Genomic DNA, 72,089 nt, shown 5'->3' with positions numbered 1-72,089 from the left:
TATGATGCCTCATTTCTAAAACCCATAATGTGTTTGTGTACCGTGAAAGTCTTAATTAGTGAGGAGAGACGGACTTTCATTACTCACCGCACGAATATCCACAGAGGAGTGAGACTCTAACGCGCTTGCGCAGATGTCGTAGACCCTGAATGAGGCGTTCACTGGCACTCGTAATAAAGGGCTTCACTCACGTTCAGGCCATGCACACAGTTTTTCGTTTTTTTATTTTATTTTTTGGCAGAGATGATTTTAGAGATGTTTGAAAGTGCTTATTTAAAAGTTTGAAATTTACAAATTAAAGTTATCACATTGTTTTTACATTTGTTAACATTTTAGCTGTCGACTTCTTTACTGCAATTTGCCCTCAATAGTTTCTTCCATCTAATTTTATCTGACTATCTTTCTAAAATAGGTTCAAAATATGTACAATCTGTTAGACCTATACATGTTATATGATCTGAGATTATTCAACAGTGTGACTGAACAAAAACAACAAAGTAAGAACGAGGAACAGCAGATTGAAAGTATAAAAGGAATAATGCATAGGAGGTATATTACTTACTCAACGGAAACCATAAATGAGTTAAAATGTCATGAAAATGTGTTTTTTAAAAATGTCCCCCCAAGCCGACCCATCCCGCGGGAAGTGAATTTTGACAATATATAAAGTACAAGTGGGTCGCGAACCCGGACCCGTTGGGCAACATCGCGTAATACTACCTCTCAGCCAACTCCGTTGATAGGTCATATGTCACCGTTGTGATATAGAAAACAGATACTGAAGCGGCTGAAGCCATCGAACACGCACGTCAGTTATACTTACACACGTCACATGCTAAAGTTTTGTTGTCAGTGGGCAAACATCAGAATCAGCGTTATTGACCAAGTATGTTGTCCACCACCAAAGTAATTAAAAGTACGCATTTCGACACACAGACGCCTATAAGCACACTTTACCATGTTGCTGTCCGTGGTGATGAAAGTTGGTAAATCGTATAAAGCACTTTTCAGCACCTGGTGGTTGCTCAGCTTCCTCCATGTGTTCAAATCATCCATGTTACATTTTATTTAATGCATTGACTGCATGTTATTGATTGATCATTGTGTCGAGTGAGTGAGTGAGTGAGTGAGAGAGTGAGAGTGAGAGTGAGAGTGAGAGAGAGAGAGAGAGAGCTCTATTTTCTATTACATGGTTGTAGTTAATAATTTGATTTTCATTGTCCAAGTGAAACATATTTATTTTTTAACAAAAAACATATATGCACATTTTAACAAACAACTAACCAAACAAGACAACATAAACATAAAAAAAACAACAATTTTTCTACTCCCCATTTTATCTTCTGTCCTACCCTCTCCCCTACATCTTCTTGAAAACACATTACTAAAACCATAAAACAAACCCCAATATGATGACTCCTTTAATCTTCCTCCTTTTCCCACTCTTCATTCTTCTTCTCCTCCTCCCCCCCCTTTTTTCCCTGTCCCTCCTCAACACCTACGGGTTTAACCATTTTAACAATACCCCCCTTGACCTGAATGTGGATTGGGAAGGGTAGCGTTTTGAGATGAACTGATAGTTCATCCCACATCTCTGTTTTTATCAGAGGCATCTCGTCACTCTCCAGCAGGAGATGGAGCCAGCCAGGTTTGCCCTCCACTTCTCCAGCCCCCAGGCAGTTAACAATGCCGTCGGTGCAGGTGTCCTGGTGGCAAGAAACTAACATGAGTCAAACTGCTGAATACAGTGATTGGTGCAATATTGAAACCATCATTCTTATGGCTAGCTATTAAAACAAAAACAAACAAAAAAACCCCCCAACCATTCACAGTTATTTTTTCAGACTGAATTTAGACTGCCTTACCAATTTTAAACGATAAATGTCGTTTACATATCCCTCCTTGAATTTCAATTGTACACAAATCTTAAAATGTACAGTTTTTTCTTTGAATCTCTGCATTTATATTTGCACTTTAGAAACATTCCTTACCTGAAACTGTGACTAGTTTAAGGTACCAGATTAGGTAAGAAAAGAACAACCAGGAATACCACTTTACTGTGCTGCAGACCTCGTCTGTTTTCTAACTAAAGTCAGCAAACAAGCGGGTGAAACGGGACATGAGCAAAGAGCAGAGCAGTGTAGTGTTAGCTACATTTTCTCCTATTAAAATCTATAACAAGCTGAGAGACTTCATAAAAACGTACCGTAACGAGAACTTACTGCAGACTGGCTGCCTCCCGATGATGGTCTGCTGTCAGATGACGGACAAAAGGTTTGGGGAGGAATGGGGACAAAGTGATATTTTCAAGTTAATATCATGTAAACTAACATCTCATTCCAACTTCTATTCATAATCAAAGTAGAATTTGTGCCAGCTCTAAGCTTTATTTCCAGTTACTAACTCGACTGTTAAGTTTCATTTGGAAAGTGTCAAAATGTGTTTTCTATTGTTTAACGGCAACTTTTCAACTGTTTACATTCTCAATAATAAGTGATTTCTGGCTGAGGCCAAATGGCAATAAGATGACTTTTAAAATGTGTCATGACGTCAAAATAATAATTCATGCAAGTCAACTCACATTTCAGGGTCTAGGAAGGGAAGGTGTCAACGACAGTCTGCAGTTAAGAGAAGGAGACAGAGATATTTTATTTCACTGTAGAAACACCTCACAGCTCATTCAAACATCTTCAGGACCAGAATTCTTGTCTTTATTTCACGTTGTTCATTAATGTAAACTAAATACTTGAGGTGAACTGTAACGCCGAGCCAACACCAACTTCAATTAACTTTAAACACTGACATTTAGTGGCTCATATTTCCATCTTCTTGAGGAATTTGTTTTTAGGCACTGATTGAGTTTTGAAGACACGAGTGAAATATAAATCCGTAGATTATAACAATCATGTTGGTATCAAACATGTTACAATAGATCACAGAGAAAGGAAACAAGTGTCGCTCTAAAGTGTCTTTACTGTAAGGTAGCATTAATAATGATTCAGCTGTGGTTAAACTTCAAATAACTTCATTGACTTGTTAGGGACTTCAGCTGTGTATGAAAGCATCACATGAATGACAGCACAAACAAAAACACACCTATCAAAGTCAATGAAGAGGACACTGAGGAAGTGAAGCTTGTTAGCCTAACGTCCACCAGACTACAGGACGGTTTTTGATGATGAATTTGTGCTTAAAAATATGATTCACTTTGCATTATTAAAATGCATTTCCTATATTTACAGTAAGTAGGAAGCCATGCATGCATGCAAAAAAAAGATATATCACTAGTTAATATGGTGAGGTTCAGCAAAGCCAAGTAATGACATTAGTTTGGCAGCTAAACACTGTTTGTTAGTGTTATTACCGTTTAGATTTGAGCCGGGTGTCAAAGATGATCTGAAAAGACAAAGAACAGAAAAAGTGCTCCGTTAACACAGGTTAAAATGACAGAAACATGTCACAGCTCGATCCGAGTAGTTTCAGGGTGGATTCTTTATCTGAATATGTTGAATATATAAACATTAAATTGGGCCAACTAAATCCTCCTTGTTTCTGCATCTTCATTGGCTCTTCAGCCTGTCCATTAATATGGCACAACTCTGTTAATCAGGTGACACATGATCAGCGTACCTCTCTGCAGTTCAATTTTGGATCATTGCAGAAAATAATCTCTGTGTCAAACACACGTTCCTGACGCTGTTTTGTTCAGCGGGATAATCTATACAGATGAACATCATTTATATGACGTTTGAAGAGTTAATGCAGCCGAGAGAAGTAAAAAGCGAACGTTATGCGCCAGCGAACTACACCGCGGTCGATTTATAATGACGTCACGACCGTTATGCTTCATCGACCTAATCAGCGGATTTGACAAGATAGCTAAACGATAGTTTAACAAGTTGTTTATTAACCTAATATTTACAAGAGCACTGAAAAACGAGACTAGAGGCTGTGAGGAGGATTAGGGAGCGAGTTCCCGGCGTGATGACGCGTGACGTCTGTGACAACCACTGTAGTTTCAGTTAGCTACTCGTTAGCAATCGCCGTTTAAAGTTCACGTAAAAACTTTAAAATTCACAAGTGGGGTCTTAGCTAACGTAGTTTTTTTCGTCTAACAAAACGTCAACATCTCTTCAGCTTGTGTTAAACAGACCTTTTTTCAGGCGTCTAAACACAAACCCATTCAAAATCCCCATTGACTTTTAGAGTTAGGAACCCACGGTGCTAAAATGCTAACTCACTTCTGGTTTTAGGACTCAAAACTACACCAGTCTATAGGTCTTGTTTGAAACTCTTTAATTGTCTTTCTTACAGAATACACAGGGTAGTTGTGTGTATTTAGCAGTGTACTAAAACATAGTTAATAAATGGCATCATGTCTTGAGAAACATTTCCCGCTGTAACCGGATATTACGAAACGTTAACTTTCTGTTGAGTCATTGGCAGCTAGCCACAAGCTAACTAGCTCAAAAGTAGAACTCTGCGGTTGTAATTTAAAATATTTCAGCTATCCCTTTCCCGCATAGTAAGAGTGGGTAATAGAGAATATGATGCCTCATTTCTAAAACCCATAATGTGTTTGTGTACCGTGAAAGTCTTAATTAGTGAGGAGAGACGGACTTTCATTACTCACCGCACGAATATCCACAGAGGAGTGAGACTCTAACGCGCTTGCGCAGATGTCGTAGACCCTGAATGAGGCGTTCACTGGCACTCGTAATAAAGGGCTTCACTCACGTTCAGGCCATGCACACAGTTTTTCGTTTTTTTATTTTATTTTTTGGCAGAGATGATTTTAGAGATGTTTGAAAGTGCTTATTTAAAAGTTTGAAATTTACAAATTAAAGTTATCACATTGTTTTTACATTTGTTAACATTTTAGCTGTCGACTTCTTTACTGCAATTTGCCCTCAATAGTTTCTTCCATCTAATTTTATCTGACTATCTTTCTAAAATAGGTTCAAAATATGTACAATCTGTTAGACCTATACATGTTATATGATCTGAGATTATTCAACAGTGTGACTGAACAAAAACAACAAAGTAAGAACGAGGAACAGCAGATTGAAAGTATAAAAGGAATAATGCATAGGAGGTATATTACTTACTCAACGGAAACCATAAATGAGTTAAAATGTCATGAAAATGTGTTTTTTAAAAATGTCCCCCCAAGCCGACCCATCCCGCGGGAAGTGAATTTTGACAATATATAAAGTACAAGTGGGTCGCGAACCCGGACCCGTTGGGCAACAACGCGTAATACTACCTCTCAGCCAACTCCATTGATAGGTCATATGTCACCGTTGTGATATAGAAAACAGATACTGAAGCGGCTGAAGCCATCGAACACGCACGTCAGTTATACTTACACACGTCACATGCTAAAGTTTTGTTGTCAGTGGGCAAACATCAGAATCAGCGTTATTGACCAAGTATGTTGTCCACCACCAAAGTAATTAAAAGTACGCATTTCGACACACAGACGCCTATAAGCACACTTTACCATGTTGCTGTCCGTGGTGATGAAAGTTGGTAAATCGTATAAAGCACTTTTCAGCACCTGGTGGTTGCTCAGCTTCCTCCATGTGTTCAAATCATCCATGTTACATTTTATTTAATGCATTGACTGCATGTTATTGATTGATCATTGTGTCGAGTGAGTGAGTGAGTGAGTGAGTGAGAGAGTGAGAGTGAGAGTGAGAGTGAGAGAGAGAGAGAGCTCTATTTTCTATTACATGGTTGTAGTTAATAATTTGATTTTCATTGTCCAAGTGAAACATATTTATTTTTTAACAAAAAACATATATGCACATTTTAACAAACAACTAACCAAACAAGACAACATAAACATAAAAAAAACAACAATTTTTCTACTCCCCATTTTATCTTCTGTCCTACCCTCTCCCCTACATCTTCTTGAAAACACATTACTAAAACCATAAAACAAACCCCAATATGATGACTCCTTTAATCTTCCTCCTTTTCCCACTCTTCATTCTTCTTCTCCTCCTCCCCCCCCTTTTTTCCCTGTCCCTCCTCAACACCTACGGGTTTAACCATTTTAACAATACCCCCCTTGACCTGAATGTGGATTGGGAAGGGTAGCGTTTTGAGATGAACTGATAGTTCATCCCACATCTCTGTTTTTATCAGAGGCATCTCGTCACTCTCCAGCAGGAGATGGAGCCAGCCAGGTTTGCCCTCCACTTCTCCAGCCCCCAGGCAGTTAACAATGCCGTCGGTGCAGGTGTCCTGGTGGCAAGAAACTAACATGAGTCAAACTGCTGAATACAGTGATTGGTGCAATATTGAAACCATCATTCTTATGGCTAGCTATTAAAACAAAAACAAACAAAAAAAAACCCCAACCATTCACAGTTATTTTTTCAGACTGAATTTAGACTGCCTTACCAATTTTAAACGATAAATGTCGTTTACATATCCCTCCTTGAATTTCAATTGTACACAAATCTTAAAATGTACAGTTTTTTCTTTGAATCTCTGCATTTATATTTGCACTTTAGAAACATTCCTTACCTGAAACTGTGACTAGTTTAAGGTACCAGATTAGGTAAGAAAAGAACAACCAGGAATACCACTTTACTGTGCTGCAGACCTCGTCTGTTTTCTAACTAAAGTCAGCAAACAAGCGGGTGAAACGGGACATGAGCAAAGAGCAGAGCAGTGTAGTGTTAGCTACATTTTCTCCTATTAAAATCTATAACAAGCTGAGAGACTTCATAAAAACGTACCGTAACGAGAACTTACTGCAGACTGGCTGCCTCCCGATGATGGTCTGCTGTCAGATGACGGACAAAAGGTTTGGGGAGGAATGGGGACAAAGTGATATTTTCAAGTTAATATCATGTAAACTAACATCTCATTCCAACTTCTATTCATAATCAAAGTAGAATTTGTGCCAGCTCTAAGCTTTATTTCCAGTTACTAACTCGACTGTTAAGTTTCATTTGGAAAGTGTCAAAATGTGTTTTCTATTGTTTAACGGCAACTTTTCAACTGTTTACATTCTCAATAATAAGTGATTTCTGGCTGAGGCCAAATGGCAATAAGATGACTTTTAAAATGTGTCATGACGTCAAAATAATAATTCATGCAAGTCAACTCACATTTCAGGGTCTAGGAAGGGAAGGTGTCAACGACAGTCTGCAGTTAAGAGAAGGAGACAGAGATATTTTATTTCACTGTAGAAACACCTCACAGCTCATTCAAACATCTTCAGGACCAGAATTCTTGTCTTTATTTCACGTTGTTCATTAATGTAAACTAAATACTTGAGGTGAACTGTAACGCCGAGCCAACACCAACTTCAATTAACTTTAAACACTGACATTTAGTGGCTCATATTTCCATCTTCTTGAGGAATTTGTTTTTAGGCACTGATTGAGTTTTGAAGACACGAGTGAAATATAAATCCGTAGATTATAACAATCATGTTGGTATCAAACATGTTACAATAGATCACAGAGAAAGGAAACAAGTGTCGCTCTAAAGTGTCTTTACTGTAAGGTAGCATTAATAATGATTCAGCTGTGGTTAAACTTCAAATAACTTCATTGACTTGTTAGGGACTTCAGCTGTGTATGAAAGCATCACATGAATGACAGCACAAACAAAAACACACCTATCAAAGTCAATGAAGAGGACACTGAGGAAGTGAAGCTTGTTAGCCTAACGTCCACCAGACTACAGGACGGTTTTTGATGATGAATTTGTGCTTAAAAATATGATTCACTTTGCATTATTAAAATGCATTTCCTATATTTACAGTAAGTAGGAAGCCATGCATGCATGCAAAAAAAAGATATATCACTAGTTAATATGGTGAGGTTCAGCAAAGCCAAGTAATGACATTAGTTTGGCAGCTAAACACTGTTTGTTAGTGTTATTACCGTTTAGATTTGAGCCGGGTGTCAAAGATGATCTGAAAAGACAAAGAACAGAAAAAGTGCTCCGTTAACACAGGTTAAAATGACAGAAACATGTCACAGCTCGATCCGAGTAGTTTCAGGGTGGATTCTTTATCTGAATATGTTGAATATATAAACATTAAATTGGGCCAACTAAATCCTCCTTGTTTCTGCATCTTCATTGGCTCTTCAGCCTGTCCATTAATATGGCACAACTCTGTTAATCAGGTGACACATGATCAGCGTACCTCTCTGCAGTTCAATTTTGGATCATTGCAGAAAATAATCTCTGTGTCAAACACACGTTCCTGACGCTGTTTTGTTCAGCGGGATAATCTATACAGATGAACATCATTTATATGACGTTTGAAGAGTTAATGCAGCCGAGAGAAGTAAAAAGCGAACGTTATGCGCCAGCGAACTACACCGCGGTCGATTTATAATGACGTCACGACCGTTATGCTTCATCGACCTAATCAGCGGATTTGACAAGATAGCTAAACGATAGTTTAACAAGTTGTTTATTAACCTAATATTTACAAGAGCACTGAAAAACGAGACTAGAGGCTGTGAGGAGGATTAGGGAGCGAGTTCCCGGCGTGATGACGCGTGACGTCTGTGACAACCACTGTAGTTTCAGTTAGCTACTCGTTAGCAATCGCCGTTTAAAGTTCACGTAAAAACTTTAAAATTCACAAGTGGGGTCTTAGCTAACGTAGTTTTTTTCGTCTAACAAAACGTCAACATCTCTTCAGCTTGTGTTAAACAGACCTTTTTTCAGGCGTCTAAACACAAACCCATTCAAAATCCCCATTGACTTTTAGAGTTAGGAACCCACGGTGCTAAAATGCTAACTCACTTCTGGTTTTAGGACTCAAAACTACACCAGTCTATAGGTCTTGTTTGAAACTCTTTAATTGTCTTTCTTACAGAATACACAGGGTAGTTGTGTGTATTTAGCAGTGTACTAAAACATAGTTAATAAATGGCATCATGTCTTGAGAAACATTTCCCGCTGTAACCGGATATTACGAAACGTTAACTTTCTGTTGAGTCATTGGCAGCTAGCCACAAGCTAACTAGCTCAAAAGTAGAACTCTGCGGTTGTAATTTAAAATATTTCAGCTATCCCTTTCCCGCATAGTAAGAGTGGGTAATAGAGAATATGATGCCTCATTTCTAAAACCCATAATGTGTTTGTGTACCGTGAAAGTCTTAATTAGTGAGGAGAGACGGACTTTCATTACTCACCGCACGAATATCCACAGAGGAGTGAGACTCTAACGCGCTTGCGCAGATGTCGTAGGCCCTGAATGAGGCGTTCACTGGCACTCGTAATAAAGGGCTTCACTCACGTTCAGGCCATGCACACAGTTTTTCGTTTTTTTATTTTATTTTTTGGCAGAGATGATTTTAGAGATGTTTGAAAGTGCTTATTTAAAAGTTTGAAATTTACAAATTAAAGTTATCACATTGTTTTTACATTTGTTAACATTTTAGCTGTCGACTTCTTTACTGCAATTTGCCCTCAATAGTTTCTTCCATCTAATTTTATCTGACTATCTTTCTAAAATAGGTTCAAAATATGTACAATCTGTTAGACCTATACATGTTATATGATCTGAGATTATTCAACAGTGTGACTGAACAAAAACAACAAAGTAAGAACGAGGAACAGCAGATTGAAAGTATAAAAGGAATAATGCATAGGAGGTATATTACTTACTCAACGGAAACCATAAATGAGTTAAAATGTCATGAAAATGTGTTTTTTAAAAATGTCCCCCCAAGCCGACCCATCCCGCGGGAAGTGAATTTTGACAATATATAAAGTACAAGTGGGTCGCGAACCCGGACCCGTTGGGCAACAACGCGTAATACTACCTCTCAGCCAACTCCGTTGATAGGTCATATGTCACCGTTGTGATATAGAAAACAGATACTGAAGCGGCTGAAGCCATCGAACACGCACGTCAGTTATACTTACACACGTCACATGCTAAAGTTTTGTTGTCAGTGGGCAAACATCAGAATCAGCGTTATTGACCAAGTATGTTGTCCACCACCAAAGTAATTAAAAGTACGCATTTCGACACACAGACGCCTATAAGCACACTTTACCATGTTGCTGTCCGTGGTGATGAAAGTTGGTAAATCGTATAAAGCACTTTTCAGCACCTGGTGGTTGCTCAGCTTCCTCCATGTGTTCAAATCATCCATGTTACATTTTATTTAATGCATTGACTGCATGTTATTGATTGATCATTGTGTCGAGTGAGTGAGTGAGTGAGTGAGTGAGAGAGTGAGAGTGAGAGTGAGAGAGAGAGAGAGAGAGAGAGAGAGAGCTCTATTTTCTATTACATGGTTGTAGTTAATAATTTGATTTTCATTGTCCAAGTGAAACATATTTATTTTTTAACAAAAAACATATATGCACATTTTAACAAACAACTAACCAAACAAGACAACATAAACATAAAAAAAACAACAATTTTTCTACTCCCCATTTTATCTTCTGTCCTACCCTCTCCCCTACATCTTCTTGAAAACACATTACTAAAACCATAAAACAAACCCCAATATGATGACTCCTTTAATCTTCCTCCTTTTCCCACTCTTCATTCTTCTTCTCCTCCTCCCCCCCCTTTTTTCCCTGTCCCTCCTCAACACCTACGGGTTTAACCATTTTAACAATACCCCCCTTGACCTGAATGTGGATTGGGAAGGGTAGCGTTTTGAGATGAACTGATAGTTCATCCCACATCTCTGTTTTTATCAGAGGCATCTCGTCACTCTCCAGCAGGAGATGGAGCCAGCCAGGTTTGCCCTCCACTTCTCCAGCCCCCAGGCAGTTAACAATGCCGTCGGTGCAGGTGTCCTGGTGGCAAGAAACTAACATGAGTCAAACTGCTGAATACAGTGATTGGTGCAATATTGAAACCATCATTCTTATGGCTAGCTATTAAAACAAAAACAAACAAAAAAACCCCCCAACCATTCACAGTTATTTTTTCAGACTGAATTTAGACTGCCTTACCAATTTTAAACGATAAATGTCGTTTACATATCCCTCCTTGAATTTCAATTGTACACAAATCTTAAAATGTACAGTTTTTTCTTTGAATCTCTGCATTTATATTTGCACTTTAGAAACATTCCTTACCTGAAACTGTGACTAGTTTAAGGTACCAGATTAGGTAAGAAAAGAACAACCAGGAATACCACTTTACTGTGCTGCAGACCTCGTCTGTTTTCTAACTAAAGTCAGCAAACAAGCGGGTGAAACGGGACATGAGCAAAGAGCAGAGCAGTGTAGTGTTAGCTACATTTTCTCCTATTAAAATCTATAACAAGCTGAGAGACTTCATAAAAACGTACCGTAACGAGAACTTACTGCAGACTGGCTGCCTCCCGATGATGGTCTGCTGTCAGATGACGGACAAAAGGTTTGGGGAGGAATGGAGACAAAGTGATATTTTCAAGTTAATATCATGTAAACTAACATCTCTTTCCAACTTCTATTCATAATCAAAGTAGAATTTGTGCCAGCTCTAAGCTTTATTTCCAGTTACTAACTCGACTGTTAAGTTTCATTTGGAAAGTGTCAAAATGTGTTTTCTATTGTTTAACGGCAACTTTTCAACTGTTTACATTCTCAATAATAAGTGATTTCTGGCTGAGGCCAAATGGCAATAAGATGACTTTTAAAATGTGTCATGACGTCAAAATAATAATTCATGCAAGTCAACTCACATTTCAGGGTCTAGGAAGGGAAGGTGTCAACGACAGTCTGCAGTTAAGAGAAGGAGACAGAGATATTTTATTTCACTGTAGAAACACCTCACAGCTCATTCAAACATCTTCAGGACCAGAATTCTTGTCTTTATTTCACGTTGTTCATTAATGTAAACTAAATACTTGAGGTGAACTGTAACGCCGAGCCAACACCAACTTCAATTAACTTTAAACACTGACATTTAGTGGCTCATATTTCCATCTTCTTGAGGAATTTGTTTTTAGGCACTGATTGAGTTTTGAAGACACGAGTGAAATATAAATCCGTAGATTATAACAATCATGTTGGTATCAAACATGTTACAATAGATCACAGAGAAAGGAAACAAGTGTCGCTCTAAAGTGTCTTTACTGTAAGGTAGCATTAATAATGATTCAGCTGTGGTTAAACTTCAAATAACTTCATTGACTTGTTAGGGACTTCAGCTGTGTATGAAAGCATCACATGAATGACAGCACAAACAAAAACACACCTATCAAAGTCAATGAAGAGGACACTGAGGAAGTGAAGCTTGTTAGCCTAACGTCCACCAGACTACAGGACGGTTTTTGATGATGAATTTGTGCTTAAAAATATGATTCACTTTGCATTATTAAAATGCATTTCCTATATTTACAGTAAGTAGGAAGCCATGCATGCATGCAAAAAAAAGATATATCACTAGTTAATATGGTGAGGTTCAGCAAAGCCAAGTAATGACATTAGTTTGGCAGCTAAACACTGTTTGTTAGTGTTATTACCGTTTAGATTTGAGCCGGGTGTCAAAGATGATCTGAAAAGACAAAGAACAGAAAAAGTGCTCCGTTAACACAGGTTAAAATGACAGAAACATGTCACAGCTCGATCCGAGTAGTTTCAGGGTGGATTCTTTATCTGAATATGTTGAATATATAAACATTAAATTGGGCCAACTAAATCCTCCTTGTTTCTGCATCTTCATTGGCTCTTCAGCCTGTCCATTAATATGGCACAACTCTGTTAATCAGGTGACACATGATCAGCGTACCTCTCTGCAGTTCAATTTTGGATCATTGCAGAAAATAATCTCTGTGTCAAACACACGTTCCTGACGCTGTTTTGTTCAGCGGGATAATCTATACAGATGAACATCATTTATATGACGTTTGAAGAGTTAATGCAGCCGAGAGAAGTAAAAAGCGAACGTTATGCGCCAGCGAACTACACCGCGGTCGATTTATAATGACGTCACGACCGTTATGCTTCATCGACCTAATCAGCGGATTTGACAAGATAGCTAAACGATAGTTTAACAAGTTGTTTATTAACCTAATATTTACAAGAGCACTGAAAAACGAGACTAGAGGCTGTGAGGAGGATTAGGGAGCGAGTTCCCGGCGTGATGACGCGTGACGTCTGTGACAACTACTGTAGTTTCAGTTAGCTACTCGTTAGCAATCGCCGTTTAAAGTTCACGTAAAAACTTTAAAATTCACAAGTGGGGTCTTAGCTAACGTAGTTTTTTTCGTCTAACAAAACGTCAACATCTCTTCAGCTTGTGTTAAACAGACCTTTTTTCAGGCGTCTAAACACAAACCCATTCAAAATCCCCATTGACTTTTAGAGTTAGGAACCCACGGTGCTAAAATGCTAACTCACTTCTGGTTTTAGGACTCAAAACTACACCAGTCTATAGGTCTTGTTTGAAACTCTTTAATTGTCTTTCTTACAGAATACACAGGGTAGTTGTGTGTATTTAGCAGTGTACTAAAACATAGTTAATAAATGGCATCATGTCTTGAGAAACATTTCCCGCTGTAACCGGATATTACGAAACGTTAACTTTCTGTTGAGTCATTGGCAGCTAGCCACAAGCTAACTAGCTCAAAAGTAGAACTCTGCGGTTGTAATTTAAAATATTTCAGCTATCCCTTTCCCGCATAGTAAGAGTGGGTAATAGAGAATATGATGCCTCATTTCTAAAACCCATAATGTGTTTGTGTACCGTGAAAGTCTTAATTAGTGAGGAGAGACGGACTTTCATTACTCACCGCACGAATATCCACAGAGGAGTGAGACTCTAACGCGCTTGCGCAGATGTCGTAGGCCCTGAATGAGGCGTTCACTGGCACTCGTAATAAAGGGCTTCACTCACGTTCAGGCCATGCACACAGTTTTTCGTTTTTTTATTTTATTTTTTGGCAGAGATGATTTTAGAGATGTTTGAAAGTGCTTATTTAAAAGTTTGAAATTTACAAATTAAAGTTATCACATTGTTTTTACATTTGTTAACATTTTAGCTGTCGACTTCTTTACTGCAATTTGCCCTCAATAGTTTCTTCCATCTAATTTTATCTGACTATCTTTCTAAAATAGGTTCAAAATATGTACAATCTGTTAGACCTATACATGTTATATGATCTGAGATTATTCAACAGTGTGACTGAACAAAAACAACAAAGTAAGAACGAGGAACAGCAGATTGAAAGTATAAAAGGAATAATGCATAGGAGGTATATTACTTACTCAACGGAAACCATAAATGAGTTAAAATGTCATGAAAATGTGTTTTTTAAAAATGTCCCCCCAAGCCGACCCATCCCGCGGGAAGTGAATTTTGACAATATATAAAGTACAAGTGGGTCGCGAACCCGGACCCGTTGGGCAACAACGCGTAATACTACCTCTCAGCCAACTCCGTTGATAGGTCATATGTCACCGTTGTGATATAGAAAACAGATACTGAAGCGGCTGAAGCCATCGAACACGCACGTCAGTTATACTTACACACGTCACATGCTAAAGTTTTGTTGTCAGTGGGCAAACATCAGAATCAGCGTTATTGACCAAGTATGTTGTCCACCACCAAAGTAATTAAAAGTACGCATTTCGACACACAGACGCCTATAAGCACACTTTACCATGTTGCTGTCCGTGGTGATGAAAGTTGGTAAATCGTATAAAGCACTTTTCAGCACCTGGTGGTTGCTCAGCTTCCTCCATGTGTTCAAATCATCCATGTTACATTTTATTTAATGCATTGACTGCATGTTATTGATTGATCATTGTGTCGAGTGAGTGAGTGAGTGAGTGAGTGAGAGAGTGAGAGTGAGAGTGAGAGAGAGAGAGAGAGAGAGAGAGAGAGCTCTATTTTCTATTACATGGTTGTAGTTAATAATTTGATTTTCATTGTCCAAGTGAAACATATTTATTTTTTAACAAAAAACATATATGCACATTTTAACAAACAACTAACCAAACAAGACAACATAAACATAAAAAAAACAACAATTTTTCTACTCCCCATTTTATCTTCTGTCCTACCCTCTCCCCTACATCTTCTTGAAAACACATTACTAAAACCATAAAACAAACCCCAATATGATGACTCCTTTAATCTTCCTCCTTTTCCCACTCTTCATTCTTCTTCTCCTCCTCCCCCCCCTTTTTTCCCTGTCCCTCCTCAACACCTACGGGTTTAACCATTTTAACAATACCCCCCTTGACCTGAATGTGGATTGGGAAGGGTAGCGTTTTGAGATGAACTGATAGTTCATCCCACATCTCTGTTTTTATCAGAGGCATCTCGTCACTCTCCAGCAGGAGATGGAGCCAGCCAGGTTTGCCCTCCACTTCTCCAGCCCCCAGGCAGTTAACAATGCCGTCGGTGCAGGTGTCCTGGTGGCAAGAAACTAACATGAGTCAAACTGCTGAATACAGTGATTGGTGCAATATTGAAACCATCATTCTTATGGCTAGCTATTAAAACAAAAACAAACAAAAAAACCCCCCAACCATTCACAGTTATTTTTTCAGACTGAATTTAGACTGCCTTACCAATTTTAAACGATAAATGTCGTTTACATATCCCTCCTTGAATTTCAATTGTACACAAATCTTAAAATGTACAGTTTTTTCTTTGAATCTCTGCATTTATATTTGCACTTTAGAAACATTCCTTACCTGAAACTGTGACTAGTTTAAGGTACCAGATTAGGTAAGAAAAGAACAACCAGGAATACCACTTTACTGTGCTGCAGACCTCGTCTGTTTTCTAACTAAAGTCAGCAAACAAGCGGGTGAAACGGGACATGAGCAAAGAGCAGAGCAGTGTAGTGTTAGCTACATTTTCTCCTATTAAAATCTATAACAAGCTGAGAGACTTCATAAAAACGTACCGTAACGAGAACTTACTGCAGACTGGCTGCCTCCCGATGATGGTCTGCTGTCAGATGACGGACAAAAGGTTTGGGGAGGAATGGAGACAAAGTGATATTTTCAAGTTAATATCATGTAAACTAACATCTCTTTCCAACTTCTATTCATAATCAAAGTAGAATTTGTGCCAGCTCTAAGCTTTATTTCCAGTTACTAACTCGACTGTTAAGTTTCATTTGGAAAGTGTCAAAATGTGTTTTCTATTGTTTAACGGCAACTTTTCAACTGTTTACATTCTCAATAATAAGTGATTTCTGGCTGAGGCCAAATGGCAATAAGATGACTTTTAAAATGTGTCATGACGTCAAAATAATAATTCATGCAAGTCAACTCACATTTCAGGGTCTAGGAAGGGAAGGTGTCAACGACAGTCTGCAGTTAAGAGAAGGAGACAGAGATATTTTATTTCACTGTAGAAACACCTCACAGCTCATTCAAACATCTTCAGGACCAGAATTCTTGTCTTTATTTCACGTTGTTCATTAATGTAAACTAAATACTTGAGGTGAACTGTAACGCCGAGCCAACACCAACTTCAATTAACTTTAAACACTGACATTTAGTGGCTCATATTTCCATCTTCTTGAGGAATTTGTTTTTAGGCACTGATTGAGTTTTGAAGACACGAGTGAAATATAAATCCGTAGATTATAACAATCATGTTGGTATCAAACATGTTACAATAGATCACAGAGAAAGGAAACAAGTGTCGCTCTAAAGTGTCTTTACTGTAAGGTAGCATTAATAATGATTCAGCTGTGGTTAAACTTCAAATAACTTCATTGACTTGTTAGGGACTTCAGCTGTGTATGAAAGCATCACATGAATGACAGCACAAACAAAAACACACCTATCAAAGTCAATGAAGAGGACACTGAGGAAGTGAAGCTTGTTAGCCTAACGTCCACCAGACTACAGGACGGTTTTTGATGATGAATTTGTGCTTAAAAATATGATTCACTTTGCATTATTAAAATGCATTTCCTATATTTACAGTAAGTAGGAAGCCATGCATGCATGCAAAAAAAAGATATATCACTAGTTAATATGGTGAGGTTCAGCAAAGCCAAGTAATGACATTAGTTTGGCAGCTAAACACTGTTTGTTAGTGTTATTACCGTTTAGATTTGAGCCGGGTGTCAAAGATGATCTGAAAAGACAAAGAACAGAAAAAGTGCTCCGTTAACACAGGTTAAAATGACAGAAACATGTCACAGCTCGATCCGAGTAGTTTCAGGGTGGATTCTTTATCTGAATATGTTGAATATATAAACATTAAATTGGGCCAACTAAATCCTCCTTGTTTCTGCATCTTCATTGGCTCTTCAGCCTGTCCATTAATATGGCACAACTCTGTTAATCAGGTGACACATGATCAGCGTACCTCTCTGCAGTTCAATTTTGGATCATTGCAGAAAATAATCTCTGTGTCAAACACACGTTCCTGACGCTGTTTTGTTCAGCGGGATAATCTATACAGATGAACATCATTTATATGACGTTTGAAGAGTTAATGCAGCCGAGAGAAGTAAAAAGCGAACGTTATGCGCCAGCGAACTACACCGCGGTCGATTTATAATGACGTCACGACCGTTATGCTTCATCGACCTAATCAGCGGATTTGACAAGATAGCTAAACGATAGTTTAACAAGTTGTTTATTAACCTAATATTTACAAGAGCACTGAAAAACGAGACTAGAGGCTGTGAGGAGGATTAGGGAGCGAGTTCCCGGCGTGATGACGCGTGACGTCTGTGACAACCACTGTAGTTTCAGTTAGCTACTCGTTAGCAATCGCCGTTTAAAGTTCACGTAAAAACTTTAAAATTCACAAGTGGGGTCTTAGCTAACGTAGTTTTTTTCGTCTAACAAAACGTCAACATCTCTTCAGCTTGTGTTAAACAGACCTTTTTTCAGGCGTCTAAACACAAACCCATTCAAAATCCCCATTGACTTTTAGAGTTAGGAACCCACGGTGCTAAAATGCTAACTCACTTCTGGTTTTAGGACTCAAAACTACACCAGTCTATAGGTCTTGTTTGAAACTCTTTAATTGTCTTTCTTACAGAATACACAGGGTAGTTGTGTGTATTTAGCAGTGTACTAAAACATAGTTAATAAATGGCATCATGTCTTGAGAAACATTTCCCGCTGTAACCGGATATTACGAAACGTTAACTTTCTGTTGAGTCATTGGCAGCTAGCCACAAGCTAACTAGCTCAAAAGTAGAACTCTGCGGTTGTAATTTAAAATATTTCAGCTATCCCTTTCCCGCATAGTAAGAGTGGGTAATAGAGAATATGATGCCTCATTTCTAAAACCCATAATGTGTTTGTGTACCGTGAAAGTCTTAATTAGTGAGGAGAGACGGACTTTCATTACTCACCGCACGAATATCCACAGAGGAGTGAGACTCTAACGCGCTTGCGCAGATGTCGTAGGCCCTGAATGAGGCGTTCACTGGCACTCGTAATAAAGGGCTTCACTCACGTTCAGGCCATGCACACAGTTTTTCGTTTTTTTATTTTATTTTTTGGCAGAGATGATTTTAGAGATGTTTGAAAGTGCTTATTTAAAAGTTTGAAATTTACAAATTAAAGTTATCACATTGTTTTTACATTTGTTAACATTTTAGCTGTCGACTTCTTTACTGCAATTTGCCCTCAATAGTTTCTTCCATCTAATTTTATCTGACTATCTTTCTAAAATAGGTTCAAAATATGTACAATCTGTTAGACCTATACATGTTATATGATCTGAGATTATTCAACAGTGTGACTGAACAAAAACAACAAAGTAAGAACGAGGAACAGCAGATTGAAAGTATAAAAGGAATAATGCATAGGAGGTATATTACTTACTCAACGGAAACCATAAATGAGTTAAAATGTCATGAAAATGTGTTTTTTAAAAATGTCCCCCCAAGCCGACCCATCCCGCGGGAAGTGAATTTTGACAATATATAAAGTACAAGTGGGTCGCGAACCCGGACCCGTTGGGCAACAACGCGTAATACTACCTCTCAGCCAACTCCGTTGATAGGTCATATGTCACCGTTGTGATATAGAAAACAGATACTGAAGCGGCTGAAGCCATCGAACACGCACGTCAGTTATACTTACACACGTCACATGCTAAAGTTTTGTTGTCAGTGGGCAAACATCAGAATCAGCGTTATTGACCAAGTATGTTGTCCACCACCAAAGTAATTAAAAGTACGCATTTCGACACACAGACGCCTATAAGCACACTTTACCATGTTGCTGTCCGTGGTGATGAAAGTTGGTAAATCGTATAAAGCACTTTTCAGCACCTGGTGGTTGCTCAGCTTCCTCCATGTGTTCAAATCATCCATGTTACATTTTATTTAATGCATTGACTGCATGTTATTGATTGATCATTGTGTCGAGTGAGTGAGTGAGTGAGTGAGTGAGAGAGTGAGAGTGAGAGTGAGAGTGAGAGAGAGAGAGAGAGAGAGAGAGAGAGAGCTCTATTTTCTATTACATGGTTGTAGTTAATAATTTGATTTTCATTGTCCAAGTGAAACATATTTATTTTTTAACAAAAAACATATATGCACATTTTAACAAACAACTAACCAAACAAGACAACATAAACATAAAAAAAACAACAATTTTTCTACTCCCCATTTTATCTTCTGTCCTACCCTCTCCCCTACATCTTCTTGAAAACACATTACTAAAACCATAAAACAAACCCCAATATGATGACTCCTTTAATCTTCCTCCTTTTCCCACTCTTCATTCTTCTTCTCCTCCTCCCCCCCCTTTTTTCCCTGTCCCTCCTCAACACCTACGGGTTTAACCATTTTAACAATACCCCCCTTGACCTGAATGTGGATTGGGAAGGGTAGCGTTTTGAGATGAACTGATAGTTCATCCCACATCTCTGTTTTTATCAGAGGCATCTCGTCACTCTCCAGCAGGAGATGGAGCCAGCCAGGTTTGCCCTCCACTTCTCCAGCCCCCAGGCAGTTAACAATGCCGTCGGTGCAGGTGTCCTGGTGGCAAGAAACTAACATGAGTCAAACTGCTGAATACAGTGATTGGTGCAATATTGAAACCATCATTCTTATGGCTAGCTATTAAAACAAAAACAAACAAAAAAACCCCCCAACCATTCACAGTTATTTTTTCAGACTGAATTTAGACTGCCTTACCAATTTTAAACGATAAATGTCGTTTACATATCCCTCCTTGAATTTCAATTGTACACAAATCTTAAAATGTACAGTTTTTTCTTTGAATCTCTGCATTTATATTTGCACTTTAGAAACATTCCTTACCTGAAACTGTGACTAGTTTAAGGTACCAGATTAGGTAAGAAAAGAACAACCAGGAATACCACTTTACTGTGCTGCAGACCTCGTCTGTTTTCTAACTAAAGTCAGCAAACAAGCGGGTGAAACGGGACATGAGCAAAGAGCAGAGCAGTGTAGTGTTAGCTACATTTTCTCCTATTAAAATCTATAACAAGCTGAGAGACTTCATAAAAACGTACCGTAACGAGAACTTACTGCAGACTGGCTGCCTCCCGATGATGGTCTGCTGTCAGATGACGGACAAAAGGTTTGGGGAGGAATGGGGACAAAGTGATATTTTCAAGTTAATATCATGTAAACTAACATCTCATTCCAACTTCTATTCATAATCAAAGTAGAATTTGTGCCAGCTCTAAGCTTTATTTCCAGTTACTAACTCGACTGTTAAGTTTCATTTGGAAAGTGTCAAAATGTGTTTTCTATTGTTTAACGGCAACTTTTCAACTGTTTACATTCTCAATAATAAGTGATTTCTGGCTGAGGCCAAATGGCAATAAGATGACTTTTAAAATGTGTCATGACGTCAAAATAATAATTCATGCAAGTCAACTCACATTTCAGGGTCTAGGAAGGGAAGGTGTCAACGACAGTCTGCAGTTAAGAGAAGGAGACAGAGATATTTTATTTCACTGTAGAAACACCTCACAGCTCATTCAAACATCTTCAGGACCAGAATTCTTGTCTTTATTTCACGTTGTTCATTAATGTAAACTAAATACTTGAGGTGAACTGTAACGCCGAGCCAACACCAACTTCAATTAACTTTAAACACTGACATTTAGTGGCTCATATTTCCATCTTCTTGAGGAATTTGTTTTTAGGCACTGATTGAGTTTTGAAGACACGAGTGAAATATAAATCCGTAGATTATAACAATCATGTTGGTATCAAACATGTTACAATAGATCACAGAGAAAGGAAACAAGTGTCGCTCTAAAGTGTCTTTACTGTAAGGTAGCATTAATAATGATTCAGCTGTGGTTAAACTTCAAATAACTTCATTGACTTGTTAGGGACTTCAGCTGTGTATGAAAGCATCACATGAATGACAGCACAAACAAAAACACACCTATCAAAGTCAATGAAGAGGACACTGAGGAAGTGAAGCTTGTTAGCCTAACGTCCACCAGACTACAGGACGGTTTTTGATGATGAATTTGTGCTTAAAAATATGATTCACTTTGCATTATTAAAATGCATTTCCTATATTTACAGTAAGTAGGAAGCCATGCATGCATGCAAAAAAAAGATATATCACTAGTTAATATGGTGAGGTTCAGCAAAGCCAAGTAATGACATTAGTTTGGCAGCTAAACACTGTTTGTTAGTGTTATTACCGTTTAGATTTGAGCCGGGTGTCAAAGATGATCTGAAAAGACAAAGAACAGAAAAAGTGCTCCGTTAACACAGGTTAAAATGACAGAAACATGTCACAGCTCGATCCGAGTAGTTTCAGGGTGGATTCTTTATCTGAATATGTTGAATATATAAACATTAAATTGGGCCAACTAAATCCTCCTTGTTTCTGCATCTTCATTGGCTCTTCAGCCTGTCCATTAATATGGCACAACTCTGTTAATCAGGTGACACATGATCAGCGTACCTCTCTGCAGTTCAATTTTGGATCATTGCAGAAAATAATCTCTGTGTCAAACACACGTTCCTGACGCTGTTTTGTTCAGCGGGATAATCTATACAGATGAACATCATTTATATGACGTTTGAAGAGTTAATGCAGCCGAGAGAAGTAAAAAGCGAACGTTATGCGCCAGCGAACTACACCGCGGTCGATTTATAATGACGTCACGACCGTTATGCTTCATCGACCTAATCAGCGGATTTGACAAGATAGCTAAACGATAGTTTAACAAGTTGTTTATTAACCTAATATTTACAAGAGCACTGAAAAACGAGACTAGAGGCTGTGAGGAGGATTAGGGAGCGAGTTCCCGGCGTGATGACGCGTGACGTCTGTGACAACCACTGTAGTTTCAGTTAGCTACTCGTTAGCAATCGCCGTTTAAAGTTCACGTAAAAACTTTAAAATTCACAAGTGGGGTCTTAGCTAACGTAGTTTTTTTCGTCTAACAAAACGTCAACATCTCTTCAGCTTGTGTTAAACAGACCTTTTTTCAGGCGTCTAAACACAAACCCATTCAAAATCCCCATTGACTTTTAGAGTTAGGAACCCACGGTGCTAAAATGCTAACTCACTTCTGGTTTTAGGACTCAAAACTACACCAGTCTATAGGTCTTGTTTGAAACTCTTTAATTGTCTTTCTTACAGAATACACAGGGTAGTTGTGTGTATTTAGCAGTGTACTAAAACATAGTTAATAAATGGCATCATGTCTTGAGAAACATTTCCCGCTGTAACCGGATATTACGAAACGTTAACTTTCTGTTGAGTCATTGGCAGCTAGCCACAAGCTAACTAGCTCAAAAGTAGAACTCTGCGGTTGTAATTTAAAATATTTCAGCTATCCCTTTCCCGCATAGTAAGAGTGGGTAATAGAGAATATGATGCCTCATTTCTAAAACCCATAATGTGTTTGTGTACCGTGAAAGTCTTAATTAGTGAGGAGAGACGGACTTTCATTACTCACCGCACGAATATCCACAGAGGAGTGAGACTCTAACGCGCTTGCGCAGATGTCGTAGGCCCTGAATGAGGCGTTCACTGGCACTCGTAATAAAGGGCTTCACTCACGTTCAGGCCATGCACACAGTTTTTCGTTTTTTTATTTTATTTTTTGGCAGAGATGATTTTAGAGATGTTTGAAAGTGCTTATTTAAAAGTTTGAAATTTACAAATTAAAGTTATCACATTGTTTTTACATTTGTTAACATTTTAGCTGTCGACTTCTTTACTGCAATTTGCCCTCAATAGTTTCTTCCATCTAATTTTATCTGACTATCTTTCTAAAATAGGTTCAAAATATGTACAATCTGTTAGACCTATACATGTTATATGATCTGAGATTATTCAACAGTGTGACTGAACAAAAACAACAAAGTAAGAACGAGGAACAGCAGATTGAAAGTATAAAAGGAATAATGCATAGGAGGTATATTACTTACTCAACGGAAACCATAAATGAGTTAAAATGTCATGAAAATGTGTTTTTTAAAAATGTCCCCCCAAGCCGACCCATCCCGCGGGAAGTGAATTTTGACAATATATAAAGTACAAGTGGGTCGCGAACCCGGACCCGTTGGGCAACAACGCGTAATACTACCTCTCAGCCAACTCCGTTGATAGGTCATATGTCACCGTTGTGATATAGAAAACAGATACTGAAGCGGCTGAAGCCATCGAACACGCACGTCAGTTATACTTACACACGTCACATGCTAAAGTTTTGTTGTCAGTGGGCAAACATCAGAATCAGCGTTATTGACCAAGTATGTTGTCCACCACCAAAGTAATTAAAAGTACGCATTTCGACACACAGACGCCTATAAGCACACTTTACCATGTTGCTGTCCGTGGTGATGAAAGTTGGTAAATCGTATAAAGCACTTTTCAGCACCTGGTGGTTGCTCAGCTTCCTCCATGTGTTCAAATCATCCATGTTACATTTTATTTAATGCATTGACTGCATGTTATTGATTGATCATTGTGTCGAGTGAGTGAGTGAGTGAGTGAGTGAGAGAGTGAGAGTGAGAGTGAGAGTGAGAGAGAGAGAGAGAGAGAGAGAGAGAGAGCTCTATTTTCTATTACATGGTTGTAGTTAATAATTTGATTTTCATTGTCCAAGTGAAACATATTTATTTTTTAACAAAAAACATATATGCACATTTTAACAAACAACTAACCAAACAAGACAACATAAACATAAAAAAAACAACAATTTTTCTACTCCCCATTTTATCTTCTGTCCTACCCTCTCCCCTACATCTTCTTGAAAACACATTACTAAAACCATAAAACAAACCCCAATATGATGACTCCTTTAATCTTCCTCCTTTTCCCACTCTTCATTCTTCTTCTCCTCCTCCCCCCCCTTTTTTCCCTGTCCCTCCTCAACACCTACGGGTTTAACCATTTTAACAATACCCCCCTTGACCTGAATGTGGATTGGGAAGGGTAGCGTTTTGAGATGAACTGATAGTTCATCCCACATCTCTGTTTTTATCAGAGGCATCTCGTCACTCTCCAGCAGGAGATGGAGCCAGCCAGGTTTGCCCTCCACTTCTCCAGCCCCCAGGCAGTTAACAATGCCGTCGGTGCAGGTGTCCTGGTGGCAAGAAACTAACATGAGTCAAACTGCTGAATACAGTGATTGGTGCAATATTGAAACCATCATTCTTATGGCTAGCTATTAAAACAAAAACAAACAAAAAAACCCCCCAACCATTCACAGTTATTTTTTCAGACTGAATTTAGACTGCCTTACCAATTTTAAACGATAAATGTCGTTTACATATCCCTCCTTGAATTTCAATTGTACACAAATCTTAAAATGTACAGTTTTTTCTTTGAATCTCTGCATTTATATTTGCACTTTAGAAACATTCCTTACCTGAAACTGTGACTAGTTTAAGGTACCAGATTAGGTAAGAAAAGAACAACCAGGAATACCACTTTACTGTGCTGCAGACCTCGTCTGTTTTCTAACTAAAGTCAGCAAACAAGCGGGTGAAACGGGACATGAGCAAAGAGCAGAGCAGTGTAGTGTTAGCTACATTTTCTCCTATTAAAATCTATAACAAGCTGAGAGACTTCATAAAAACGTACCGTAACGAGAACTTACTGCAGACTGGCTGCCTCCCGATGATGGTCTGCTGTCAGATGACGGACAAAAGGTTTGGGGAGGAATGGGGACAAAGTGATATTTTCAAGTTAATATCATGTAAACTAACATCTCATTCCAACTTCTATTCATAATCAAAGTAGAATTTGTGCCAGCTCTAAGCTTTATTTCCAGTTACTAACTCGACTGTTAAGTTTCATTTGGAAAGTGTCAAAATGTGTTTTCTATTGTTTAACGGCAACTTTTCAACTGTTTACATTCTCAATAATAAGTGATTTCTGGCTGAGGCCAAATGGCAATAAGATGACTTTTAAAATGTGTCATGACGTCAAAATAATAATTCATGCAAGTCAACTCACATTTCAGGGTCTAGGAAGGGAAGGTGTCAACGACAGTCTGCAGTTAAGAGAAGGAGACAGAGATATTTTATTTCACTGTAGAAACACCTCACAGCTCATTCAAACATCTTCAGGACCAGAATTCTTGTCTTTATTTCACGTTGTTCATTAATGTAAACTAAATACTTGAGGTGAACTGTAACGCCGAGCCAACACCAACTTCAATTAACTTTAAACACTGACATTTAGTGGCTCATATTTCCATCTTCTTGAGGAATTTGTTTTTAGGCACTGATTGAGTTTTGAAGACACGAGTGAAATATAAATCCGTAGATTATAACAATCATGTTGGTATCAAACATGTTACAATAGATCACAGAGAAAGGAAACAAGTGTCGCTCTAAAGTGTCTTTACTGTAAGGTAGCATTAATAATGATTCAGCTGTGGTTAAACTTCAAATAACTTCATTGACTTGTTAGGGACTTCAGCTGTGTATGAAAGCATCACATGAATGACAGCACAAACAAAAACACACCTATCAAAGTCAATGAAGAGGACACTGAGGAAGTGAAGCTTGTTAGCCTAACGTCCACCAGACTACAGGACGGTTTTTGATGATGAATTTGTGCTTAAAAATATGATTCACTTTGCATTATTAAAATGCATTTCCTATATTTACAGTAAGTAGGAAGCCATGCATGCATGCAAAAAAAAGATATATCACTAGTTAATATGGTGAGGTTCAGCAAAGCCAAGTAATGACATTAGTTTGGCAGCTAAACACTGTTTGTTAGTGTTATTACCGTTTAGATTTGAGCCGGGTGTCAAAGATGATCTGAAAAGACAAAGAACAGAAAAAGTGCTCCGTTAACACAGGTTAAAATGACAGAAACATGTCACAGCTCGATCCGAGTAGTTTCAGGGTGGATTCTTTATCTGAATATGTTGAATATATAAACATTAAATTGGGCCAACTAAATCCTCCTTGTTTCTGCATCTTCATTGGCTCTTCAGCCTGTCCATTAATATGGCACAACTCTGTTAATCAGGTGACACATGATCAGCGTACCTCTCTGCAGTTCAATTTTGGATCATTGCAGAAAATAATCTCTGTGTCAAACACACGTTCCTGACGCTGTTTTGTTCAGCGGGATAATCTATACAGATGAACATCATTTATATGACGTTTGAAGAGTTAATGCAGCCGAGAGAAGTAAAAAGCGAACGTTATGCGCCAGCGAACTACACCGCGGTCGATTTATAATGACGTCACGACCGTTATGCTTCATCGACCTAATCAGCGGATTTGACAAGATAGCTAAACGATAGTTTAACAAGTTGTTTATTAACCTAATATTTACAAGAGCACTGAAAAACGAGACTAGAGGCTGTGAGGAGGATTAGGGAGCGAGTTCCCGGCGTGATGACGCGTGACGTCTGTGACAACCACTGTAGTTTCAGTTAGCTACTCGTTAGCAATCGCCGTTTAAAGTTCACGTAAAAACTTTAAAATTCACAAGTGGGGTCTTAGCTAACGTAGTTTTTTTCGTCTAACAAAACGTCAACATCTCTTCAGCTTGTGTTAAACAGACCTTTTTTCAGGCGTCTAAACACAAACCCATTCAAAATCCCCATTGACTTTTAGAGTTAGGAACCCACGGTGCTAAAATGCTAACTCACTTCTGGTTTTAGGACTCAAAACTACACCAGTCTATAGGTCTTGTTTGAAACTCTTTAATTGTCTTTCTTACAGAATACACAGGGTAGTTGTGTGTATTTAGCAGTGTACTAAAACATAGTTAATAAATGGCATCATGTCTTGAGAAACATTTCCCGCTGTAACCGGATATTACGAAACGTTAACTTTCTGTTGAGTCATTGGCAGCTAGCCACAAGCTAACTAGCTCAAAAGTAGAACTCTGCGGTTGTAATTTAAAATATTTCAGCTATCCCTTTCCCGCATAGTAAGAGTGGGTAATAGAGAATATGATGCCTCATTTCTAAAACCCATAATGTGTTTGTGTACCGTGAAAGTCTTAATTAGTGAGGAGAGACGGACTTTCATTACTCACCGCACGAATATCCACAGAGGAGTGAGACTCTAACGCGCTTGCGCAGATGTCGTAGGCCCTGAATGAGGCGTTCACTGGCACTCGTAATAAAGGGCTTCACTCACGTTCAGGCCATGCACACAGTTTTTCGTTTTTTTATTTTATTTTTTGGCAGAGATGATTTTAGAGATGTTTGAAAGTGCTTATTTAAAAGTTTGAAATTTACAAATTAAAGTTATCACATTGTTTTTACATTTGTTAACATTTTAGCTGTCGACTTCTTTACTGCAATTTGCCCTCAATAGTTTCTTCCATCTAATTTTATCTGACTATCTTTCTAAAATAGGTTCAAAATATGTACAATCTGTTAGACCTATACATGTTATATGATCTGAGATTATTCAACAGTGTGACTGAACAAAAACAACAAAGTAAGAACGAGGAACAGCAGATTGAAAGTATAAAAGGAATAATGCATAGGAGGTATATTACTTACTCAACGGAAACCATAAATGAGTTAAAATGTCATGAAAATGTGTTTTTTAAAAATGTCCCCCCAAGCCGACCCATCCCGCGGGAAGTGAATTTTGACAATATATAAAGTACAAGTGGGTCGCGAACCCGGACCCGTTGGGCAATAACACGTAATACTACCTCTCAGCCAACTCCGTTGATAGGTCATATGTCACCGTTGTGATATAGAAAACAGATACTGAAGCGGCTGAAGCCATCGAACACGCACGTCAGTTATACTTACACACGTCACATGCTAAAGTTTTGTTGTCAGTGGGCAAACATCAGAATCAGCGTTATTGACCAAGTATGTTGTCCACCACCAAAGTAATTAAAAGTACGCATTTCGACACACACACTTTACCATGTTGCTGTCCGTGGTGATGAAAGTTGGTAAATCGTATAAAGCACTTTTCAGCACCTGGTGGTTGCTCAGCTTCCTCCATGTGTTCAAATCATCCATGTTACATTTTATTTAATGCATTGACTGCATGTTATTGATTGATCATTGTGTCGAGTGAGTGAGTGAGTGAGTGAGAGAGTGAGAGTGAGAGAGAGAGAGAGAGAGAGAGAGAGAGAGCTCTATTTTCTATTACATGGTTGTAGTTAATAATTTGATTTTCATTGTCCAAGTGAAACATATTTATTTTTTAACAAAAAACATATATGCACATTTTAACAAACAACTAACCAAACAAGACAACATAAACATAAAAAAAACAACAATTTTTCTACTCCCCATTTTATCTTCTGTCCTACCCTCTCCCCTACATCTTCTTGAAAACACATTACTAAAACCATAAAACAAACCCCAATATGATGACTCCTTTAATCTTCCTCCTTTTCCCACTCTTCATTCTTCTTCTCCTCCTCCCCCCCCTTTTTTCCCTGTCCCTCCTCAACACCTACGGGTTTAACCATTTTAACAATACCCCCCTTGACCTGAATGTGGATTGGGAAGGGTAGCGTTTTGAGATGAACTGATAGTTCATCCCACATCTCTGTTTTTATCAGAGGCATCTCGTCACTCTCCAGCAGGAGATGGAGCCAGCCAGGTTTGCCCTCCACTTCTCCAGCCCCCAGGCAGTTAACAATGCCGTCGGTGCAGGTGTCCTGGTGGCAAGAAACTAACATGAGTCAAACTGCTGAATACAGTGATTGGTGCAATATTGAAACCATCATTCTTATGGCTAGCTATTAAAACAAAAACAAACAAAAAAACCCCCCAACCATTCACAGTTATTTTTTCAGACTGAATTTAGACTGCCTTACCAATTTTAAACGATAAATGTCGTTTACATATCCCTCCTTGAATTTCAATTGTACACAAATCTTAAAATGTACAGTTTTTTCTTTGAATCTCTGCATTTATATTTGCACTTTAGAAACATTCCTTACCTGAAACTGTGACTAGTTTAAGGTACCAGATTAGGTAAGAAAAGAACAACCAGGAATACCACTTTACTGTGCTGCAGACCTCGTCTGTTTTCTAACTAAAGTCAGCAAACAAGCGGGTGAAACGGGACATGAGCAAAGAGCAGAGCAGTGTAGTGTTAGCTACATTTTCTCCTATTAAAATCTATAACAAGCTGAGAGACTTCATAAAAACGTACCGTAACGAGAACTTACTGCAGACTGGCTGCCTCCCGATGATGGTCTGCTGTCAGATGACGGACAAAAGGTTTGGGGAGGAATGGGGACAAAGTGATATTTTCAAGTTAATATCATGTAAACTAACATCTCATTCCAACTTCTATTCATAATCAAAGTAGAATTTGTGCCAGCTCTAAGCTTTATTTCCAGTTACTAACTCGACTGTTAAGTTTCATTTGGAAAGTGTCAAAATGTGTTTTCTATTGTTTAACGGCAACTTTTCAACTGTTTACATTCTCAATAATAAGTGATTTCTGGCTGAGGCCAAATGGCAATAAGATGACTTTTAAAATGTGTCATGACGTCAAAATAATAATTCATGCAAGTCAACTCACATTTCAGGGTCTAGGAAGGGAAGGTGTCAACGACAGTCTGCAGTTAAGAGAAGGAGACAGAGATATTTTATTTCACTGTAGAAACACCTCACAGCTCATTCAAACATCTTCAGGACCAGAATTCTTGTCTTTATTTCACGTTGTTCATTAATGTAAACTAAATACTTGAGGTGAACTGTAACGCCGAGCCAACACCAACTTCAATTAACTTTAAACACTGACATTTAGTGGCTCATATTTCCATCTTCTTGAGGAATTTGTTTTTAGGCACTGATTGAGTTTTGAAGACACGAGTGAAATATAAATCCGTAGATTATAACAATCATGTTGGTATCAAACATGTTACAATAGATCACAGAGAAAGGAAACAAGTGTCGCTCTAAAGTGTCTTTACTGTAAGGTAGCATTAATAATGATTCAGCTGTGGTTAAACTTCAAATAACTTCATTGACTTGTTAGGGACTTCAGCTGTGTATGAAAGCATCACATGAATGACAGCACAAACAAAAACACACCTATCAAAGTCAATGAAGAGGACACTGAGGAAGTGAAGCTTGTTAGCCTAACGTCCACCAGACTACAGGACGGTTTTTGATGATGAATTTGTGCTTAAAAATATGATTCACTTTGCATTATTAAAATGCATTTCCTATATTTACAGTAAGTAGGAAGCCATGCATGCATGCAAAAAAAAGATATATCACTAGTTAATATGGTGAGGTTCAGCAAAGCCAAGTAATGACATTAGTTTGGCAGCTAAACACTGTTTGTTAGTGTTATTACCGTTTAGATTTGAGCCGGGTGTCAAAGATGATCTGAAAAGACAAAGAACAGAAAAAGTGCTCCGTTAACACAGGTTAAAATGACAGAAACATGTCACAGCTCGATCCGAGTAGTTTCAGGGTGGATTCTTTATCTGAGTATGTTGAATATATAAACATTAAATTGGGCCAACTAAATCCTCCTTGTTTCTGCATCTTCATTGGCTCTTCAGCCTGTCCATTAATATGGCACAACTCTGTTAATCAGGTGACACATGATCAGCGTACCTCTCTGCAGTTCAATTTTGGATCATTGCAGAAAATAATCTCTGTGTCAAACACACGTTCCTGACGCTGTTTTGTTCAGCGGGATAATCTATACAGATGAACATCATTTATATGACGTTTGAAGAGTTAATGCAGCCGAGAGAAGTAAAAAGCGAACGTTATGCGCCAGCGAACTACACCGCGGTCGATTTATAATGACGTCACGACCGTTATGCTTCATCGACCTAATCAGCGGATTTGACAAGATAGCTAAACGATAGTTTAACAAGTTGTTTATTAACCTAATATTTACAAGAGCACTGAAAAACGAGACTAGAGGCTGTGAGGAGGATTAGGGAGCGAGTTCCCGGCGTGATGACGCGTGACGTCTGTGACAACCACTGTAGTTTCAGTTAGCTACTCGTTAGCAATCGCCGTTTAAAGTTCACGTAAAAACTTTAAAATTCACAAGTGGGGTCTTAGCTAACGTAGTTTTTTTCGTCTAACAAAACGTCAACATCTCTTCAGCTTGTGTTAAACAGACCTTTTTTCAGGCGTCTAAACACAAACCCATTCAAAATCCCCATTGACTTTTAGAGTTAGGAACCCACGGTGCTAAAATGCTAACTCACTTCTGGTTTTAGGACTCAAAACTACACCAGTCTATAGGTCTTGTTTGAAACTCTTTAATTGTCTTTCTTACAGAATACACAGGGTAGTTGTGTGTATTTAGCAGTGTACTAAAACATAATTAATAAATGGCATCATGTCTTGAGAAACATTTCCCGCTGTAACCGGATATTACGAAACGTTAACTTTCTGTTGAGTCATTGGCAGCTAGCCACAAGCTAACTAGCTCAAAAGTAGAACTCTGCGGTTGTAATTTAAAATATTTCAGCTATCCCTTTCCCGCATAGCAAGAGTGGGTAATAGAGAATATGATGCCTCATTTCTAAAACCCATAATGTGTTTGTGTACCGTGAAAGTCTTAATTAGTGAGGAGAGACGGACTTTCATTACTCACCGTACGAATATCCACAGAGGAGTGAGACTCTAACGCGCTTGCGCAGATGTCGTAGGCCCTGAATGAGGCGTTCAATGGCACTCGTAATAAAGGGCTTCACTCACGTTCAGGCCATGCACACAGTTTTTCGTTTTTTTATTTTATTTTTTGGCAGAGATGATTTTAGAGATGTTTGAAAGTGCTTATTTAAAAGTTTGAAATTTACAAATTAAAGTTATCACATTGTTTTTACATTTGTTAACATTTTAGCTGTCGACTTCTTTACTGCAATTTGCCCTCAATAGTTTCTTCCATCTAATTTTATCTGACAATCTTTCTAAAATAGGTTCAAAATATGTACAATCTGTTAGACCTATACATGTTATATGATCTGAGATTATTCAACAGTGTGACTGAACAAAAACAACAAAGTAAGAACGAGGAACAGCAGATTGAAAGTATAAAAGGAATAATGCATAGGAGGTATATTACTTACTCAACGGAAACCATAAATGAGTTAAAATGTCATGAAAATGTGTTTTTTAAAAATGTCCCCCCAAGCCGACCCATCCCGCGGGAAGTGAATTTTGACAATATATAAAGTACAAGTGGGTCGCGAACCCGGACCCGTTGGGCAACAACACGTAATACTACCTCTCAGCCAACTCCGTTGATAGGTCATATGTCACCGTTGTGATATAGAAAACAGATACTGAAGCGGCTGAAGCCATCGAACACGCACGTCAGTTATACTTACACACGTCACATGCTAAAGTTTTGTTGTCAGTGGGCAAACATCAGAATCAGCGTTATTGACCAAGTATGTTGTCCACCACCAAAGTAATTAAAAGTACGCATTTCGACACACACACTTTACCATGTTGCTGTCCGTGGTGATGAAAGTTGGTAAATCGTATAAAGCACTTTTCAGCACCTGGTGGTTGCTCAGCTTCCTCCATGTGTTCAAATCATCCATGTTACATTTTATTTAATGCATTGACTGCATGTTATTGATTGATCATTGTGTCGAGTGAGTGAGTGAGTGAGTGAGTGAGAGAGTGAGAGTGAGAGAGAGAGAGAGAGAGAGAGAGAGAGAGCTCTATTTTCTATTACATGGTTGTAGTTAATAATTTGATTTTCATTGTCCAAGTGAAACATATTTATTTTTTAACAAAAAACATATATGCACATTTTAACAAACAACTAACCAAACAAGACAACATAAACATAAAAAAAACAACAATTTTTCTACTCCCCATTTTATCTTCTGTCCTACCCTCTCCCCTACATCTTCTTGAAAACACATTACTAAAACCATAAAACAAACCCCAATATGATGACTCCTTTAATCTTCCTCCTTTTCCCACTCTTCATTCTTCTTCTCCTCCTCCCCCCCCTTTTTTCCCTGTCCCTCCTCAACACCTACGGGTTTAACCATTTTAACAATACCCCCCTTGACCTGAATGTGGATTGGGAAGGGTAGCGTTTTGAGATGAACTGATAGTTCATCCCACATCTCTGTTTTTATCAGAGGCATCTCGTCACTCTCCAGCAGGAGATGGAGCCAGCCAGGTTTGCCCTCCACTTCTCCAGCCCCCAGGCAGTTAACAATGCCGTCGGTGCAGGTGTCCTGGTGGCAAGAAACTAACATGAGTCAAACTGCTGAATACAGTGATTGGTGCAATATTGAAACCATCATTCTTATGGCTAGCTATTAAAACAAAAACAAACAAAAAAAACCCCCAACCATTCACAGTTATTTTTTCAGACTGAATTTAGACTGCCTTACCAATTTTAAACGATAAATGTCGTTTACATATCCCTCCTTGAATTTCAATTGTACACAAATCTTAAAATGTACAGTTTTTTCTTTGAATCTCTGCATTTATATTTGCACTTTAGAAACATTCCTTACCTGAAACTGTGACTAGTTTAAGGTACCAGATTAGGTAAGAAAAGAACAACCAGGAATACCACTTTACTGTGCTGCAGACCTCGTCTGTTTTCTAACTAAAGTCAGCAAACAAGCGGGTGAAACGGGACATGAGCAAAGAGCAGAGCAGTGTAGTGTTAGCTACATTTTCTCCTATTAAAATCTATAACAAGCTGAGAGACTTCATAAAAACGTACCGTAACGAGAACTTACTGCAGACTGGCTGCCTCCCGATGATGGTCTGCTGTCAGATGACGGACAAAAGGTTTGGGGAGGAATGGGGACAAAGTGATATTTTCAAGTTAATATCATGTAAACTAACATCTCATTCCAACTTCTATTCATAATCAAAGTAGAATTTGTGCCAGCTCTAAGCTTTATTTCCAGTTACTAACTCGACTGTTAAGTTTCATTTGGAAAGTGTCAAAATGTGTTTTCTATTGTTTAACGGCAACTTTTCAACTGTTTACATTCTCAATAATAAGTGATTTCTGGCTGAGGCCAAATGGCAATAAGATGACTTTTAAAATGTGTCATGACGTCAAAATAATAATTCATGCAAGTCAACTCACATTTCAGGGTCTAGGAAGGGAAGGTGTCAACGACAGTCTGCAGTTAAGAGAAGGAGACAGAGATATTTTATTTCACTGTAGAAACACCTCACAGCTCATTCAAACATCTTCAGGACCAGAATTCTTGTCTTTATTTCACGTTGTTCATTAATGTAAACTAAATACTTGAGGTGAACTGTAACGCCGAGCCAACACCAACTTCAATTAACTTTAAACACTGACATTTAGTGGCTCATATTTCCATCTTCTTGAGGAATTTGTTTTTAGGCACTGATTGAGTTTTGAAGACACGAGTGAAATATAAATCCGTAGATTATAACAATCATGTTGGTATCAAACATGTTACAATAGATCACAGAGAAAGGAAACAAGTGTCGCTCTAAAGTGTCTTTACTGTAAGGTAGCATTAATAATGATTCAGCTGTGGTTAAACTTCAAATAACTTCATTGACTTGTTAGGGACTTCAGCTGTGTATGAAAGCATCACATGAATGACAGCACAAACAAAAACACACCTATCAAAGTCAATGAAGAGGACACTGAGGAAGTGAAGCTTGTTAGCCTAACGTCCACCAGACTACAGGACGGTTTTTGATGATGAATTTGTGCTTAAAAATATGATTCACTTTGCATTATTAAAATGCATTTCCTATATTTACAGTAAGTAGGAAGCCATGCATGCATGCAAAAAAAAGATATATCACTAGTTAATATGGTGAGGTTCAGCAAAGCCAAGTAATGACATTAGTTTGGCAGCTAAACACTGTTTGTTAGTGTTATTACCGTTTAGATTTGAGCCGGGTGTCAAAGATGATCTGAAAAGACAAAGAACAGAAAAAGTGCTCCGTTAACACAGGTTAAAATGACAGAAACATGTCACAGCTCGATCCGAGTAGTTTCAGGGTGGATTCTTTATCTGAGTATGTTGAATATATAAACATTAAATTGGGCCAACTAAATCCTCCTTGTTTCTGCATCTTCATTGGCTCTTCAGCCTGTCCATTAATATGGCACAACTCTGTTAATCAGGTGACACATGATCAGCGTACCTCTCTGCAGTTCAATTTTGGATCATTGCAGAAAATAATCTCTGTGTCAAACACACGTTCCTGACGCTGTTTTGTTCAGCGGGATAATCTATACAGATGAACATCATTTATATGACGTTTGAAGAGTTAATGCAGCCGAGAGAAGTAAAAAGCGAACGTTATGCGCCAGCGAACTACACCGCGGTCGATTTATAATGACGTCACGACCGTTATGCTTCATCGACCTAATCAGCGGATTTGACAAGATAGCTAAACGATAGTTTAACAAGTTGTTTATTAACCTAATATTTACAAGAGCACTGAAAAACGAGACTAGAGGCTGTGAGGAGGATTAGGGAGCGAGTTCCCGGCGTGATGACGCGTGACGTCTGTGACAACCACTGTAGTTTCAGTTAGCTACTCGTTAGCAATCGCCGTTTAAAGTTCACGTAAAAACTTTAAAATTCACAAGTGGGGTCTTAGCTAACGTAGTTTTTTTCGTCTAACAAAACGTCAACATCTCTTCAGCTTGTGTTAAACAGACCTTTTTTCAGGCGTCTAAACACAAACCCATTCAAAATCCCCATTGACTTTTAGAGTTAGGAACCCACGGTGCTAAAATGCTAACTCACTTCTGGTTTTAGGACTCAAAACTACACCAGTCTATAGGTCTTGTTTGAAACTCTTTAATTGTCTTTCTTACAGAATACACAGGGTAGTTGTGTGTATTTAGCAGTGTACTAAAACATAATTAATAAATGGCATCATGTCTTGAGAAACATTTCCCGCTGTAACCGGATATTACGAAACGTTAACTTTCTGTTGAGTCATTGGCAGCTAGCCACAAGCTAACTAGCTCAAAAGTAGAACTCTGCGGTTGTAATTTAAAATATTTCAGCTATCCCTTTCCCGCATAGTAAGAGTGGGTAATAGAGAATATGATGCCTCATTTCTAAAACCCATAATGTGTTTGTGTACCGTGAAAGTCTTAATTAGTGAGGAGAGACGGACTTTCATTACTCACCGTACGAATATCCACAGAGGAGTGAGACTCTAACGCGCTTGCGCAGATGTCGTAGGCCCTGAATGAGGCGTTCAATGGCACTCGTAATAAAGGGCTTCACTCACGTTCAGGCCATGCACACAGTTTTTCGTTTTTTTATTTTATTTTTTGGCAGAGATGATTTTAGAGATGTTTGAAAGTGCTTATTTAAAAGTTTGAAATTTACAAATTAAAGTTATCACATTGTTTTTACATTTGTTAACATTTTAGCTGTCGACTTCTTTACTGCAATTTGCCCTCAATAGTTTCTTCCATCTAATTTTATCTGACAATCTTTCTAAAATAGGTTCAAAATATGTACAATCTGTTAGACCTATACATGTTATATGATCTGAGATTATTCAACAGTGTGACTGAACAAAAACAACAAAGTAAGAACGAGGAACAGCAGATTGAAAGTATAAAAGGAATAATGCATAGGAGGTATATTACTTACTCAACGGAAACCATAAATGAGTTAAAATGTCATGAAAATGTGTTTTTTAAAAATGTCCCCCCAAGCCGACCCATCCCGCGGGAAGTGAATTTTGACAATATATAAAGTACAAGTGGGTCGCGAACCCGGACCCGTTGGGCAACAACACGTAATACTACCTCTCAGCCAACTCCGTTGATAGGTCATATGTCACCGTTGTGATATAGAAAACAGATACTGAAGCGGCTGAAGCCATCGAACACGCACGTCAGTTATACTTACACACGTCACATGCTAAAGTTTTGTTGTCAGTGGGCAAACATCAGAATCAGCGTTATTGACCAAGTATGTTGTCCACCACCAAAGTAATTAAAAGTACGCATTTCGACACACAGACGCCTATAAGCACACTTTACCATGTTGCTGTCCGTGGTGATGAAAGTTGGTAAATCGTATAAAGCACTTTTCAGCACCTGGTGGTTGCTCAGCTTCCTCCATGTGTTCAAATCATCCATGTTACATTTTATTTAATGCATTGACTGCATGTTATTGATTGATCATTGTGTCGAGTGAGTGAGTGAGTGAGTGAGTGAGAGAGTGAGAGTGAGAGTGAGAGTGAGAGAGAGAGAGAGAGAGAGAGCTCTATTTTCTATTACATGGTTGTAGTTAATAATTTGATTTTCATTGTCCAAGTGAAACATATTTATTTTTTAACAAAAAACATATATGCACATTTTAACAAACAACTAACCAAACAAGACAACATAAACATAAAAAAAACAACAATTTTTCTACTCCCCATTTTATCTTCTGTCCTACCCTCTCCCCTACATCTTCTTGAAAACACATTACTAAAACCATAAAACAAACCCCAATATGATGACTCCTTTAATCTTCCTCCTTTTCCCACTCTTCATTCTTCTTCTCCTCCTCCCCCCCCTTTTTTCCCTGTCCCTCCTCAACACCTACGGGTTTAACCATTTTAACAATACCCCCCTTGACCTGAATGTGGATTGGGAAGGGTAGCGTTTTGAGATGAACTGATAGTTCATCCCACATCTCTGTTTTTATCAGAGGCATCTCGTCACTCTCCAGCAGGAGATGGAGCCAGCCAGGTTTGCCCTCCACTTCTCCAGCCCCCAGGCAGTTAACAATGCCGTCGGTGCAGGTGTCCTGGTGGCAAGAAACTAACATGAGTCAAACTGCTGAATACAGTGATTGGTGCAATATTGAAACCATCATTCTTATGGCTAGCTATTAAAACAAAAACAAACAAAAAAAACCCCCAACCATTCACAGTTATTTTTTCAGACTGAATTTAGACTGCCTTACCAATTTTAAACGATAAATGTCGTTTACATATCCCTCCTTGAATTTCAATTGTACACAAATCTTAAAATGTACAGTTTTTTCTTTGAATCTCTGCATTTATATTTGCACTTTAGAAACATTCCTTACCTGAAACTGTGACTAGTTTAAGGTACCAGATTAGGTAAGAAAAGAACAACCAGGAATACCACTTTACTGTGCTGCAGACCTCGTCTGTTTTCTAACTAAAGTCAGCAAACAAGCGGGTGAAACGGGACATGAGCAAAGAGCAGAGCAGTGTAGTGTTAGCTACATTTTCTCCTATTAAAATCTATAACAAGCTGAGAGACTTCATAAAAACGTACCGTAACGAGAACTTACTGCAGACTGGCTGCCTCCCGATGATGGTCTGCTGTCAGATGACGGACAAAAGGTTTGGGGAGGAATGGGGACAAAGTGATATTTTCAAGTTAATATCATGTAAACTAACATCTCATTCCAACTTCTATTCATAATCAAAGTAGAATTTGTGCCAGCTCTAAGCTTTATTTCCAGTTACTAACTCGACTGTTAAGTTTCATTTGGAAAGTGTCAAAATGTGTTTTCTATTGTTTAACGGCAACTTTTCAACTGTTTACATTCTCAATAATAAGTGATTTCTGGCTGAGGCCAAATGGCAATAAGATGACTTTTAAAATGTGTCATGACGTCAAAATAATAATTCATGCAAGTCAACTCACATTTCAGGGTCTAGGAAGGGAAGGTGTCAACGACAGTCTGCAGTTAAGAGAAGGAGACAGAGATATTTTATTTCACTGTAGAAACACCTCACAGCTCATTCAAACATCTTCAGGACCAGAATTCTTGTCTTTATTTCACGTTGTTCATTAATGTAAACTAAATACTTGAGGTGAACTGTAACGCCGAGCCAACACCAACTTCAATTAACTTTAAACACTGACATTTAGTGGCTCATATTTCCATCTTCTTGAGGAATTTGTTTTTAGGCACTGATTGAGTTTTGAAGACACGAGTGAAATATAAATCCGTAGATTATAACAATCATGTTGGTATCAAACATGTTACAATAGATCACAGAGAAAGGAAACAAGTGTCGCTCTAAAGTGTCTTTACTGTAAGGTAGCATTAATAATGATTCAGCTGTGGTTAAACTTCAAATAACTTCATTGACTTGTTAGGGACTTCAGCTGTGTATGAAAGCATCACATGAATGACAGCACAAACAAAAACACACCTATCAAAGTCAATGAAGAGGACACTGAGGAAGTGAAGCTTGTTAGCCTAACGTCCACCAGACTACAGGACGGTTTTTGATGATGAATTTGTGCTTAAAAATATGATTCACTTTGCATTATTAAAATGCATTTCCTATATTTACAGTAAGTAGGAAGCCATGCATGCATGCAAAAAAAAGATATATCACTAGTTAATATGGTGAGGTTCAGCAAAGCCAAGTAATGACATTAGTTTGGCAGCTAAACACTGTTTGTTAGTGTTATTACCGTTTAGATTTGAGCCGGGTGTCAAAGATGATCTGAAAAGACAAAGAACAGAAAAAGTGCTCCGTTAACACAGGTTAAAATGACAGAAACATGTCACAGCTCGATCCGAGTAGTTTCAGGGTGGATTCTTTATCTGAATATGTTGAATATATAAACATTAAATTGGGCCAACTAAATCCTCCTTGTTTCTGCATCTTCATTGGCTCTTCAGCCTGTCCATTAATATGGCACAACTCTGTTAATCAGGTGACACATGATCAGCGTACCTCTCTGCAGTTCAATTTTGGATCATTGCAGAAAATAATCTCTGTGTCAAACACACGTTCCTGACGCTGTTTTGTTCAGCGGGATAATCTATACAGATGAACATCATTTATATGACGTTTGAAGAGTTAATGCAGCCGAGAGAAGTAAAAAGCGAACGTTATGCGCCAGCGAACTACACCGCGGTCGATTTATAATGACGTCACGACCGTTATGCTTCATCGACCTAATCAGCGGATTTGACAAGATAGCTAAACGATAGTTTAACAAGTTGTTTATTAACCTAATATTTACAAGAGCACTGAAAAACGAGACTAGAGGCTGTGAGGAGGATTAGGGAGCGAGTTCCCGGCGTGATGACGCGTGACGTCTGTGACAACCACTGTAGTTTCAGTTAGCTACTCGTTAGCAATCGCCGTTTAAAGTTCACGTAAAAACTTTAAAATTCACAAGTGGGGTCTTAGCTAACGTAGTTTTTTTCGTCTAACAAAACGTCAACATCTCTTCAGCTTGTGTTAAACAGACCTTTTTTCAGGCGTCTAAACACAAACCCATTCAAAATCCCCATTGACTTTTAGAGTTAGGAACCCACGGTGCTAAAATGCTAACTCACTTCTGGTTTTAGGACTCAAAACTACACCAGTCTATAGGTCTTGTTTGAAACTCTTTAATTGTCTTTCTTACAGAATACACAGGGTAGTTGTGTGTATTTAGCAGTGTACTATAACATAATTAATAAATGGCATCATGTCTTGAGAAACATTTCCCGCTGTAACCGGATATTACGAAACGTTAACTTTCTGTTGAGTCATTGGCAGCTAGCCACAAGCTAACTAGCTCAAAAGTAGAACTCTGCGGTTGTAATTTAAAATATTTCAGCTATCCCTTTCCCGCATAGTAAGAGTGGGTAATAGAGAATATGATGCCTCATTTCTAAAACCCATAATGTGTTTGTGTACCGTGAAAGTCTTAATTAGTGAGGAGAGACGGACTTTCATTACTCACCGTACGAATATCCACAGAGGAGTGAGACTCTAACGCGCTTGCGCAGATGTCGTAGGCCCTGAATGAGGCGTTCACTGGCACTCGTAATAAAGGGCTTCACTCACGTTCAGGCCATGCACACAGTTTTTCGTTTTTTTATTTTATTTTTTGGCAGAGATGATTTTAGAGATGTTTGAAAGTGCTTATTTAAAAGTTTGAAATTTACAAATTAAAGTTATCACATTGTTTTTACATTTGTTAACATTTTAGCTGTCGACTTCTTTACTGCAATTTGCCCTCAATAGTTTCTTCCATCTAATTTTATCTGACTATCTTTCTAAAATAGGTTCAAAATATGTACAATCTGTTAGACCTATACATGTTATATGATCTGAGATTATTCAACAGTGTGACTGAACAAAAACAACAAAGTAAGAACGAGGAACAGCAGATTGAAAGTATAAAAGGAATAATGCATAGGAGGTATATTACTTACTCAACGGAAACCATAAATGAGTTAAAATGTCATGAAAATGTGTTTTTTAAAAATGTCCCCCCAAGCCGACCCATCCCGCGGGAAGTGAATTTTGACAATATATAAAGTACAAGTGGGTCGCGAACCCGGACCCGTTGGGCAACAACGCGTAATACTACCTCTCAGCCAACTCCGTTGATAGGTCATATGTCACCGTTGTGATATAGAAAACAGATACTGAAGCGGCTGAAGCCATCGAACACGCACGTCAGTTATACTTACACACGTCACATGCTAAAGTTTTGTTGTCAGTGGGCAAACATCAGAATCAGCGTTATTGACCAAGTATGTTGTCCACCACCAAAGTAATTAAAAGTACGCATTTCGACACACAGACGCCTATAAGCACACTTTACCATGTTGCTGTCCGTGGTGATGAAAGTTGGTAAATCGTATAAAGCACTTTTCAGCACCTGGTGGTTGCTCAGCTTCCTCCATGTGTTCAAATCATCCATGTTACATTTTATTTAATGCATTGACTGCATGTTATTGATTGATCATTGTGTCGAGTGAGTGAGTGAGTGAGTGAGAGAGTGAGAGTGAGAGTGAGAGTGAGAGAGAGAGAGAGAGAGAGAGAGCTCTATTTTCTATTACATGGTTGTAGTTAATAATTTGATTTTCATTGTCCAAGTGAAACATATTTATTTTTTAACAAAAAACATATATGCACATTTTAACAAACAACTAACCAAACAAGACAACATAAACATAAAAAAAACAACAATTTTTCTACTCCCCATTTTATCTTCTGTCCTACCCTCTCCCCTACATCTTCTTGAAAACACATTACTAAAACCATAAAACAAACCCCAATATGATGACTCCTTTAATCTTCCTCCTTTTCCCACTCTTCATTCTTCTTCTCCTCCTCCCCCCCCTTTTTTCCCTGTCCCTCCTCAACACCTACGGGTTTAACCATTTTAACAATACCCCCCTTGACCTGAATGTGGATTGGGAAGGGTAGCGTTTTGAGATGAACTGATAGTTCATCCCACATCTCTGTTTTTATCAGAGGCATCTCGTCACTCTCCAGCAGGAGATGGAGCCAGCCAGGTTTGCCCTCCACTTCTCCAGCCCCCAGGCAGTTAACAATGCCGTCGGTGCAGGTGTCCTGGTGGCAAGAAACTAACATGAGTCAAACTGCTGAATACAGTGATTGGTGCAATATTGAAACCATCATTCTTATGGCTAGCTATTAAAACAAAAACAAACAAAAAAACCCCCCAACCATTCACAGTTATTTTTTCAGACTGAATTTAGACTGCCTTACCAATTTTAAACGATAAATGTCGTTTACATATCCCTCCTTGAATTTCAATTGTACACAAATCTTAAAATGTACAGTTTTTTCTTTGAATCTCTGCATTTATATTTGCACTTTAGAAACATTCCTTACCTGAAACTGTGACTAGTTTAAGGTACCAGATTAGGTAAGAAAAGAACAACCAGGAATACCACTTTACTGTGCTGCAGACCTCGTCTGTTTTCTAACTAAAGTCAGCAAACAAGCGGGTGAAACGGGACATGAGCAAAGAGCAGAGCAGTGTAGTGTTAGCTACATTTTCTCCTATTAAAATCTATAACAAGCTGAGAGACTTCATAAAAACGTACCGTAACGAGAACTTACTGCAGACTGGCTGCCTCCCGATGATGGTCTGCTGTCAGATGACGGACAAAAGGTTTGGGGAGGAATGGGGACAAAGTGATATTTTCAAGTTAATATCATGTAAACTAACATCTCATTCCAACTTCTATTCATAATCAAAGTAGAATTTGTGCCAGCTCTAAGCTTTATTTCCAGTTACTAACTCGACTGTTAAGTTTCATTTGGAAAGTGTCAAAATGTGTTTTCTATTGTTTAACGGCAACTTTTCAACTGTTTACATTCTCAATAATAAGTGATTTCTGGCTGAGGCCAAATGGCAATAAGATGACTTTTAAAATGTGTCATGACGTCAAAATAATAATTCATGCAAGTCAACTCACATTTCAGGGTCTAGGAAGGGAAGGTGTCAACGACAGTCTGCAGTTAAGAGAAGGAGACAGAGATATTTTATTTCACTGTAGAAACACCTCACAGCTCATTCAAACATCTTCAGGACCAGAATTCTTGTCTTTATTTCACGTTGTTCATTAATGTAAACTAAATACTTGAGGTGAACTGTAACGCCGAGCCAACACCAACTTCAATTAACTTTAAACACTGACATTTAGTGGCTCATATTTCCATCTTCTTGAGGAATTTGTTTTTAGGCACTGATTGAGTTTTGAAGACACGAGTGAAATATAAATCCGTAGATTATAACAATCATGTTGGTATCAAACTTGTTACAATAGATCACAGAGAAAGGAAACAAGTGTCGCTCTAAAGTGTCTTTACTGTAAGGTAGCATTAATAATGATTCAGCTGTGGTTAAACTTCAAATAACTTCATTGACTTGTTAGGGACTTCAGCTGTGTATGAAAGCATCACATGAATGACAGCACAAACAAAAACACACCTATCAAAGTCAATGAAGAGGACACTGAGGAAGTGAAGCTTGTTAGCCTAACGTCCACCAGACTACAGGACGGTTTTTGATGATGAATTTGTGCTTAAAAATATGATTCACTTTGCATTATTAAAATGCATTTCCTATATTTACAGTAAGTAGGAAGCCATGCATGCATGCAAAAAAAAGATATATCACTAGTTAATATGGTGAGGTTCAGCAAAGCCAAGTAATGACATTAGTTTGGCAGCTAAACACTGTTTGTTAGTGTTATTACCGTTTAGATTTGAGCCGGGTGTCAAAGATGATCTGAAAAGACAAAGAACAGAAAAAGTGCTCCGTTAACACAGGTTAAAATGACAGAAACATGTCACAGCTCGATCCGAGTAGTTTCAGGGTGGATTCTTTATCTGAGTATGTTGAATATATAACATTAAATTGGGCCAACTAAATCCTCCTTGTTTCTGCATCTTCATTGGCTCTTCAGCCTGTCCATTAATATGGCACAACTCTGTTAATCAGGTGACACATGATCAGCGTACCTCTCTGCAGTTCAATTTTGGATCATTGCAGAAAATAATCTCTGTGTCAAACACACGTTCCTGACGCTGTTTTGTTCAGCGGGATAATCTATACAGATGAACATCATTTATATGACGTTTGAAGAGTTAATGCAGCCGAGAGAAGTAAAAAGCGAACGTTATGCGCCAGCGAACTACACCGCGGTCGATTTATAATGACGTCACGACCGTTATGCTTCATCGACCTAATCAGCGGATTTGACAAGATAGCTAAACGATAGTTTAACAAGTTGTTTATTAACCTAATATTTACAAGAGCACTGAAAAACGAGACTAGAGGCTGTGAGGAGGATTAGGGAGCGAGTTCCCGGCGTGATGACGCATGACGTCTGTGACAACCACTGTAGTTTCAGTTAGCTACTCGTTAGCAATCGCCGTTTAAAGTTCACGTAAAAACTTTAAAATTCACAAGTGGGGTCTTAGCTAACGTAGTTTTTTTCGTCTAACAAAACGTCAACATCTCTTCAGCTTGTGTTAAACAGACCTTTTTTCAGGCGTCTAAACACAAACCCATTCAAAATCCCCATTGACTTTTAGAGTTAGGAACCCACGGTGCTAAAATGCTAACTCACTTCTGGTTTTAGGACTCAAAACTACACCAGTCTATAGGTCTTGTTTGAAACTCTTTAATTGTCTTTCTTACAGAATACACAGGGTAGTTGTGTGTATTTAGCAGTGTACTAAAACATAGTTAATAAATGGCATCATGTCTTGAGAAACATTTCCCGCTGTAACCGGATATTACGAAACGTTAACTTTCTGTTGAGTCATTGGCAGCTAGCCACAAGCTAACTAGCTCAAAAGTAGAACTCTGCGGTTGTAATTTAAAATATTTCAGCTATCCCTTTCCCGCATAGTAAGAGTGGGTAATAGAGAATATGATGCCTCATTTCTAAAACCCATAATGTGTTTGTGTACCGTGAAAGTCTTAATTAGTGAGGAGAGACGGACTTTCATTACTCACCGCACGAATATCCACAGAGGAGTGAGACTCTAACGCGCTTGCGCAGATGTCGTAGGCCCTGAATGAGGCGTTCACTGGCACTCGTAATAAAGGGCTTCACTCACGTTCAGGCCATGCACACAGTTTTTCGTTTTTTTATTTTATTTTTTGGCAGAGATGATTTTAGAGATGTTTGAAAGTGCTTATTTAAAAATTTGAAATTTACAAATTAAAGTTATCACATTGTTTTTACATTTGTTAACATTTTAGCTGTCGACTTCTTTACTGCAATTTGCCCTCAATAGTTTCTTCCATCTAATTTTATCTGACTATCTTTCTAAAATAGGTTCAAAATATGTACAATCTGTTAGACCTATACATGTTATATGATCTGAGATTATTCAACAGTGTGACTGAACAAAAACAACAAAGTAAGAACGAGGAACAGCAGATTGAAAGTATAAAAGGAATAATGCATAGGAGGTATATTACTTACTCAACGGAAACCATAAATGAGTTAAAATGTCATGAAAATGTGTTTTTTAAAAATGTCCCCCCAAGCCGACCCATCCCGCGGGAAGTGAATTTTGACAATATATAAAGTACAAGTGGGTCGCGAACCCGGACCCGTTGGGCAACAACGCGTAATACTACCTCTCAGCCAACTCCGTTGATAGGTCATATGTCACCGTTGTGATATAGAAAACAGATACTGAAGCGGCTGAAGCCATCGAACACGCACGTCAGTTATACTTACACACGTCACATGCTAAAGTTTTGTTGTCAGTGGGCAAACATCAGAATCAGCGTTATTGACCAAGTATGTTGTCCACCACCAAAGTAATTAAAAGTACGCATTTCGACACACAGACGCCTATAAGCACACTTTACCATGTTGCTGTCCGTGGTGATGAAAGTTGGTAAATCGTATAAAGCACTTTTCAGCACCTGGTGGTTGCTCAGCTTCCTCCATGTGTTCAAATCATCCATGTTACATTTTATTTAATGCATTGACTGCATGTTATTGATTGATCATTGTGTCGAGTGAGTGAGTGAGTGAGTGAGTGAGAGAGTGAGAGTGAGAGTGAGAGTGAGAGAGAGAGAGAGAGAGAGAGAGAGAGCTCTATTTTCTATTACATGGTTGTAGTTAATAATTTGATTTTCATTGTCCAAGTGAAACATATTTATTTTTTAACAAAAAACATATATGCACATTTTAACAAACAACTAACCAAACAAGACAACATAAACATAAAAAAAACAACAATTTTTCTACTCCCCATTTTATCTTCTGTCCTACCCTCTCCCCTACATCTTCTTGAAAACACATTACTAAAACCATAAAACAAACCCCAATATGATGACTCCTTTAATCTTCCTCCTTTTCCCACTCTTCATTCTTCTTCTCCTCCTCCCCCCCCCTTTTTTCCCTGTCCCTCCTCAACACCTACGGGTTTAACCATTTTAACAATACCCCCCTTGACCTGAATGTGGATTGGGAAGGGTAGCGTTTTGAGATGAACTGATAGTTCATCCCACATCTCTGTTTTTATCAGAGGCATCTCGTCACTCTCCAGCAGGAGATGGAGCCAGCCAGGTTTGCCCTCCACTTCTCCAGCCCCCAGGCAGTTAACAATGCCGTCGGTGCAGGTGTCCTGGTGGCAAGAAACTAACATGAGTCAAACTGCTGAATACAGTGATTGGTGCAATATTGAAACCATCATTCTTATGGCTAGCTATTAAAACAAAAACAAACAAAAAAAAACCCCAACCATTCACAGTTATTTTTTCAGACTGAATTTAGACTGCCTTACCAATTTTAAACGATAAATGTCGTTTACATATCCCTCCTTGAATTTCAATTGTACACAAATCTTAAAATGTACAGTTTTTTCTTTGAATCTCTGCATTTATATTTGCACTTTAGAAACATTCCTTACCTGAAACTGTGACTAGTTTAAGGTACCAGATTAGGTAAGAAAAGAACAACCAGGAATACCACTTTACTGTGCTGCAGACCTCGTCTGTTTTCTAACTAAAGTCAGCAAACAAGCGGGTGAAACGGGACATGAGCAAAGAGCAGAGCAGTGTAGTGTTAGCTACATTTTCTCCTATTAAAATCTATAACAAGCTGAGAGACTTCATAAAAACGTACCAGCAATGTAGTGTACTGTGTGGATTGGGCATTAAACCCAAAAACACCGTCATTGCCCCTTAAGTGTGTGACGGTCACCATGACCCCCACAGCCACGGGCAAGATTGCTGCCTCTCTCCACAGAGTTACTTTGATCCTGGAGCTGTCCTTAAATGATAAGATAAAACAGAATTACGTTTTAAATGGGGTTGATCTAGTTTGCATATATTTCAGAAAACAACAACAATGTAACATAATGTAAATCAATCCACAACGATAGAATAAATGAGTTACCTAAAACAGGCCAAACATTCAAATTGCAAAATAACTACAATTAGTTAATAAATAAATGAAAGAGCACTGCTAAGAATCTGTCCAGTGCATTCTCATCAATAATTTCTGTTTTACTTAAAGAAATCTTTGGACATTTACTCTCTATCTCTGAAAGGAGGATTATAACTTTCATTATTACAGGTGCTTTTATTCTCTCTATTTCACTCCAATGCTGAAGCCATCTATGCTGCTAACACACTCTAAACAATAAGACAAAGACACAGGCTGAGAGAGAAAAGGTAGAGAAAAAAGAGAGACAGACAGATTGAGAATGCTTACTAAATCTCTATTACTCTACTTACTGCCTCAAGCACAATTTCCCTCACTGGGACCTTGTCCCTCCCCACGTTAACAGGTCTGATGTTGGACATCTGAAGATAAGAATTTATTTTTTGTAATTGAACATTGACAATGCACAGATCTATGTATCAACACATTTGTGTGCATGTTGTACTGACCTCTACCACCTTCCCGTTCAAAGTGAAGAGGCCTTGCAGCCCCCTCACTTCCCCAATTGCCCTCTCTGTACTCAGAGGGGTCAGCAGGCGCTGACCCTGTACACGCAGTTCCTCTGCAACATGCAGAGGAGCACTTCTGAAAAGCCGTGTGTCACTGGTGATTGAAACACCATATGGAGGAGCTGACCCATGGAGTCTATATCCACGAAGGATATACCCTTGCCCCAACTGAAACTTTAAAGTAACAGATTCAAATATTGTAGTCTTTTTAACTGTGTGTCCATCCGTGAACACAACAACCCTATTCGTTTTTTTTAATGAGGGTTGCACCTCCTCTCCCTCAAAGCTCCATTTTAAGGCCCTCTCCTCCATTTTTTCTTCCAGAAAAGAAATGTGAAGAGGGGGGGGGTTGAAATAACACGGGTGACGCTGCTCACAAACTTGGCTTATTTTCATCTAAAAGAAAAAAAAAAAGCAAATACATTTTGTTAAAAAGGGTACCCTCAAATACATACTGTAGTATTACCAATAATAATAATAAAAGTTGCAATCATTTATAATGTCATTTTAATTATCTATAATTATCTGTGTACATTAAACATATACAGTACCATTAAAATGATACCAAAAATAAAATTCCAAAAATAATTAACACAATTAATTATAATTAGTAATATTTCAATTTAATGCACAGCTATACTGTTATTATTTTAACATATATGATACTATTTTTAACCAATCTCTTTTTTTTTATCTACCATTTTGTAAAGTCCTCATGGCTAATTCACGGCAGCCTCACAGCCCCTCCCTGGGGAACACAGCCTGTATGTGACCGACTCTTTGTTAATGTACCAGCTTGTCCATGTATTTCCGCATTTACTCATTCATGATACAATCCTCTCTGTTATATAAAATTTGGCAATTAATATAAATAGTTAATATATTGAGCTATTACGAAGACTATATTGAACTGTTATAAAATCTCGACCGAACCAACATTTCAGTGAAGTCAAAAGAGTGGTAACTTGCTCAATTTTAATTTAGTTCTAAGTTTGTTTCCTTGGACTTTACTCGACATCTAAATGTTATATGTCTTAAGCTGTATTATATTCCTCGCAATGAATATACAATATTATATACACTTAGTGTAGGATAATATTTCTAGCATAAAGGCTATAATATATTTAGAAAATCTTCTCACCATAGTTGCTGTCTTGAAGGATGATCAAAGACTGACAGATGCCTTTCAGCAGTTGAGAGCAGGACAGACCGTTTGTACATGATTGGTCAAAGTTTATGTTGCTATGTGAAAATTGTTTGTCAAGACAATGAAAGTAGCCAATCAATATACTATCTCAAAAACCATTATATATCAAAGTACATTTTAGTTATTGATGTTACCCACTCTACCAAAACATTCCACCAGACACACACCCAACCCAAACTTCACAGAAACTTCAAAGTCTCTTTTGGATGGACGAGAAGAGCTATAAACAGTGTGAAGTGTGTATGAGACATTTGAAGTAACATTATCTTTAAAAACTTCACAAGCCAGTAGTGCAGTTGCAGCATGTGCGTCACAATGCATAGACGCCACACAGAGAACCAGGGTTCAACTGTGGCCTGTGGCCTATCTCCCACACATCTACCCCCTCTCTCTCCCTCATTTCCAAAAAAATCCACTTTCTCTCCAAATGCAAGCCTGATTTTTTTTTTAAATCACAAGTAATTGCAGTATGACTTTCATGTATTTTTAAAATGATCAGATAGATAAGACCACACTTGGGTAGTATAACCTAATAGTTACCTCTCTGTAAGTTGTGTGTGTGTGTGTGTGTGTGTGTGTGTGTGTGTGTGTCTGAGAGTGTTTCTGTGTGCGTGTGACATTGACATTTTGAGGTAATATTATGGTAAAAAACATCACACAGTAAGGTGTGTGTAGGTGTGCGTGTGACACTGACATTTGCAGTTCAACACACACCTACACACGCACACACATACACCTACAGATAAACACACAGACGCCTACACACTCCTATGGACAAACACACACTTACTCACACATCCCAAGGTAATCAAATCCCAGAGATACAGGCTATTCTTAATCGGAAAGTGCTGTTGTGGTGCTGCAAGTCGGTAAACTTTAAAGCACTTTTCGGCACCTGTCCCATGGTGAAGCAGGTCACTTGCTAGGTGAGTCATTGGAAGCATTGGCACTGGAGGAAAATGTAACGCTGCTCGAAGTCAAATTTTTTTTAACCATATATTCAGATTTTTATATTTTAGGGGATACGAATTAGTAATTAGTGTATGTGGCACACATGGTTCCTCCATGGGTGCTCGGACCTTGAAGCACCCATGGAATCAGCCTGTAGCCTATGAATAAATGTTTCAATCATCCATGTTACATATTTAATGCATTGGCTCGATCCCTCAATTATAAGAAATAGTTAAAGAGCAGCAGAAGAACAAGAAGTATAAGAAGTAAAAGTAGTGGAAGAAGACAGTAGAAGAAGAGTATGAGAAAGCAGGAAGTAGAAGAAAAAGTAGAAAAGTTACAGTATGAAGTTTAGTGTATGTGTGGGTTTGTTTATTTAATGCAAAACACTGCTGAATGAAGAACAATTAGCAAAAGTAATGGAAAACATGAGCAGAAGATGAAGAAAAAGTGGAAGATGGAGAACAAGAGTAAATAGCAGAAGAAAAGTAGAAGAAAAACAGTAGTAAAAGTAGAATGAGAAGGAGAAGAAGTAAAAGCAGCTGTGGAAGAACAAGAAATAGTGAGAGAAGAAAATGAAGTAAATGCAAAAAAACAATAAGTAGAAGAAGAGGAAATAGCAGACAAAAACAGTAGTAAAAGTAGAACAAGAAGTAGAAGAAAGTAAAATTATCTGTAGGAGAACAAGAAATAGTGATAGAAAAAGAAAATGTAGTAAAAGAAGAAGTGGAAGCAGAAAAAATAAGTAAAAGCAGAATAACAAGATGTAGAAGAAAAGGAAATAGCAGATGAAAAGTGGAAGAAGAAAAACAGTAGTAAAGTACAAGAAGAGGAAATCGCAGAAGAAAAACCGTAGTAAAAGGAGAACAAGAAGTAGAACAAAGTAAAAGTATCTGTAGGAAAACAAGAAATAGTGATAGAAAGAAAAAATGTAGCAAAAGAAGTGGAAGTAGAAGAAAGTAAAAGTATCTGTAGGAGAACAAGAAATAGTGATAGAAGAAAATGTAGTAAAAGTAGGAATAGTAAAAGTAGAACAAGCAGTAGAAGAAAGTGAAAGTATCTGTACAAGAACACGAAATAGTGATAGAATCAGAAAATGTAGTAAAAGAAGAAGTGGAAGCAGAAAAAGAAGTAAAAGCAGAAGAACAAGAAGAGGAAATAGCAGAAAAACAGTAGTAAAGGGAGAAAAGGAAGTGAAAGTATCTGTACAAGAACAAGAAATAGTGATAGAAGAAAATGTAGTAAAAGTAGGAATAGTAAAAGTAGAACAAGCAGTAGAAGAAAGTGAAAGTATCTGTACAAGAACACGAAATAGTGATAGAATCAGAAAATGTAGTAAAAGAAGAAGTGGAAGCAGAAAAAGAAGTAAAAGCAGAAGAACAAGAAGAGGAAATAGCAGAAAAACAGTAGTAAAGGGAGAAAAGGAAGTGAAAGTATCTGTACAAGAACAAGAAATAGTGATAGAAGAAAATGTAGTAAAAGTAGGAATAGTAAAAGTAGAACAAGAAAAAGAAGAAATCAAAAGTGTCTGTACAAGAACAAGAAATAGTGATAGAATAAGAACATGTAGTAAAAGAAGTGGAAGCAGAAAAAGAAGTAAAAGCAGAAGAACAAGCAGTAGAAGAAGAGGAAATAGCAGAAAAACAGTAGTAAAAGGAGAAAAGGAAGTGAAAGTATCTGTACAAGAACAAGAAATAGTGATAAAAGAAAATGTAGTAAAAGTAGGAATAGTAAAAGTAGAACAAGTAAAATAAGAAAGCAAAAGTGTCTGTACAAGAACAAGAAATAGTGATAGAATAAGAACATGTAGTAAAAGAAGTGGAAGCAGAAAAAGAAGTAAAAGCAGAAGAACAAGCAGTAGAAGAAGAGGAAATAGCAGAAAAACAGTAGTGAAAGGAGAAAAGGAAGTGAAAGTATCTGTACAAGAACAAGAAATAGTGATAAAAGAAAATGTAGTAAAAGTAGGAATAGTAAAAGTAGAACAAGTAAAATAAGAAAGCAAAAGTGTCTGTACAAGAACAAGAAATAGTGATAGAATAAGAACATGTAGTAAAAGAAGTGGAAGCAGAAAAAGAAGTAAAAGCAGAAGAACAAGCAGTAGAAGAAGAGGAAATAGCAGAAAAACAGTAGTAAAAGGAGAAAAGGAAGTGAAAGTATCTGTACAAGAACAGGACACATCGGACATGTTGCTCGCAGGAGCTGGGGATCGATCCCTCAACCTTCTGATTGAAGGGCGACGACTCTACCAACTGAGCCACAGCCGCCAAACATGAAATAAAGCATTTACAGTATAAAGTTCAATGCATGTGTGTGCGTGTGTGGAGGGGAGGGTGTTTGTGTGTGTAAGTGCAATCAAGAGCAACTGCATTCAGCTGGCAGCTTCGACTAGGAAAATGGGGGAACATCTCCCAATTCAGTGCTCATTTTAAGGGGTTAAATTAAGAGTTGGTGGCTGAATGATGATTTTATGAGCAAGAGGAGAGTTAGCTGAACGCGTTGATGTAATTTTTATGTCTGGGATCCAAGAAATGTGGGAACTACAGCGATGTAAAAACTTTGTCAAGAGAGATCAGTTTCCAAATGAATCGGTGAATCTTAACATTATCGCAGATGGAGAGTTTTTTGGACCACCTGCCGCTTTGAAGCTCACTGTGTCCAAACCGTAGCTCCGTTTGTCCTGAAATCTTAATGTGAGCGAGAGGACAAGTTTTCCTACGTTTTGAGGGTAAATTTAGTCATGTGGTGTGAAAATTGTGGTCGCTAGAGCAATTTGTTCGGGAGATTTTGAAATAATCTCACATCTCTGCCGCACTCTAAGCGATGATGTCATCACTCTAGCTCTGAACATCTCACCACATACACACCCATTCAAAAAGGGAGAAAACTGTAAAAAACATCACCAAACATTTGGAGGTATAGTTTAAAAAGTATAAAAGATAGCAAAACAATGTAAATGTAGTAAAAGTAGTGGAGAAACGTGTGAACGTTTTAAAGTAAAAATGAAGTCTCTACGTGGAACAGAGCAAAAGTTATAAGGCTGAGAAAAAGGTGGAACAGTGGAAAAAAATCCCATTCATTTCAATGGGGAAAAAATTTGTGAAAATTTGTGGAAAAAGTGAAATAATTTAAAAAGTAAAAGTAGTAAAAACGTGAAAAGATATAGCACACCTGTCCAGAACAAGCAGAACAGTATGATAGTTGAACGGTGAAAGTAGCACTAACGGTTGAAGAGTAGAAGCGAAGTAAAAAACGTACGGAAGTAGAAGAAGAATAATAACTAGAAAATTTGCATTTCCCTGCGGAAAATGCGTGTGAATGCTTCCTGCTGAAATGTTGCGGAAACACTGCTGAATGAAGAAAAATCTGCAGAAAAAGAGGAAATTTAGCAGAAGATGAAGAAAAACTGGAACAAGTAGAAGAAGAGGAAATAGCAGAAGAAAAGTGGAAGAAGAGGAAATAGTAGAAGAAAAGTGGAAGAAGAGGAAATAGCAGAAGAAAAGTGGAAGAAGAGGAAATAGCAGAAGAAAAGTGGAAGAAGAAAAACAGTAGTAAAAGGAGAAAATGAAGTAGAAGAAAGTGAAAGTATCTGTACAAGAACAAGAAATAGTGATAGAAGAAAATGTAGTAAAAGAAGTGGAAGCAGAAAAAGAAGTAAAAGCAGAAGAACAAGCAGTAGAAGAAGAGGAAATAGCAGAAAAACAGTAGTAAAAGGAGAAAAGGAAGTGAAAGTATCTGTACAAGAACAAGAAATAGTGATAAAAGAAAATGTAGTAAAAGTAGGAATAGTAAAAGTAGAACAAGTAAACTAAGAAAGCAAAAGTGTCTGTACAAGAACAAGAAATAGTGATAGAATAAGAACATGTAGTAAAAGAAGTGGAAGCAGAAAAAGAAGTAAAAGCAGAAGAACAAGCAGTAGAAGAAGAGGAAATAGCAGAAAAACAGTAGTAAAAGGAGAAAAGGAAGTGAAAGTATCTGTACAAGAACAGGACACATCGGACATGTTGCTCGCAGGAGCTGGGGATCGATCCCTCAACCTTCTGATTGAAGGGCGACGACTCTACCAACTGAGCCACAGCCGCCAAACATGAAATAAAGCATTTACAGTATAAAGTTCAATGCATGTGTGTGCGTATGTGGAGGGGAGGGTGTTTGTGTGTGTAAGTGCAATCAAGAGCAACTGCATTCAGCTGGCAGCTTCGACTAGGAAAACGGGGGAACATCTCCCAATTCAGTGCTCATTTTAAGGGGTTAAATTAAGAGTTAGTGGCTGAATGATGATTTTATGAGCAAGAGGAGAGTTAGCTGAACGCGTTGATGTAATTTTTATGTCTGGGATCCAAGAAATGTGGGAACTACAGCGATGTAAAAACTTTGTCAAGAGAGATCAGTTTCCAGATTAATCGGTGGATCTTAACATTATCGCAGATGGAGAGTTTTTTGGACCACCTGCCGCTTTGAAGCTCACTGTGTCCAAACCGTAGCTCCGTTTGTCCTGAAATTTTAATGTGAGCGAGAGGACAAGTTTTCCTACGTTTTGAGGGTAAATTTAGTCATGTGGTGTGAAAATTGTGGTCGCTAGAGCAATTTGTTCGGGAGATTTTGAAATAATCTCACATCTCTGCCGCACTCTAAGCGATGATGTCACGCACTCTAGCTCTGAACATTCCACCACATACACACCCATTCAAAAACGTGGAAGACAGGAAAAAACATCAGCAAACATTTGGAGGTATAGTTTAAAAAGCATAAAAGATAGCAAAACAATGTATATGTAGTAAAAGTAGTGGAGAAACGTGTGAACGTTTTAAAGTAAAAATGAAGTCTCTACGTGGAAGAGAGCAAAAGTTATAAGGCTGAGAAAAAGGTGGAACAGTGGAAAAAAATCCCATTCATTTCAATGGGGAAAAAATTTGTGAAAATTTGTGGAAAAAGTGAAATAACTTAAAAAGTAAAAGTAGTAAAAACGTGAAAAGATATAGCCATAATGAGCAGAAAAAGCTGAACAGTATGATAGTTGAACGGTGAAAGTAGCACAAACGGTGCAAAAGTAGAAGAGCGGCAAAAAACGTACGGAAGTAGAAGAATAACTAGAAAATTTGCATTTCCCTGCGGAAAATGCGTGTGAATGCTTCCTGCTGAAATGTTGCGGAAACACTGCTGAATGAAGAAAAATCAGCAGAAAAAGAGGAAAATTAGCAGAAGATGAAGAAAAAGTGGAACAAGTAGAAGAAGAGGAAATAGCAGAAGAAAAGTGGAAGAGGAAATAGCAGAAGAAAAGTGGAAGAAGAGGAAATAGCAGAAGAAAAGTGGAAGAAGAGGAAATAGCAGAAGAAAAGTGGAAGAAGAGGAAATAGCAGAAGAAAAGTGGAAGAAGAAAAACAGTAGTAAAAGGAGAAAAGGAAGTAGAAGAAAGTGAAAGTATCTGTACAAGAAATAGTGATAGAAGAAAATGTAGTAAAAGAAGTGGAAGCAGAAAAAGAAGTAAAAGCAGAAGAACAAGAAGCAGAAGAGGAAATAGCAGAAAAAGACAGTAGCAAAACTAAAACAAGAAGCAGAAGAAGTAAAAGTATCTGCAGAAGAACAAGAAATAGTAATAGAAGATGTTGCAAAAGCAGAAGAAGGGGAAATAGCAGAAAAAGACTGTAGCAAAACTAAAACAAGAAGCAAAAGTATCTGCAGAAGAACATTGGACATGTTGCTCGCCGGAGCTGGGGATCGAACCCTCAACCTTCCGATTGAGGGGCGACGACTCTACCAACTGAGCCACAGAGCATTTACAGTAGAAAGTTCAATGCATGTGTGTGCGTATGTGGAGGGGAGGGTGTTTGTGTGTGTAAGTGCAATCAAGAGCAACTGCAGTCAGCTGGCAGCTTCGACTGAGAAAATGGGGGAACATCTCCCTATTCAGTGCTCATTTTAAGGGGTAAAATGAAGAGTTCGCGGCTGAATGATGATTTTATGAGCAAGAGGAGAGATAGCTGAACGCGTTGATGTAATTTTTATGTCTGGCATCCAAGAAATGTTGGAACTACAGCGATGTAAAAACTTTGTCAATTTTTCTTTCATTTGACATTTTTCGTTTCTTTTAACATTATCGCAGATGGAGAGTTTTTTGGACCACCTGCCGCTTTGAAGCTCACTGTGTCCAAACCGTAGCTCCGTTTGTCCTGAAATTTTAATGTGAGCGAGAGGACAAGTTTTCCTACGTTTTGAGGGTAAATTTAGTCATGTGGTGTGAAAATTGTGGTCGCTAGAGCAATTTGTTCGGGAGATTTTGAAATAATCTCACATCTCTGCCGCACTCTAAGCGATGATGTCACGCACTCTAGCTCTGAACATTCCACCACATAGACACCCATTCAAAAAGGGAGAAAACTGTAAAAAACATCACCAAACATTTGGAGGTATAGTTTAAAAAGTATAAAAGATAGCAAAACAATGATAATGAAGCAAAAGTAGCAGAAGAACGTGTGAACGTTTTAAAGCAGAAATGAAGTCTCTACGTTGAACAGAGCAAAAGTTATAAGGCTGAGAAGAAGGTTGAAAAGTTGAAACGTTTCCCATTCATTTCAATGGGGCAGAATTTTCTGGAAAAAGTGAAATAACTTAAAAAGTAAAAGTAGTAAAAACGTGAAAAGATATAGCCATAATGAGCAGAAAAAGCTGAACAGTATGATAGTTGAACGGTGAAAGTAGCACAAACGGTTGAAGAGCAGAAGAGGGCCAAAAAACGCACGGAAGTGGAAGAATAATAATAATAATAATAACTAGAAAATTTGCATTTCCCTGCGGAAAATGCGTGTGAATGCTTCCTGCTGAAATGTTGCGGAAACACTGCTGAATGAAGAAAAATCAGCAGAAAAAGAGGAAAATTAGCAGAAGATGAAGAAAAAGTGGAACAAGTAGAAGAAGAGGAAATAGCAGAAGAAAAGTGGAAGAGGAAATAGCAGAAGAAAAGTGGAAGAAGAGGAAATAGCAGAAGAAAAGTGGAAGAAGAGGAAATAGCAGAAGAAAAGTGGAAGAAGAGGAAATAGCAGAAGAAAAGTGGAAGAAGAAAAACAGTAGTAAAAGGAGAAAAGGAAGTAGAAGAAAGTGAAAGTATCTGTACAAGAAATAGTGATAGAAGAAAATGTAGTAAAAGAAGTGGAAGCAGAAAAAGAAGTAAAAGCAGAAGAACAAGAAGCAGAAGAGGAAATAGCAGAAAAAGACAGTAGCAAAACTAAAACAAGAAGCAGAAGAAGTAAAAGTATCTGCAGAAGAACAAGAAATAGTAATAGAAGATGTTGCAAAAGCAGAAGAAGGGGAAATAGCAGAAAAAGACTGTAGCAAAACTAAAACAAGAAGCAAAAGTATCTGCAGAAGAACATTGGACATGTTGCTCGCCGGAGCTGGGGATCGAACCCTCAACCTTCCGATTGAGGGGCGACGACTCTACCAACTGAGCCACAGAGCATTTACAGTAGAAAGTTCAATGCATGTGTGTGCGTATGTGGAGGGGAGGGTGTTTGTGTGTGTAAGTGCAATCAAGAGCAACTGCAGTCAGCTGGCAGCTTCGACTGAGAAAATGGGGGAACATCTCCCTATTCAGTGCTCATTTTAAGGGGTAAAATGAAGAGTTCGCGGCTGAATGATGATTTTATGAGCAAGAGGAGAGATAGCTGAACGCGTTGATGTAATTTTTATGTCTGGCATCCAAGAAATGTTGGAACTACAGCGATGTAAAAACTTTGTCAATTTTTCTTTCATTTGACATTTTTCGTTTCTTTTAACATTATCGCAGATGGAGAGTTTTTTGGACCACCTGCCGCTTTGAAGCTCACTGTGTCCAAACCGTAGCTCCGTTTGTCCTGAAATTTTAATGTGAGCGAGAGGACAAGTTTTCCTACGTTTTGAGGGTAAATTTAGTCATGTGGTGTGAAAATTGTGGTCGCTAGAGCAATTTGTTCGGGAGATTTTGAAATAATCTCACATCTCTGCCGCACTCTAAGCGATGATGTCACGCACTCTAGCTCTGAACATTCCACCACATAGACACCCATTCAAAAAGGGAGAAAACTGTAAAAAACATCACCAAACATTTGGAGGTATAGTTTAAAAAGTATAAAAGATAGCAAAACAATGATAATGAAGCAAAAGTAGCAGAAGAACGTGTGAACGTTTTAAAGCAGAAATGAAGTCTCTACGTTGAACAGAGCAAAAGTTATAAGGCTGAGAAGAAGGTTGAAAAGTTGAAACGTTTCCCATTCATTTCAATGGGGCAGAATTTTCTGGAAAAAGTGAAATAACTTAAAAAGTAAAAGTAGTAAAAACGTGAAAAGATATAGCCATAATGAGCAGAAAAAGCTGAACAGTATGATAGTTGAACGGTGAAAGTAGCACAAACGGTTGAAGAGCAGAAGAGGGCCAAAAAACGCACGGAAGTGGAAGAATAATAATAATAATAATAACTAGAAAATTTGCATTTCCCTGCGGAAAATGCGTGTGAATGCTTCCTGCTGAAATGTTGCGGAAACACTGCTGAATGAAGAAAAATCAGCAGAAAAAGAGGAAAATTAGCAGAAGATGAAGAAAAAGTGGAACAAGTAGAAGAAGAGGAAATAGCAGAAGAAAAGTGGAAGAGGAAATAGCAGAAGAAAAGTGGAAGAAGAGGAAATAGCAGAAGAAAAGTGGAAGAAGAGGAAATAGCAGAAGAAAAGTGGAAGAAGAGGAAATAGCAGAAGAAAAGTGGAAGAAGAAAAACAGTAGTAAAAGGAGAAAAGGAAGTAGAAGAAAGTGAAAGTATCTGTACAAGAAATAGTGATAGAAGAAAATGTAGTAAAAGAAGTGGAAGCAGAAAAAGAAGTAAAAGCAGAAGAACAAGAAGCAGAAGAGGAAATAGCAGAAAAAGACAGTAGCAAAACTAAAACAAGAAGCAGAAGAAGTAAAAGTATCTGCAGAAGAACAAGAAATAGTAATAGAAGATGTTGCAAAAGCAGAAGAAGGGGAAATAGCAGAAAAAGACTGTAGCAAAACTAAAACAAGAAGCAAAAGTATCTGCAGAAGAACATTGGACATGTTGCTCGCCGGAGCTGGGGATCGAACCCTCAACCTTCCGATTGAGGGGCGACGACTCTACCAACTGAGCCACAGAGCATTTACAGTAGAAAGTTCAATGCATGTGTGTGCGTATGTGGAGGGGAGGGTGTTTGTGTGTGTAAGTGCAATCAAGAGCAACTGCAGTCAGCTGGCAGCTTCGACTGAGAAAATGGGGGAACATCTCCCTATTCAGTGCTCATTTTAAGGGGTAAAATGAAGAGTTCGCGGCTGAATGATGATTTTATGAGCAAGAGGAGAGATAGCTGAACGCGTTGATGTAATTTTTATGTCTGGCATCCAAGAAATGTTGGAACTACAGCGATGTAAAAACTTTGTCAATTTTTCTTTCATTTGACATTTTTCGTTTCTTTTAACATTATCGCAGATGGAGAGTTTTTTGGACCACCTGCCGCTTTGAAGCTCACTGTGTCCAAACCGTAGCTCCGTTTGTCCTGAAATTTTAATGTGAGCGAGAGGACAAGTTTTCCTACGTTTTGAGGGTAAATTTAGTCATGTGGTGTGAAAATTGTGGTCGCTAGAGCAATTTGTTCGGGAGATTTTGAAATAATCTCACATCTCTGCCGCACTCTAAGCGATGATGTCACGCACTCTAGCTCTGAACATTCCACCACATAGACACCCATTCAAAAAGGGAGAAAACTGTAAAAAACATCACCAAACATTTGGAGGTATAGTTTAAAAAGTATAAAAGATAGCAAAACAATGATAATGAAGCAAAAGTAGCAGAAGAACGTGTGAACGTTTTAAAGCAGAAATGAAGTCTCTACGTTGAACAGAGCAAAAGTTATAAGGCTGAGAAGAAGGTTGAAAAGTTGAAACGTTTCCCATTCATTTCAATGGGGCAGAATTTTCTGGAAAAAGTGAAATAACTTAAAAAGTAAAAGTAGTAAAAACGTGAAAAGATATAGCCATAATGAGCAGAAAAAGCTGAACAGTATGATAGTTGAACGGTGAAAGTAGCACAAACGGTTGAAGAGCAGAAGAGGGCCAAAAAACGCACGGAAGTGGAAGAATAATAATAACTAGAAAATTTGCATTTCCCTGCGGAAAATGCGTGTGAATGCTTCCTGCTGAAATGTTGCGGAAACACTGCTGAATGAAGAAGAACCAGCAGAAGATGAAGAAAAAGTGGAAGAAGAGGAAATAGCAGAAGAAATGTAGAAGAAGACAAACAGTAGTAAAAGTACAACAAGAAGCTGAAGAAGTTAAATTATCTGCAGAAGAACAAGAAATAGTAATGGAATAAGAAGATATAGTAAAAGCAGAAATACAAGAAGCAGAAGAAGAGGAAATAGCAGAAAAGACAGCAAAACAAAAAGCAGAAGCAGAAGAAGTAAAAGTATCTGCAGAAGAACAAGAAATAGTAATGGAAGAAGAAGATGTAGCAAAAGCAGAAATACGAGAAGCAGAAGAAGAGGAAATAGCAGAAAAAGACAGTAGCAAAACTAAAACAAGAAGCAGAAGAAGTTATTTGCAGAAGAACAAGAAATAGTAATAGAAGAAGATGTAGCAAAAGCAGAAAACAAGAAGCAGAAGAGGAAATAGCAGAAAAAGACAGTCGCAAAACTAAAACAAGAAGCAGAAGAAGTAAAAGTATCTGCTGAAAAACAAGAAATAGTAATAGAAGATGTTGCAAAAGCAGAAATACAAAAAGCAGAAGAAGGGGAAATAGCAGAAAAAGACTGTAGCAAAACTAAAACAAGAAGCAGAAGAAGTAAAAGTATCTGCAGAAGAACAAGAAATAGTAATAGAAGATGTTGCAAAAGCAGAAGAAGGGGAAATAGCAGAAAAAGACTGTAGCAAAACTAAAACAAGAAGCAAAAGTATCTGCAGAACAACATTGGACATGTTGCTCGCAGGAGCTGGGGATCAAACCCTCAACCTTCCGATTGAGGGGCGACGACTCTACCAACTGAGCCACAAAGCATTTACAGTATAAAGTTCAATGCATGTGTGTGCGTGTGTGGAGGGGAGGGTGTTTGTGTGTGTAACTGTAATCAAGAGTAACTGCATTCAGCTGGCAGCTTCGACTGAGAAAATGGGGGAACATCTCCCTATTCAGTGCTCATTTGAAGGGGTAAAATGAAGAGTTCGCGGCTGAATGATGATTTTATGAGCAAGAGGAGAGATAGCTGAACGCGTTGATGTAATTTTTATGTCTGGCATCCAAGAAATGTTGGAACTACAGCGATGTAAAAACTTAGTCAATTTTTCTTTCATTTGACATTTTTCGTTTCTTTTAACATTATCGCAGATGGAGAGTTTTTTGGACCACCTGTCGCTTTGAAGCTCACTGTGTCCAAACTGTAGCTCCGTTTGTCCTGAAATTTTAATGTGAGTGAGAGGACAAGTTTTCCTACGTTTTGAGGGTAAATTTAGTCATGTGGTGTGAAAATTGTGGTCGCTAGAGCAATTTGTTCGGGAGATTTTGAAATAATCTCACATCTCTGCCGCACTCTAAGCGATGATGTCACGCACTCTAGCTCTGAACATTCCACCACATAGACACCCATTCAAAAAGGGAGAAAACTGTAAAAAACATCACCAAACATTTGGAGGTATAGTTTAAAAAGTATAAAAGATAGCAAAACAATGATAATGAAGCAAAAGTAGCAGAAGAACGTGTGAACGTTTTAAAGCAGAAATGAAGTCTCTACGTTGAACAGAGCAAAAGTTATAAGGCTGAGAAGAAGGTTGAAAAGTTGAAACGTTTCCCATTCATTTCAATGGGGCAGAATTTTCTGGAAAAAGTGAAATAACTTAAAAAGTAAAAGTAGTAAAAACGTGAAAAGATATAGCCATAATGAGCAGAAAAAGCTGAACAGTATGATAGTTGAACGGTGAAAGTAGCACAAACGGTTGAAGAGCAGAAGAGGGCCAAAAAACGTACGGAAGTAGAATAATAACTAGAAAATTTGCATTTCCCTGCGGAAAATGCGTGTGAATGCTTCCTGCTGAAATGTTGCAGAAACGCTGCTGAATGAAGAAGAACTAGCAGAAGTAGAGGAGAATTAGCAGAAAATGAAGAAAAAGTGGAACAAGTAGAAGAAGAGGAAATAGCAGAAGAAAAGTGGAAGAAGAGGAAATAGCAGAAGAAAAGTGGAAGAAGAGGAAATAGCAGAAGAAAAGTGGAAGAAGATCAAATAGCAGAAGAAAAGTGGAAGCAGAAAAAGAAGTAAAAGCAGAAGAACAAGAGGTAGAAGAAGAGGAAATAGCAGAAGAAAAGTGGAAGAAGAGGAAATAGCAGAAGAAAAGTGGAAGAAGAGGAAATAGCAGAAGAAAAGTGGAAGAAGATCAAATAGCAGAAGAAAAGTGGAAGCAGAAAAAGAAGTAAAAGCAGAAGAACAAGAGGTAGAAGAAGAGGAAATAGCAGAAGAAAAGTGGAAGAAGAGGAAATAGCAGAAGAAAAGTGGAAGAAGAGGAAATAGCAGAAGAACAAGAGGTAGAAGAAGAGGAAATAGCAGAAGAAAAGTGGAAGAAGAAAAACAGTAGTAAAAGGAGAAAAGGAAGTAGAAGAAAGTGAAAGTATCTGTACAAGAACAAGAAATAGTGATAGAAGAAAATGTAGTAAAAGAAGTGGAAGCAGAAAAAGAAGTAAAAGCAGAAGAACAAGAGGTAGAAGAAGAGGAAATAGCAGAAGAAAAGTGGAAGAAGAGAAACAGTAGTAAAAGGAAGTAGAAGAAATTGAAAGTATCTGTACAAGAACAGGACACATCAGACATGTCACTCGCAGGAGCTGGGGATCGAACCCTCAACCTTCCGATTGACTCTACCAACTGAGCCACAGCCGCCAATCATGAAGAAAAGCATTTACAGTATAAAGTTCAATGCATGTGTGTGCGTGTGTGGAGGGGAGGGTGTTTGTGTGTGTAAGTGCAATCAAGAGCAACTGCATTCAGCTGGCAGCTTCGACTGAGAAAATGGGGGAACATCTCCCTATTCAGTGCTCATTTTAAGGGGTAAAATGAAGAGTTCGCGGCTGAATGATGATTTTATGAGCAAGAGGAGAGATAGCTGAACGCGTTGATGTAATTTTTATGTCTGGCATCCAAGAAATGTTGGAACTACAGCGATGTAAAAACTTAGTCAATTTTTCTTTCATTTGACATTTTTCGTTTCTTTTAACATTATCGCAGATGGAGAGTTTTTTGGACCACCTGCCGCTTTGAAGCTCACTGTGTCCAAACCGTAGCTCCGTTTGTCCTGAAATTTTAATGTGAGCGAGAGGACAAGTTTTCCTACGTTTTGAGGGTAAATTTAGTCATGTGGTGTGAAAATTGTGGTCGCTAGAGCAATTTGTTCGCGAGATTTTGAAATAATCTCACATCTCTGCCGCACTCTAAGCGATGATGTCACGCACTCTAGCTCTGAACATTCCACCACATAGACACCCATTCAAAAAGGGAGAAAACTGTAAAAAACATCACCAAACATTTGTAGGTATAGTTTAAAAAGTATAAAAGATAGCAAACCAATGTAAATGTAGCAAAAGTAGCAGAAGAACGTGTGAACGTTTTAAAGCAAAAAGGAAGTCTCTACGTTGAACAGAGCAGAAGTTATAAGGCTGAGAAGAAGGTTGAAAAGCTGAAACGTTTCCCATTCATTTCAATGGGGCAGAATTTTCTGGAAAAAGTGAAATAACTTAAAAAGTAAAAGTAGTAAAAACGCGAAAAGTCATAGCCATAATGAGCAGAAAAAGCTGAACAGTATGATAGTTGAACGGTGAAAGTAGCAGAAACGGTTGAAGAGCAGAAGCGAAGCAAAAAACGCACGGAAGTGGAATAATAATAATAAAGATTTGGATAACAATAGTGTGAATGCTTGAGCATTCACACTAATAATAAAGATTTGGATAACAATAGTGTGAATGCTTGAAGCATTCACACTAATAATAATAATAAAGAACTGGATAACAATAGTGTGAATGCTTTCAAGCATTCACACTAACTAGAAAATTTGCATTTCCCTGCGGAAAATGCGTGTGAATGCTTCCTGCTGAAATGTTGCGGAAACACTGCTGAATGAAGAAAAATCAGCAGAAAAAGAGGAAAATTAGCAGAAGATGAAGAAAAAGTGGAACAAGTAGAAGAAGAGGAAATAGCAGAAGAAAAGTGGAAGAAGAGGAAATGGCAGAAGAAAAGTGGAAGAAGAGGAAATAGCAGAAGAAAAGTGGAAGAAGAGGAAATAGCAGAAGAAAAGTGGAAGAAGAGGAAATAGCAGAAGAAAAGTGGAAGAACAAAAACCGTAGTAAAAGGAGAAAAGGAAGTAGAAGAAAGTGAAAGTGTCTGTACAAGAACAAGAAATAGTGATAGAAGAAAATGTAGTAAAAGAAGTGGAAGCAGAAAAAGAAGTAAAAGCAGAAGAACAAGAGGTAGAAGAAGAGTAAATAGCAGAAGAAAAGTGGAAGAAGAAAAACAGTAGTGAAAGGAAGTAGAAGAAATTGAAAGTATCTGTACAAGAACAGGACACATCAGACATGTCACTCGCAGGAGCTGGGGATCGAACCCTCAACCTTCCGATTGACTCTACCAACTGAGCCACAGCCGCCAATCATGAAGAAAAGCATTTACAGTATAAAGTTCAATGCATGTGTGTGCGTGTGTGGAGGGGAGGGTGTTTGTGTGTGTAAGTGCAATCAAGAGCAACTGCATTCAGCTGGCAGCTTCGACTGAGAAAATGGGGGAACATCTCCCTATTCAGTGCTCATTTTAAGGGGTTAAATTAAGAGTTGGTGGTTGAATGATGATTTTATGAGCAAGAGGAGAGTTAGCTGAACGCGTTGATGTAATTTTTATGTCTGGGATCCAAGAAATGTGGGAACTACAGCGATGTGAAAACTTTGTCAAGAGAGATCAGTTTCCAGATGAATCGGTGGATCTTAACATTATCGCAGATGGAGAGTTTTTTGGACCACCTGCCGCTTTGAAGCTCACAGTGTCCAAACCGTAGCTCCGTTTGTCCTGAAACTTTAATGTGAGCGAGAGGACAAGTTTTCCTACGTTTTGAGGGTAAATTTAGTCATGTGGTGTGAAAATTGTGGTCGCTAGAGCAATTTGTTCAGGAGATTTTTAAATAATCTCACATCTCTGCCGCACTCTAAGCGATGATGTCATCACTCTAGCTCTGAACATTCCACCACATAGACACCCATTCAAAAACGGGGAAGACAGCAAAAAACATCAGCAAACATTTGGAGGTATAGTTTAAAAAGTATAAAAGATAGCAAAACAATGTAAATGTAGTAAAAGTAGTGGAGAAACGTGTGAACGTTTTAAAGTAAAAATGAAGTCTCTACGTGGAACAGAGCAAAAGTTATAAGGCTGAGAAAAAGGTGGAACAGTGGAAAAAAATCCCATTCATTTCAATGGGGAAAAAATTTGTGAAAATTTGTGGAAAAAGTGAAATAACTTAAAAAGTAAAAGTAGTAAAAACGTGAAAAGATATAGCCATAATGAGCAGAAAAAGCTGAACAGTATGATAGTTGAACGGTGAAAGTAGCACAAACGGTGCAAAAGTAGAAGAGCGGCAAAAAACGTACGGAAGTAGAAGAATCGGAATAATAACTAGAAAAAAAATTTGCATTTCCCTGCGGAAAATGCGTGTGAATGCTTCCTGCTGAAATGTTGCGGAAACACTGCTGAATGAAGAAAAATCAGCAGAAAAAGAGGAAAATTAGCAGAAGATGAAGAAAAAGTGGAACAAGTAGAAGAAGAGGAAATAGCAGAAGAAAAGTGGAAGAAGAGGAAATAGCAGAAGAAAAGTGGAAGAAGAGGAAATAGCAGAAGAAAAGTGGAAGAAGAGGAAATAGCAGAAGAAAAGTGGAAGAAGAAAAACAGTAGTAAAAGGAGAAAATGAAGCAGAAGAAAGTGAAAGTATCTGTACAAGAACAAGAAATAGTGATAGAATCAGAACATGTAGTAAAAGAAGAAGTGGAAGCAGAAAAAGAAGTAAAAGCAGAAGAACAAGAGGTAGAAGAAGAGTAAATAGCAGAAGAAAAGTGGAAGAAGAAAAACAGTAGTGAAAGGAAGTAGAAGAAATTGAAAGTATCTGTACAAGAACAGGACACATCAGACATGTCACTCGCAGGAGCTGGGGATCGAACCCTCAACCTTCCGATTGACTCTACCAACTGAGCCACAGCCGCCAATCATGAAGAAAAGCATTTACAGTATAAAGTTCAATGCATGTGTGTGCGTGTGTGGAGGGGAGGGTGTTTGTGTGTGTAAGTGCAATCAAGAGCAACTGCATTCAGCTGGCAGCTTCGACTGAGAAAATGGGGGAACATCTCCCTATTCAGTGCTCATTTTAAGGGGTTAAATTAAGAGTTGGTGGTTGAATGATGATTTTATGAGCAAGAGGAGAGTTAGCTGAACGCGTTGATGTAATTTTTATGTCTGGGATCCAAGAAATGTGGGAACTACAGCGATGTGAAAACTTTGTCAAGAGAGATCAGTTTCCAGATGAATCGGTGGATCTTAACATTATCGCAGATGGAGAGTTTTTTGGACCACCTGCCGCTTTGAAGCTCACAGTGTCCAAACCGTAGCTCCGTTTGTCCTGAAACTTTAATGTGAGCGAGAGGACAAGTTTTCCTACGTTTTGAGGGTAAATTTAGTCATGTGGTGTGAAAATTGTGGTCGCTAGAGCAATTTGTTCAGGAGATTTTTAAATAATCTCACATCTCTGCCGCACTCTAAGCGATGATGTCATCACTCTAGCTCTGAACATTCCACCACATAGACACCCATTCAAAAACGTGGAAGACAGCAAAAAACATCACCAAACATTTGGAGGTATAGTTTAAAAAGTATAAAAGATAGCAAAACAATGTAAAAGTAGTAAAAGTAGTGGAGAAACGTGTGAACGTTTTAAAGTAAAAATGAAGTCTCTACGTGGAACACAGCAAAAGTTATAAGGCTGAGAAAAAGGTGGAACAGTGGAAAAAAATCCCATTCATTTCAATGGGGAAAAAATTTGTGAAAATTTGTGGAAAAAGTGAAATAACTTAAAAAGTAAAAGTAGTAAAAACGTGAAAAGATATAGCAATAATGAGCAGAAAAAGCAGAACAGTATGATAGTTGAACGGTGAAAGTAGCACAAACGGTTGAAGAGTAGTAGAGCAGCGAAAAACGTACGGAAGTAGAAGAATAATAATAATAATAATAATAACTAGAAAATTTGCATTTCCCTGCGGAAAATGCGTGTGAATGCTTCCTGCTGAAATGTTGCAGATATACTGCTGAATGAAGAAGAACTAGCAGAAGATGAAGAATAAGTGGAAGAAGAGGAAATAGCAGAAGAAAAGTAGAAGAAGACAAACAGTAGTAAAAGTACAACAATAAGCTGAAGAAGTTAAATTATCTGCAGAAGAACAAGAAATAGTAATGGAAGAAGAAGATGTAGTAAAAGCAGAAATACAAGAAGCAGAAGAAGAGGAAATAGCAGAAAAGACAGCAAAACAAAAACAAGAAGCAGAAGAAGTAAAAGTATCTGCAGAAGAACAGGAAATAGTAATGGAAGAAGAAGATGTAGCAAAAGCAGAAATACGAGAAGCAGAAGAAGAGGAAATAGCAGAAAAGACAGCAAAACTAAAACAAGAAGCAGAAGAAGTTATTTGCAGAAGAAGAAGAAATAGTAATGGAAGAAGATGTAGCAAAAGCAGAAATACAAAAAGCAGAAGAGGAAATAGCAGAAAAAGACAGTAGCAAAACTAAAACAAGAAGCAGAAGAAGTAAAAGTATCTGCAGAAGAACAATAAATAGTAATAGAAGATGTTGCAAAAGCAGAAATACAAAAAGCAGAAGAAGAGGAAATAGCAGAAAAAGACCGTAGCAAAACTAAAACAAGAAGCAGAAGAAGTAAAAGTATCTGCAGAAGAACAAGAAATAGTAATAGAAGATGTTGCAAAAGCAGAAGAAGGGGAAATAGCAGAAAAAGACTGTAGCAAAACTAAAACAAGAAGCAAAAGTATCTGCAGAAGAACATTGGACATGTTGCTCGCAGGAGCTGGGGATTGAACCCTAAACCTTCCGATTGAGGGGCGACGACTCTACCAACTGAGCCACAGTATAAAGTTCAATGCATGTGTGTGCGTATGTGGAGGGGAGGGTGTTTGTGTGTGTAACTAATCAAGAGTAACAGCAGTCAGCTGGCAGATAAGACAGTGAGAAAACGGGGGAAACATCTCCCTATTCAGTGCTTATTTTAAGGGGTAAAATGAAGAGTTCGCGGCTGAATGATGATTTTATGAGCAAGAGGAGAGGTAGCTGAACGCGTTGATGTAATTTGTATGTCTGGGACCCAAGAAATCTCGGAACTACAGCGATTTAAAAACTTAGTCAATTTTTCTTTCATTTGACAATTTTCGTTTCTTTTAACATTATCGCAGATGGAGAGTTTTTTGGACCACCTGCCGCTTTGAAGCTCACTGTGTCCAAACCGTAGCTCCGTTTGTCCTGAAATTTTAATGTGAGCGAGAGGACAAGTTTTCCTACGTTTTGAGGGTAAATTTAGTCATGTGGTGTGAAAATTGTGATCGCTAGAGCAATTTGTTCGGGAGATTTTGAAACAATCTGACAACTGTGCCGCACTCTAAGCGATGATGTCACGCACTCTAGCTCTAAACATCTCACCACATACACACCCATTCAAAAACGTGGAAGACAGCAAAAAACATCACCAAACATTTGGAGGTATAGTTTAAAAAGTATAAAAGATAGCAAAACAATGTAAATGTAGCAAAAGTAGCAGAAGAACGTGTGAACGTTTTAAAGCAAAAATGAAGTCTCTACGTTGAACAGAGCAAAAGTTATAAGGCTGAGAAGAAGGTTGAAAAGCTGAAACGTTTCCCATTCATTTCAATGGGGCAGAATTTTCTGGAAAAAGTGAAATAACTTAAAAAGTAAAAGTAGTAAAAACGCGAAAAGATATAGCACACCTGTCCAGAAAAAGCTGAACAGTATGATAGTTGAACGGTGAAAGTAGCACAAACGGTTGAAGAGTAGAAGAGCAGCGAAAAACGCACGGAAGTGGAATAATAATAACTAGAAAATGTGCATTTCCCTGCGGAAAATGCGTGTGAATGCTTCCTGCTGAAATGTTGCGGAAACACTGCTGAATGAAGAAAAATCAGCACAAAAAGAGGAAAATTAGCAGAAGATGAAGAAAAAGTGGAACAAGTAGAAGAAGAGGAAATAGCAGAAGAAAAGTGGAAGAAGAGGAAATAGCAGAAGAAAAGGGGAAGAAGAGGAAATAGCATAAGAAAAGTGGAAGAAGAAAAACAGTAGTAAAAGGAGAAAAGGAAGTAGAAGAAAGTGAAAGTATCTGTACAAGAACAAGAAATAGTGATAGAAGAAAATGTAGTAAAAGAAGTGGAAGCAGAAAAAGAAGTAAAAGCAGAAGAACAAGAGGTAGAAGAAGAGGAAATAGCAGAAGAAAAGTGGAAGAAGAAAAACAGTAGTAAAAGGAAGTAGAAGAAATTGAAAGTATCTGTACAAGAACAAGAAATAGTGATAGAAGAAAATGTAGTAAAAGAAGTGGAAGCAGAAAAAGAAGTAAAAGCAGAAGAACAAGCAGTAGAAGAAGAGGAAATAGCAGAAAAACAGTAGTAAAAGGAGAAAAGGAAGTGAAAGTATCTGTACAAGAACAAGAAATAGTGATAAAAGAAAATGTAGTAAAAGTAGGAATAGTAAAAGTAGAACAAGTAAACTAAGAAAGCAAAAGTGTCTGTACAAGAACAAGAAATAGTGATAGAATAAGAACATGTAGTAAAAGAAGTGGAAGCAGAAAAAGAAGTAAAAGCAGAAGAACAAGCAGTAGAAGAAGAGGAAATAGCAGAAAAACAGTAGTAAAAGGAGAAAAGGAAGTGAAAGTATCTGTACAAGAACAGGACACATCAGACATGTTGCTCGCAGGAGCTGGGGATCGATCCCTCAACCTTCTGATTGAAGGGCGACGACTCTACCAACTGAGCCACAGCCGCCAAACATGAAATAAAGCATTTACAGTATAAAGTTCAATGCATGTGTGTGCGTGTGTGGAGGGGAGGGTGTTTGTGTGTGTAAGTGCAATCAAGAGCAACTGCATTCAGCTGGCAGCTTCGACTAGGAAAATGGGGGAACATCTCCCAATTCAGTGCTCATTTTAAGGGGTTAAATTAAGAGTTGGTGGCTGAATGATGATTTTATGAGCAAGAGGAGAGTTAGCTGAACGCGTTGATGTAATTTTTATGTCTGGGATCCAAGAAATGTGGGAACTACAGCGATGTAAAAACTTTGTCAAGAGAGATCAGTTTCCAAATGAATCGGTGAATCTTAACATTATCGCAGATGGAGAGTTTTTTGGACCACCTGCCGCTTTGAAGCTCACTGTGTCCAAACCGTAGCTCCGTTTGTCCTGAAATCTTAATGTGAGCGAGAGGACAAGTTTTCCTACGTTTTGAGGGTAAATTTTGTCATGTGGTGTGAAAATTGTGGTCGCTAGAGCAATTTGTTCGGGAGATTTTGAAATAATCTCACATCTCTGCCGCACTCTAAGCGATGATGTCATCACTCTAGCTCTGAACATCTCACCACATACACACCCATTCAAAAAGGGAGAAAACTGTAAAAAACATCACCAAACATTTGGAGGTATAGTTTAAAAAGTATAAAAGATAGCAAAACAATGTAAATGTAGTAAAAGTAGTGGAGAAACGTGTGAACGTTTTAAAGTAAAAGTGAAGTCTCTACGTGGAACACAGCAAAAGTTATAAGGCTGAGAAAAAGGTGGAACAGTGGAAAAAAATCCCATTCATTTCAATGGGGAAAAAATTTGTGAAAATTTGTGGAAAAAGTGAAATAACTTAAAAAGTAAAAGTAGTAAAAACGTGAAAAGATATAGCAATAATGAGCAGAAAAAGCAGAACAGTATGATAGTTGAACGGTGAAAGTAGCACAAACGGTTGAAGAGTAGTAGAGCAGCGAAAAACGTACGGAAGTAGAAGAATAATAATAATAATAATAATAATAACTAGAAAATGTGCATTTCCCTGCGGAAAATGCGTGTGAATGCTTCCTGCTGAAATGTTGCGGAAACACTGCTGAATGAAGAAAAATCAGCACAAAAAGAGGAAAATTAGCAGAAGATGAAGAAAAAGTGGAACAAGTAGAAGAAGAGGAAATAGCAGAAGAAAAGTGGAAGAAGAGGAAATAGCAGAAGAAAAGGGGAAGAAGAGGAAATAGCATAAGAAAAGTGGAAGAAGAAAAACAGTAGTAAAAGGAGAAAAGGAAGTAGAAGAAAGTGAAAGT

Source organism: Symphodus melops (assembly GCF_947650265.1).
Source record: "Symphodus melops genome assembly, chromosome: 13".
Taxonomy (NCBI): domain Eukaryota; kingdom Metazoa; phylum Chordata; class Actinopteri; order Labriformes; family Labridae; genus Symphodus; species Symphodus melops.
Note: the sequence above shows the minus strand (reverse complement) of the source record.